The sequence below is a fragment of the Beta vulgaris genome, chromosome 2 (genome assembly GCF_026745355.1).
Source record: "Beta vulgaris subsp. vulgaris cultivar EL10 chromosome 2, EL10.2, whole genome shotgun sequence".
Taxonomy (NCBI): domain Eukaryota; kingdom Viridiplantae; phylum Streptophyta; class Magnoliopsida; order Caryophyllales; family Amaranthaceae; genus Beta; species Beta vulgaris.
This window is the reverse complement of record NC_079203.1, coordinates 52,157,289-52,229,377: the sequence shown is the minus strand read 5'-3', so window position 1 is coordinate 52,229,377 and position 72,089 is coordinate 52,157,289. Positions and strand designations below refer to the sequence as shown.

Here is a 72,089-nt window from a genome sequence, read left to right as displayed (position 1 = left end):
AACACCAAGCCTTGTCATCACTTCAACGATCGTCAACCCTTGATGTCCACTGTTTCATACCCGAAACATACACACAATTAGTAAATATCTCTATGTTTTAATGCTAATATTTAAAGTAAGTTATATTAGTGTTTTTTTTCTTTAAAAGACAATATAATTATACTTTACGTTTTAGTAGTTAATTGATAAAATCTTATTAAAGTTGAGCACAAAACAAAAAGTTGAACCCATTTTACATTATTGTTCTCTATACAAAAATATGCCTTTGTTTTATTGGGATTATCTAAAAACTCAATGCCCTCTATTTTCTGTTAATTAAGCTAGTCTTGGCCGATCGATGTCTGAACTGTTTATCTATACAAATATATTAAAAGGTGTGCTTGTCAAAGTCTATGCGCAAATATAACTCTTAAGATACATTTATCATTCATCTAATATGTTTTATTGATTTTCATGTCACAAAATGTTAATAGTGGTTGTCATCTCATTCCTCCAGGCTCCAACCATATGAATTGGAGTATTATTCTCATTATTGCAATTGACATATATCCAAAAATAACGCTAGATAACGATCATAATTAGTTGTTTTATATCACAACTTACAAAATACATGATATTACAAACGATAACACCGGAGCAACGCCCGGCCACACACTAGTTCTCATATTGCAAAGAGAATTACCTTGCAGTACTGATTTGGAACATCTCACCCATAAACTCAGTTAACCTGTGCAGTGTGCACGCCAGTTACTTAAAAGTGTACTGGGCAGAGGGGAATAAGTGAGGTGGTAGGAAACTAGGAATCAAACATCATGTACGTCACCTCTAGGTTATAATTTAATATAATGCTCGACTGCTCGTACAATTGTATAAGTACAAATGTACTTAGTCAAATCTTTGAAGCTTTTCGCAGCTCGCAAAGTTGCAATTAAAAAACATAGAGTAGTACTCTACTCATAATTATGTTTGGCCAATTTCATCACATAAAATATGTTGTATATCAATGTTAGTACTTGTTTGTATAAAATAATGTACAAGAGGCAATTAGTTTAGTCAATAGAGTTTTGGAGTTGTAGTATGTTATATTTGGATATGAACTTTATCATTACCTATTTTGGCTTCTTATTATGAAGTCCTACTCCTATTTAAAAAAACTTCAGTTGTTTTGTTAATTACAATATCTATTTTTTAATTTATAGCGCCAAATACACCACTTTAAATATTAACATTTTAATGTGTATTAGCACAAACAACAAATTTTAATTTGATATTTCAAAAAAAAATTATATACATCAAGAAAGTTAAACAAGATACTCCCTGACATAGGAAAAACTAGGCCGTTACTAGCCTCCTAAAATCAAACAAAACCTAACTAAATCACTAAACTAGGTAAAGTGATAAGTAAGGGTCAATCCACAAGGACTAAGGAACACCAAAATGTATTGATAAAACAATAAGCTAGGCCGGAATCAAGTCGGAAATTGTCAATAACCAACTAAGAACTACGAAAAGCTAAATATCAAAGATAACTAAAGTTAGGAGATGGGATTAAACACAACTAATCATGAAATAGGCATAAGAATATCAAACATAGAGATAATACTGAACACTACTTGAATTAGCTATTGACCCAACACAATCCCATCCTACTCTCATAGGCGGAGAAATCCTCAAAGACATAAATAAGGACTCTCATCCATTACTAAATATCCCGAGGTTCAAGGTAACCCAAGTCAATAATAGAAATCAATAGGTCAACTCTCATGCCAACCTAAATCAATCAACTCCATCTATACGACATTCAAGTGATCAAGAGAATGCAACATAGATTAGAAGAGCTAAACAAACAATAATTTAATCACGCAAATCTCTAAATCCAATCTCAAATGCCAATTCAATCATGGTTGGGTTTTACCCAAACCTAACAACAAACTACTCCATAAATACAAAAATGAGGACTTTAGAAAAATTAAACTTTAATAACATGATAATAATCATTAATCTAACATTAAACTAAATAAAATAAATCATAAATAATTAAACTAATCAAGAACAACTAATCTAAGAAAAACAATGAAATAAAAATAATAGAGGAGAAAGAGTAAGAAATTCTCATTGATTAATGGTTAAAGTTTCGATACAAATGTCACCCTTGAATCTACAACTTCATCTTTCTTTGAGTTTTCTCCTTTTCTTCCTAAACTAATCTATGGAGGCTAAACCTCCTTAAAACCCTCAAAGTCTAAAACTAAGAGTGGTGAAAAAATAAAACTAGGCTAAAAAAAAAAACTCTCCTCCTAAAAGATGACTTAAAGTATTTATACTCCTCATATTAAGAGAGAGAGAGAAAATACAAAAATAGGAAAAATAGTAGAAAGTAAAAAAAAGGAGAAGTTAAAGAAAAAGAGTAAAAAGAGGAAGAATAAAAAGGAAAAAGAAAAAGAAAGGATAGAAAGATGGGAACACGTGAAGTACAGTAGGGGAGAAAAGAAAGGAAGAAAGAAAAAAAGAAAAGAAAGTTGAAAAGTAAGAAAAGTGAAAATCCTCCAAACTAAAACTATCAGACCATATTTAATCTGTCTTCTTCGCTGCACTCAGTTCGCTGCATCATCAGCGACATCGACGCATCATCATCATCCATCATCAATGTCCATTAATCATCACCGTCCATTAATATTGTCGCTCAACAAATAATGGTCATCTGATTTGCATCTCCGTCAACATCGCACTTTGGATCTCAAAATAAATTCAGCCGTTTAAGATCATTAATTCCGTACACGTCTGGAACGCCCGTCCTAGGTCGCTCATGGGTCGCTCAAAAATTCTGGAACTTTTCTGTTTTGTTGAGTTTGAAAGGAGCGTCCGCTCCGTTGTACAGAGGAGCGCCGCTCCCTTTGTTTTGGAACAATTTGTGTCGTGGTTTTATGGTTTTGGTGAGGTATGGAGGGATGGTGATGGTGGTGCTATGGTGTTTTGGGTTAATTAGGAATATGTATTGTGGTTGCTTGTGGCTCGTGGTTGTGGCTCGTGGCTTGTGTCGTGGCTTGTGGTGGTGTGGTGTAGGATAGGTGAGATGTGGTGAAGGTTAAGAGTTGTGCTAAGCTATTGAACTTAACTCGACAAAATCCATTATTCTAATTTCGCAAACATTCACTACACACATAAAGATAAGGCACAAGACAAGAAACAAGAGTGACTAAAGGGAATAAATAGAAAATTAATACGAAACTAAACTAAATAATCTATAAAATTAATAAAACAAAGGAAAGAAATAAACTACGAAATGAAGAACTAAAAACTAACAAAAATCACTAAATAAACAATTAAGCTACAAAATGTGAAAATAAGAAATAAAGGCTAAAATAGGTAGAAATATATGAAAATAACTATGAAAATAATGTAAAAATCCACCTAGAAGTGACATATAATGTCACTTATCAAACTCCCCCAAGCTAAGCTTTTTGCTCGTCCTCGAGCAAAACCAGATTGAGACACAGGGAAGAGTATGAAATTATTCAAGGAAAAAAAAGGAAAAGAGATGAGAATATGCACTAACTCATTTCGTAGGAATCACGGTTGATTTAGCATATGCAACAAGCTCTTTAAACCCTAAATCGCTCTAGAGGGCGAGTGGATCTCGCGAGGTTTCCCAAGAGCTTAAACACAACTCTTATATTTTCATAATCATTTATTCAACAAACTCAAGATTTATGCCCAAGTCAACTATCAATGAAATGGTTCACAAGCAATGATAAAGAGCAACTTAAAGACATAATTTTCAAATGTACTCAAAGGTTATGGGTAGAGAAAGAGACTAATCAAGTTGCAATAGGACACCTAATTAGGCTTTTTACTCGCTCATTGGAGAGCACCTAGCTATCCAAAAGACAAAGGCTCTTCAAAGGTATAAATATTTCAAATACTAGTCACTTTCCTTAAACACACAATTGAGCCTTAGACTCCATCTACTCAAAACTTAAGAAAATGGAACTAAGTGCGGGAGGTCCACAAATTACCTCTTTTATTGAACTTTTCTATTATTTTTGTGCTTTTCATTTTTACGCTTTTTTAACTGTTTTTGGCTTTTTCTTTTTGTTCCTTATTATGAGACTTATTACACAAATATGAGATTAACTTTGCATAGAAGACTACAAGCATTGTGGCTTTTGTGCCATTTATTACATATAACAAAAATTAAAGCTTAATTAAGTTTCTTGTAGAGTTTTATTTCGGGACACAAGGAGTGCATTTAAGGACACATGAGACCGCAAAGTAGAAGCAAGAATACCCAAGCATGAGCAACTTAGTCAAGATTCAAGACTAGACCTCTAATTGAGCATTCATTAGTTTCATTTTGGTAGACCTAATGCAATCAAGATTAATCACCTCCTAAAACATCACAAACCAAGCTCACACTCTTACAAAAGGAGCTCTAAATATTTACTCAAAATAAAGCAAGGAATCCACATATATCATCAACTAGCATCTTCCTTGGGCAGAAATGCTTTGTACTTTTCTTATTACTCAATTTTTTTTTCATTTTGCCAAACATCCTTTTTTTCATTTTTTTCAATTTTTTTCTTTATTAAGAAGAACTTAAAACTTGAAGGAAAAAGAAAAGAAAGGAAAATATTTTTTTGAAATTTTGAAATTTTTGAAAATGGGAAAAGTAAAGAAATAAAGTATATACACCTCCCCCAAGCTAGCGAATAGCTACTCCCCCAAGCTAGAATAAAGCATTGTCCTCAATGCTTGAACAAGACGATAAAGGGAGGGAGGGAGGGGGAAGAAACATCCAAACCAACAACCACATGTTCCACAATCATAAAGCATAAGAGAAAGAGAAAAGGAAGGATGCTACCGGATGATAAGTGGGTGTAGATACCCGCAAATGACCCATTTCTCCACTTATAATCAACTTTTCAACACCATGATTTGCTTTCCACATGCTATTGAGAATGGTGTTATTCCAATTATGTACCTAAATAAAACAAGGATAGAAAGATAATAAAAATAAGAAAGACTAAAAGAAAGAAAATGAAAGCAATAAATCACGGGTTACTTCCCGAGAAAGGCTTATTTAAGGTCCTAAGCTTGACCTTTCTAGTAAATAGCAATTCAAAGATCGCAAGAGTTTGTCAAATGCACTAGCACACATTTCAATTATTATTAAGTATGCAATGATAAATGCAAAATATGCATAAAGTGCAATGCAACTCCATGCAAATAAGGAGAGGGATGCCAAAAAGAAGAAGGATTAAAAGGAAAAACAAAGAAGTAAGAAAGAGAATAATCAAAATAAGAATAAAAATGGCAAACTCTCCTCAACAAAATCTTTTTTGGTGGCAAGCTCACTCTTTTCCTCAATAATGAATGGATTGGGCACTTGAAGGTCAAAAGAGGCAAGAAGCTCATCTAGATTTGGAGTTTTGATACATGTGAACGGATATAAAATGGGACTAGAGGGAATAATGTCAATCCTTCTTGCAAATGGAATATGAGGGAAGGGATAGAAACAAGGTTTTCACACACTTCACTCACATCACAAGACTTAAGAGGGAAACTTCTTCCATTAATGAGTTATCCTCAAGAATATCTCCATTATTCATCAAAACTTCAAAATCATTTCAAGCTCTATGCAACTCTTTCCCAATTGATTTTCATTTCCAACATCCCTCGAATCAACATAATTGAACTCAAGAATGTCATCATTGCAACCCAATTCTTCCCTAAGCAATTTCAAATCAATTTCTAATTGCAAAAGGGGATCAACAATGGTTAGGGGAGCATTTTGAGAATCAAATTGGGGAAGGGGTTCATAGTCAAGCATATGAGATTCATCATTGGGAGCATAGGATTGATCATAAGAATTTATGCAATGGTTTGAAGGCAATTCATAGGATACATGAGCAACATTAGCAAATTCATCCAAATGAAAGGAAGATGGGGTAGAAATACAAGTCTCGGGTTCATAATTAGAGAAATTTTCAAGATTGTGATTAGCATGCATTGACATTTCCCATTCATATGTATTTCTAGCCAACCATTCAAATAGACTCCAAGCGTCATCCAAAGATTGAGCATGGAAATCACCATTAGACATAGACTCTACCATCTTTCTAGTTTCTTCATTTAGGCCTCAAACATCACATCACATATTTCCCATTTTTCAAAACTATGGTCACAACCAAGAGAATCTCCAAGCCTCCAATAGTACCTCCAAAATACTTCATGTTCATATTGGGGAAGGGAAAAGATTGCCATTTTTTTGAAATTTTTTTTTAAGAAAAGAAAATGAAATCAAATAGAATAAATAAAAGAGAAATATTCACAAATAGCCTAGACTCATCTAATCAACACAAATCAATGTTAGCCGAAGTCCCCGGCAACGGCGCCATTTTGACATAGAGGAAAAACTAGGCCGTTACTAGCCTCCTAAAATCAAACAAAACCTAACTAAATCACTAAACTAGGTAAAGTGATAAGTAAGGGTCGAAATCCACAAGGACTAAGGAACACCAAAATGTATTGATAAAACAATAAGCTAGGCCGGAATCAAGTCGGAAATTGTCAATAACCAACTAAGAACTACGAAAAAGCTAAATATCAAAGATAACTAAAGTTAGGAGATGGGATTAAACACCAACTAATCATGAAATAGGCATAAGAATATCAAACATAGAGATAATACATGAACACTACTTGAATTAGCTATTGACCCAACACACAACTCCCATCCTACTCTCATAGGCGGAGAAATCCTCAAAGACATCAAATAAGGACTCTCATCCATTACTAACATATCCCGAGGTTCAAGGTAACCCAAGTCAATAATAAAATCAATAGGTCACACTCTCATGCCAACCTAAATCAATCAACTCCATCTAATACGACATTCAAGTGATCAAAGAGAATGCAACATAGATTAGAAGAGCTAAACAAACAATAATTTAATCACGCAAATCTCTAAATCCAATCTCAAATGCCCAATTCAATCATGGTTGGGTTTTCACCCAAACCCTAACCAACAAACTACTCCATAAATACAAAAATGAGGACTTTAGAAAAATTAAACTTTAATAACATGATAATAATCATTAATCTAACATTAAACTAAATAAAATAAATCATAAATAATTAAACTAATCAAGAACAACTAATCTAAGAAAAACAATGAAAATAAAACAATAAAAGAGGAGAAAGAGTAAGAAATTCTCATTGATTAATGGTTGAAAGTTTCGATACAAATGTCACCCTTGAATCTACAATCTTCCATCTTTCTTTGAGTTTTCTCCCTTTTCTTCCTAAACTAATCTATGGAGGCTAAACCTCCTTAAAACCCTCAAAAGTCTAAAACTAAGAGTGGTGAAAAAATAAAACTAGGCTAAAAAGAAAAACTCTCCTCCTAAAAAGATGACTTAAAGTATTTATACTCCTCATATTAAGAGAGAGAGAGAAAATACAAAAATAGGAAAAATAGTAGAAAGTAAAAAAAAAGGAGAAGTTAAAGAAAAAGAGTAAAAAGAGGAAGAAATAAAAAGGAAAAAGAAAAAGAAAGGATAGAAAGATGGGAACACGTGAAGTACAGTAGGGGAGAAAAGAAAGGAAGAAAGAAAAAAAAGAAAAAGAAAGTTGAAAAGTAAGAAAAGTGAAAATCCTCCAAACTAAAACTATCAGACCCATATTTAACTCTCGTCTTCTTCGCTGCACTCAGTTCGCTGCATCATCAGCGACATCGACGCATCATCATCATCCATCATCAATGTCCATTAATCATCACCGTCCATTAATATTGTCGCTCAACAAATAATGGTCATCTGATTTGCATCTCCGTCAACATCGCACCTTTGGATCTCAAAATAAATCTCAGCCGTTTAAGATCATTAATTCCGTACAACGTCTGGAACGCCCGCTCCTAGGTCGCTCAGGGTCGCTCAAAACATTCTGGAACTTTTCTGTTTTCGTTGAGTTTGAAAGGAGCGTCCGCTCCGTTGTACAGAGGAGCGCCCGCTCCCCTTTTTTTGGAACAGATTTGTGTCGTGGTTTTATGGTGTTTGGTGAGGTTGAGGATGGGATGGTGATGGTGGTGCTATGGTGTTTTGGGTTAATTAGGGAATATGTATGGTGGCTTGTGGCTTGTGGCTCGTGGCTTGTGGCTCGTGGCTTGTGGCTCGTGGCTTGTGGTGGTGTGGTGTAGGATAGGTGGAGATGTGGTGAAGGTTAAGAGTTGTGCTAAGCTATTGAACTTAACTCGACAAAATCCATTATTCTAATTTCGCAAACATTCACCTACACACATAAAGATAAGGCACAAGACAAGAAAACAAGAGTGACTAAAGGGAATAAAATAGAAAATTAATACGAAAACTAAACTAAATAATCTATAAAATTAATAAAACAAAGGAAAGAAATAAACTACGAAATGAAGAACTAAAAACTAACAAAAATCACTAAATAAACAAATTAAGCTACAAAATGTGAAATAAAAATAAAGGCTAAAATAGGTAGAAATATATGAAAATAACTATGAAAATAATGTAAAAACTACTCCTAGAAGTGACATAAATGTCACTTATCAAACTCCCCCAAGCTAAGCTTTTGCTCGTCCTCGAGCAAAACCAGATGAGACACAAGGGAAGAGTATGAAATTATTCAAGGAAAACAAAAGGAAAAGAGATGAGAATATGCACTAATCACTTTCGTAGGAATCACGGTTGCATTTAGCATATGCAACAAGCTCTTTAAACCCCTAAATCGCTCTAGAGGGCGAGTGGGATCTCGCGAGGGTTTCCCAAGAGCTTAAACCCACAACTCTTATATTTTCATCAATCATTTATTCAACAAACTCAAGATTTATGCCCAAGTCAACTATCAATGAAATGGTTCACAAGCAATGATAAAGAGCAACTTTAAAGACAACTAATTTTCAAATGTACTCAAAGGTTATGGGTAGAGAAAGAGACTAATCAAGATTGCAATAGGACACCTAATTAGGCTTTTTACTCGCTCATTGGAGAGCACCTAGCTATCCAAAAGACAAAGGCTCTTCAAAGGTATAAATATTTCAAATACTAGTCCACTTTCCTTAAACACACAATTGAGCCTTAGACTCCACTCTACTCAAAACTTAAGAAAATGGAACTAAGTGCGGGAGGCATCCACAAATTGACCTCTTTTATTGAACTTTTCTATTATTTTTGTGCTTTTCATTTTTCACGCCTTTTTTAACTGTTTTTGGCTTTTTCTTTTTGTTCCCTTATTATGAGACTTCATTACACAAATATGAGATTAACTTTGCATAGAAGACTACAAGCACTTGTGGCTTTTGTGCCACTTATTACATATAACAAAAATTAAAGCTTAATTAAGTTTCTTGTAGAGTTTTATTTCGGGACACAAGGAGTGCATTTAAGGACACATGAGACCGCAAAGTAGAAGCAAGAATACCCAAGCATGAGCAACTTAGTCAAGATTCAAGACTAGACCTCTAATTGAGCATTCATTAGTTTCATTTTGGTAGACCCTAATGCAATCAAGATTAATCACCTCCTAAAACATCACAAACCAAGCTCACACTCTTACAAAAGGAGCTCTAAATATTTACTCAAAATAAAGCAAGGAATCCACATATATCATCAACTAGCATCTTCCTTGGGCATGAAATGCTTTGTACTTTTCTTATTAATCAAATTTTTTTTTCATTTTGCCAAACATCCTTTTTTTCATTTTTTTCAATTTTTTTCTTTATTAAGAAGAACTTAAAACTTGAAGGAAAAAGAAAAGAAAGGAAAATATTTTTTTGAAATTTTGAAATTTTTGAAAATGGAGAAAAGTAAAGAAATAAAGTATATACACCTCCCCCAAGCTAGCGAATAGCTACTCCCCCAAGCTAGAATAAAGCATTGTCCTCAATGCTTGAACAAGACGATCAAAGGGAGGGAGGGAGGGGGAAGAAACATCCAAACCAACAACCACATGTTCCACAATCATAAAGCATAAGAGAAAGAGAAAAGGAAGGATGCTACCGGATGATAAGTGGGTGTAGATACCCGCAAATGACCCATTTTCTCCACTTATAATCAACTTTTCAACACCATGATTTGCTTTCCACATGCTATTGAGAATGGTGTTATTCCAATTATGTACCTAAATAAAACAAGGATAGAAAGATAATAAAAATAAGAAAGACAAAGAAAGAAAATGAAAGCAATAAATCACGGGTTACTTCCCGAGAAAGGCTTATTTAAGGTCCTAAGCTTGACCTTTCTAGTAAATAGCAATTCAAAGATCGCAAGAGTTTGTCAAATGCACTAGCACACATTTCAATTATTATTAAGTATGCAATGATAAAATGCAAAATATGCATAAAGTGCAATGCAACTCCATGCAAATAAGGAGAGGGATGCCAAAAAGAAGAAGGATTAAAAGGAAAAACAAAGAAGTAAGAAAGAGAATAATCAAAATAAGAATAAAATGGCAAACTCTCCTCAACAAAATCTTTTTTGGTGGCAAGCTCACTCTTTTCCTCAATAATGAATGGATTGGGCACTTGAAGGTCAAAAGAGGCAAGAAGCTCATCTAGATTTGGAGTTTTGATACATGTGAACGGATATAAAATGGGACTAGAGGGAATAATGTCAATCCTTCTTGCAAATGGAATATGAGGGGAAGGGATAGAAACAAGGTTTTCACACACTTCACTCACATCACAAGACTTAAGAGGGAAAACTTCTTCCATTAATGAGTTATCCTCAAGAATATCTCCATTATTCATCAAAACTTCAAAATCATGTTCAAGCTCTATGCAACTCTTTCCCAATTGATTTTCATTTCCAACATCCCTCGAATCAACATAATTGAACTCAAGAATGTCATCATTGCAACCCAATTCTTCCCTAAGCAATTTCAAATCAATTTCTAATTGCAAAAGGGGATCAACAATGGTTAGGGGAGCATTTTGAGAATCAAATTGGGGAAGGGGTTCATAGTCAAGCATATGAGATTCATCATTGGGAGCATAGGATTGATCATAAGAATTTATGCAATGGTTTGAAGGCAATTCATAGGATACATGAGCAACATTAGCAAATTCATCCAAATGAAAGGAAGATGGGGTAGAAATACAAGTCTCGGGTTCATAATTAGAGAAATTTTCAAGATTGTGATTAGCATGCATTGACATTTCCCATTCATATGTATTTCTAGCCAACCATTCAAATAGACTCCAAGCGTCATCCAAAGATTGAGCATGGAAATCACCATTAGACATAGACTCTACCATCTTTCTAGTTTCTTCATTTAGGCCCTCAAACATCACATCACATATTTCCCATTTTTCAAAACTATGGTCACAACCAAGAGAATCTCCAAGCCTCCAATAGTACCTCCAAAATACTTCATGTTCATATTGGGGAAGGGAAAAGATTGCCATTTTTTTGAAAATTTTTTTTTAAGAAAAGAAAATGAAATCAAATAGAATAAATAAAAGAGAAATATTCACAAATAGCCTAGACTCATCTAATCAACACAAATCAATGTTAGCCGAAGTCCCCGGCAACGGCGCCATTTTGACATAGAGGAAAAACTAGGCCGTTACTAGCCTCCTAAAATCAAACAAAACCTAACTAAATCACTAAACTAGGTAAAGTGATAAGTAAGGGTCGAAATCCACAAGGACTAAGGAACACCAAAATGTATTGATAAAACAATAAGCTAGGCCGGAATCAAGTCGGAAATTGTCAATAACCAACTAAGAACTACGAAAAAGCTAAATATCAAAGATAACTAAAGTTAGGAGATGGGATTAAACACCAACTAATCATGAAATAGGCATAAGAATATCAAACATAGAGATAATACATGAACACTACTTGAATTAGCTATTGACCCAACACACAACTCCCATCCTACTCTCATAGGCGGAGAAATCCTCAAAGACATCAAATAAGGACTCTCATCCATTACTAACATATCCGAGGTTCAAGGTAACCCAAGTCAATAATAGAAATCAATAGGTCACACTCTCATGCCAACCTAAATCAATCAACTCCATCTAATACGACATTCAAGTGATCAAAGAGAATGCAACATAGATTAGAAGAGCTAAACAAACAATAATTTAATCACGAAATCTCTAAATCCAATCTCAAATGCCCAATTCAATCATGGTTGGGTTTTCACCCAAACCCTAACCAACAAACTACTCCATAAATACAAAAATGAGGACTTTAGAAAAATTAAACTTTAATAACATGATAATAATCATTAATCTAACATTAAACTAAATAAAATAAATCATAAATAATTAAACTAATCAAGAACAACTAATCTAAGAAAAACAATGAAAATAAAACAATAAAAGAGGAGAAAGAGTAAGAAATTCTCATTGATTAATGGTTGAAAGTTTCGATACAAATGTCACCCTTGAATCTACAATCTTCCATCTTTCTTTGAGTTTTCTCCCTTTTCTTCCTAAACTAATCTATGGAGGCTAAACCTCCTTAAAACCCTCAAAAGTCTAAAACTAAGAGTGGTGAAAAAATAAAACTAGGCTAAAAAGAAAAACTCTCCTCCTAAAAAGATGACTTAAAGTATTTATACTCCTCATATTAAGAGAGAGAGAGAAAATACAAAAATAGGAAAAATAGTAGAAAGTAAAAAAAAGGAGAAGTTAAAGAAAAAGAGTAAAAAGAGGAAGAAATAAAAAGGAAAAAGAAAAAGAAAGGATAGAAAGATGGGAACACGTGAAGTACAGTAGGGGAGAAAAGAAAGGAAGAAAGAAAAAAAGAAAAAGAAAGTTGAAAAGTAAGAAAAGTGAAAATCCTCCAAACTAAAACTATCAGACCCATATTTAACTCTCGTCTTCTTCGCTGCACTCAGTTCGCTGCATCATCAGCGACATCGACGCATCATCATCATCCATCATCAATGTCCATTAATCATCACCGTCCATTAATATTGTCGCTCAACAAATAATGGTCATCTGATTTGCATCTCCGTCAACATCGCACCTTTGGATCTCAAAATAAATCTCAGCCGTTTAAGATCATTAATTCCGTACAACGTCTGGAACGCCCGCTCCTAGGTCGCTCATGGGTCGCTCAAAACATTCTGGAACTTTTCTGTTTTCGTTGAGTTTGAAAGGAGCGTCCGCTCCGTTGTACAGAGGAGCGCCCGCTCCCCTTTGTTTTGGAACAGATTTGTGTCGTGGTTTTATGGTGTTTGGTGAGGTTGAGGATGGGGATGGTGATGGTGGTGCTATGGTGTTTTGGGTTAATTAGGGAATATGTATGGTGGCTTGTGGCTTGTGGCTCGTGGCTTGTGGCTCGTGGCTTGTGGCTCGTGGCTTGTGGTGGTGTGGTGTAGGATAGGTGGAGATGTGGTGAAGGTTAAGAGTTGTGCTAAGCTATTGAACTTAACTCGACAAAATCCATTATTCTAATTTCGCAAACATTCACCTACACACATAAAGATAAGGCACAAGACAAGAAAACAAGAGTGACTAAAGGGAATAAAATAGAAAATTAATACGAAAACTAAACTAAATAATCTATAAAATTAATAAAACAAAGGAAAGAAATAAACTACGAAATGAAGAACTAAAAACTAACAAAAATCACTAAATAAACAAATTAAGCTACAAAATGTGAAAATAAGAAATAAAGGCTAAAATAGGTAGAAATATATGAAAATAACTATGAAAATAATGTAAAAACTACTCCTAGAAGTGACATAAATGTCACTTATCAAACTCCCCCAAGCTAAGCTTTTGCTCGTCCTCGAGCAAAACCAGATGAGACACAAGGGAAGAGTATGAAATTATTCAAGGAAAACAAAAGGAAAAGAGATGAGAATATGCACTAACTCACTTTCGTAGGAATCACGGTTGCATTTAGCATATGCAACAAGCTCTTTAAACCCCTAAATCGCTCTAGAGGGCGAGTGGGATCTCGCGAGGGTTTCCCAAGAGCTTAAACCCACAACTCTTATATTTTCATCAATCATTTATTCAACAAACTCAAGATTTATGCCCAAGTCAACTATCAATGAAATGGTTCACAAGCAATGATAAAGAGCAACTTTAAAGACAACTAATTTTCAAATGTACTCAAAGGTTATGGGTAGAGAAAGAGACTAATCAAGATTGCAATAGGACACCTAATTAGGCTTTTTACTCGCTCATTGGAGAGCACCTAGCTATCCAAAAGACAAAGGCTCTTCAAAGGTATAAATATTTCAAATACTAGTCCACTTTCCTTAAACACACAATTGAGCCTTAGACTCCACTCTACTCAAAACTTAAGAAAATGGAACTAAGTGCGGGAGGCATCCACAAATTGACCTCTTTTATTGAACTTTTCTATTATTTTTGTGCTTTTCATTTTTCACGCCTTTTTTAACTGTTTTTGGCTTTTTCTTTTTGTTCCCTTATTATGAGACTTCATTACACAAATATGAGATTAACTTTGCATAGAAGACTACAAGCACTTGTGGCTTTTGTGCCACTTATTACATATAACAAAAATTAAAGCTTAATTAAGTTTCTTGTAGAGTTTTATTTCGGGACACAAGGAGTGCATTTAAGGACACATGAGACCGCAAAGTAGAAGCAAGAATACCCAAGCATGAGCAACTTAGTCAAGATTCAAGACTAGACCTCTAATTGAGCATTCATTAGTTTCATTTTGGTAGACCCTAATGCAATCAAGATTAATCACCTCCTAAAACATCACAAACCAAGCTCACACTCTTACAAAAGGAGCTCTAAATATTTACTCAAAATAAAGCAAGGAATCCACATATATCATCAACTAGCATCTTCCTTGGGCATGAAATGCTTTGTACTTTTCTTATTAATAAATTTTTTAAAAAATTTTTTGCCAAACATCCTTTTTTCCATTTTTTTTCAATTTTTTTCTTTATTAAGAAGAACTTAAAACTTGAAGGAAAAAGAAAAGAAAGGAAAATATTTTTTTGAAATTTTGAAATTTTTGAAAATGGAAAAGTAAAGAAATAAAGTATATACACCTCCCCAAGCTAGCGAATAGCTACTCCCCCAAGCTAGAATAAAGCATTGTCCTCAATGCTTGAACAAGACGATCAAAGGGAGGGAGGGAGGGGAAGAAACATCCAAACCAACAACCACATGTTCCACAATCATAAAGCATAAGAGAAAGAGAAAAGGAAGGATGCTACCGGATGATAGTGGGTGTAGATACCCGCAAATGACCCATTTTCTCCACTTATAATCAACTTTTCAACACCATGATTTGCTTTCCACATGCTATTGAGAATGGTGTTATTCCAATTATGTACCTAAATAAAACAAGGATAGAAAGATAATAAAAATAAGAAAGACTAAAAGAAAGAAAATGAAAGCAATAAATCACGGGTTACTTCCCGAGAAAGGCTTATTTAAGGTCCTAAGCTTGACCTTTCTAGTAAATAGCAATTCAAAGATCGCAAGAGTTTGTCAAATGCACTAGCACACATTTCAATTATTATTAAGTATGCAATGATAAAATGCAAAATATGCATAAAGTGCAATGCAACTCCATGCAAATAAGGAGAGGGATGCCAAAAAGAAGAAGGATTAAAAGGAAAAACAAAGAAGTAAGAAAGAGAATAATCAAAATAAGAATAAAATGGCAAACTCTCCTCAACAAAATCTTTTTTGGTGGCAAGCTCACTCTTTTCCTCAATAATGAATGGATTGGGCACTTGAAGGTCAAAAGAGGCAAGAAGCTCATCTAGATTTGGAGTTTTGATACATGTGAAGGATATAAAATGGGACTAGAGGGAATAATGTCAATCCTTCTTGCAAATGGAATATGAGGGAAGGGATAGAAACAAGGTTTTCACACACTTCACTCACATCACAAGACTTAAGAGGGAAAACTTCTTCCATTAATGAGTTATCCTCAAGAATATCTCCATTATTCATCAAAACTTCAAAATCATTTCAAGCTCTATGCACTCTTTCCCAATTGATTTTCATTTCCAACATCCCTCGAATCAACATAATTGAACTCAAGAATGTCATCATTGCAACCCAATTTTTCCCTAAGCAATTTCAAATCAATTTCTAATTGCAAAAGGGGATCAACAATGGTTAGGGGAGCATTTTGAGAATCAAATTGGGGAAGGGGTTCATAGTCAAGCATATGAGATTCATCATTGGGAGCATAGGATTGATCATAAGAATTTATGCAATGGTTTGAAGGCAATTCATAGGATACATGAGCAACATTAGCAAATTCATCCAAATGAAAGGAAGATGGGGTAGAAATACAAGTCTCGGGTTCATAATTAGAGAAATTTTCAAGTTGTGATTAGCATGCATTGACATTTCCCATTCATATGTATTCTAGCCAACCATTCAAATAGACTCCAAGCGTCATCCAAAGATTGAGCATGGAAATCACCATTAGACATAGACTCTACCATCTTTCTAGTTTCTTCATTTAGCCCTCAAACATCACATCACATATTTCCCATTTTTCAAAACTATGGTCACAACCAAGAGAATCTCCAAGCCTCCAATAGTACCTCCAAAATACTTCATTTCATATTGGGGAAGGGAAAAGATTGCCATTTTTTTGAAAATTTTTTTTTAAGAAAAGAAAATGAAATCAAATAGAATAAATAAAAGAGAAATATTCACAAATAGCCTAGACTCATCTAATCAACACAAATCAATGTTAGCCGAAGTCCCCGGCAACGGCGCCATTTTGACATAGAGGAAAAACTAGGTTGTTACTAGCCTCCTAAAATCAAACAAAACCTAACTAAATCACTAAACTAGGTAAAGTGATAAGTAAGGGTCGAAATCCACAAGGACTAAGGAACACCAAAATGTATTGATAAAACAATAAGCTAGGCCGGAATCAAGTCGGAAATTGTCAATAACCAACTAAGAACTACGAAAAAGCTAAATATCAAAGATAACTAAAGTTAGGAGATGGGATTAAACACCAACTAATCATGAAATAGGCATAAGAATATCAAACATAGAGATAATACATGAACACTACTTGAATTAGCTATTGACCCAACACACAACTCCCATCCTACTCTCATAGGCGGAGAAATCCTCAAAGACATCAAATAAGGACTCTCATCCATTACTAACATATCCCGAGGTTCAAGGTAACCCAAGTCAATAATAGAAATCAATAGGTCACACTCTCATGCCAACCTAAATCAATCAACTCCATCTAATACGACATTCAAGTGATCAAAGAGAATGCAACATAGATTAGAAGAGCTAAACAAAGCAATAATTTAATCACGCAAATCTCTAAATCCAATCTCAAATGCCCAATTCAATCATGGTTGGGTTTTCACCCAAACCCTAACCAACAAACTACTCCATAAATACAAAAATGAGGACTTTAGAAAAATTAAACTTTAATAACATGATAATAATCATTAATCTAACATTAAACTAAATAAAATAATATAAATAATTTAAACTAATCAAGAACAACTAATCTAAGAAAAACAATGAAAATAAAACAATAAAAGAGGAGAAAGAGTAAGAAATTCTCATTGATTAATGGTTGAAAGTTTCGATACAAATGTCACCTTGAATCTACAATCTTCCATCTTTCTTTGAGTTTTCTCCCTTTTCTTCCTAAACTAATCTATGGAGGCTAAACCTCCTTAAAACCCTCAAAAGTCTAAAACTAAGAGTGGTGAAAAAATAAAACTAGGCTAAAAAGAAAAACTCTCCTCCTAAAAAGATGACTTAAAGTATTTATACTCCTCATATTAAGAGAGAGAGAGAAAATACAAAAATAGGAAAAATAGTAGAAAGTAAAAAAAAAGGAGAAGTTAAAGAAAAAGAGTAAAAAGAGGAAGAAATAAAAAGGAAAAAGAAAAAGAAAGGATAGAAAGATGGGAACACGTGAAGTACAGTAGGGGAGAAAAGAAAGGAAGAAAGAAAAAAAAGAAAAAAAGAGTTGAAAAGTAAGAAAAGTGAAAATCCTCCAAACTAAAACTATCAGACCCATATTTAACTCTCGTCTTCTTCGCTGCACTCAGTTCGCTGCATCATCAGCGACATCGACGCATCATCATCATCCATCATCAATGTCCATTAATCATCACCGTCCATTAATATTGTCGCTCAACAAATAATGGTCATCTGATTTGCATCTCCGTCAACATCGCACCTTTGGATCTCAAAATAAATCTCAGCCGTTTAAGATCATTAATTCCGTACAACGTCTGGAACGCCCGCTCCTAGGTCGCTCATGGGTCGCTCAAAACATTCTGGAACTTTTCTGTTTTCGTTGAGTTTGAAAGGAGCGTCCGCTCCGTTGTACAGAGGAGCGCCCGCTCCCCTTTGTTTTGGAACAGATTTGTGTCGTGGTTTTATGGTGTTTGGTGAGGTTGAGGATGGGGATGGTGATGGTGGTGCTATGGTGTTTTGGGTTAATTAGGGAATATGTATGGTGGCTTGTGGCTTGTGGCTCGTGGCTTGTGGCTCGTGGCTTGTGGCTCGTGGCTTGTGGTGGTGTGGTGTAGGATAGGTGGAGATGTGGTGAAGGTTAAGAGTTGTGCTAAGCTATTGAACTTAACTCGACAAAATCCATTATTCTAATTTCGCAAACATTCACTACACACATAAAGATAAGGCACAAGACAAGAAAACAAGAGTGACTAAAGGGAATAAAATAGAAAATTAATACGAAAACTAAACTAAATAATCTATAAAATTAATAAAACAAAGGAAAGAAATAAACTACGAAATGAAGAACTAAAAACTAACAAAAATCACTAAATAAACAAATTAAGCTACAAAATGTGAAAATAAGAAATAAAGGCTAAAATAGGTAGAAATATATGAAAATAACTATGAAAATAATGTAAAAACTACTCCTAGAAGTGACATAAATGTCACTTATCACTCCCTCCGTCCCATAATATAAGTCCTGATTCTGTTTTTACGCGGGAATTAAGGTTAAATGGAATCTTGTTTTATTTGAATAAAAAAAATTATTTTTATTGAGAAACACTTACATTGCTTTTTTCTTTTTAACAAAAAATAAAAACGGTCATTTAATGTTGCATGGTTTAATGTGTAGAGGAGTTTAATGAGGTAAAAGATTTCATTTTGTCATTAATAAGGTGCATTGGAAGCTGAAATTATGATGACATTTTGGAAATTAAACTATTTTCATGAGGGTATTTTGGGTATAATTATTGATTGAAAATAGAAATAAGACTTATATTTTGGGACACCTTATAAGGAAACGGGACTTATATTATGGGACGGATGGAGTAGTGTTTAGTAATAAAAATTATTATTGTTATTATAATCACATTATTGTACATGGAAATATGGTAAATGTTTGTTAACTTTAATTACCAAAAAGTAAATATTGCACCTTTTCAAAACAAAGGAAGCATGTTTCATCTTGATTGAACCAATGACAATATTTTTTCTCATTTCTCAACTAAAAGCTAAGTTAAAGTAGCAAGTTGTAAGGATCATTGTTTTGTGTTGCGAGAAACTGAATTGGATAGAACTGAATTGAATTGAACTCAACTTATTGAAATAAGCTGAACTTTATATTTAATCTTTAAAAATAATAATAAGGGAAAATTTCATAAAACTACCTTTTATAATCAATTTTAAAAAAAAAACTACCTTTCAAAAATTTTCTTTCAAATTACTACCTTATATAATAAATTTATTTCAATATACTATCATTTTACCATAAATGGGGTTTAATCATCACTAATAATTTAATCACTGTAAATTGCTATTCTTTCCTCCCCTATCGTTCAGGGCGATTGTCATTTATTGATTAGTATTAAATATAAACTTAACATGGGAGTATATATATTGAAAGAAATATGATATATAAGGTAGTTTTTATAAAGAAATTTTTTAAAAGGTAGTTTTTTGAAAAAAAATTGGTTATAAAAGATAGTTTTTTGAAAATTTTCCTAATATATTGATAATAATCAGTAATTATTAACATAAAATAATAATATCAATACTTGTAATTATTATCTTTTTATTAATATTATTTATTATTTTTATTGAATTATTGGTGGTGGTGGTGTATACAACAATAATAAAAATAAACAATAATAATAATAATAATAATGCGAAAATAATTATAATATTACTAACAATAACAATAATAATAGTAATATTTAAATCAAAAATAATAATTAAAACATTGAGTTGAACTAAACTCGATATAAGTTCAAAAGAACGCGGCTTAAGTACATTCGAATATAAATTGGACATATTAATCTCATCAATGGCGGATCTTAGGTAGGGCGGAGGTGGGCCTGGCCCCCATACAGCAAGATATAAAAGCTGCAGATAAGTGAATGAATAGAGGTGTGGCAATATGGCATACTGGTAAGCAAACCATCCAAGTGTGCGCATAAGATCTCAGGTTCAACTCCAATGACAGTCAAGATCCGCCACTGAATCTCATAATTCGTTAAATAATTATATTAAGTAATATCATAAATTTAAAATTACCATATTCTGACCCAATTCGTAAAACTGATCAAAATCGACCTGTAGCCAACACAATTGAGAGAAGTGACCCCCAATTCATTCATGAGAAGAAAGATTTAATGTGATTCAATTGGGCGGTGATTGCATTGTCTGATGGCCAGATTAAAAACCCTTTCAATCAGGTGAACTTAGATCGTGTTCGTGTGTATATATCAATATCACAGAGTACGCGTTTTCAGCTTTTTCACATGCAATTTGTCAGAACTCTATGTTACTTGTCCTTCCATCATGTGAATAATGAAAATGAGTGCTTACCATATTAGTCAAACCAACTCTGTTTCCATATGTGGCAAGTTAAAATTTTACTCACTTTCTACTTTTGGAGAGATTATAGTTTTACCAATAGCTGTACTTGTCACCGTAGTAGCTGTACTTGTCAGCTGTCACTGTAGTAGGTACCTTGCTTGGTACAAGTACAATTGATGACTTACACTTACACCCTTCGTGTGCTCTAGGTCGGATAAGCTCCACTGGCCTCTTTTAATTGTTCATATTGGGATTTGGGAGCTATATTATCAGGATCGAAATCTTATTTTGGATTGTAGAGGTTAGTAGAATCGAATCGGTGGGATCGGATTATAAGATCCTACAATTCGATGAAATAGAGATAATTATACTAGAATATGGTAACAAATTCATGTTAAAAATTTGCACATAACATGCCACCAAAATTTAATATGAGAAATATAATACGTGAAATTACTTTATGATTTTTATATGGTAGGATCGTACAATCGTGTTAAGATCCTATCATGTGATTTTTTGTGGTTGGGTAGGATCGGGATCAGTGAGGTCCTCCAGGATCGTAAAATCATAGGATCGTAAGATCCGGATCGGGATTCTAACAACAATGTTTGGGAGAATTAGAGACGGTGCGCTCAATTGGAAGTCGCTAGTTTGCTGGACCATTAATGCGTCGTTTTTTAAACTTAAAGAATCTGAAATAAAATGAAAGAAATTGAAATGTACTCATTCCGCTTTTATTTATTTGCTACATTTTGGTTTACACAAGAATTTAAGAGATGTCATTTTCATTCTTTTTATGTGTACTTTTTGACCCCTTTAGCATTAAATAGGGTGGGGAAAGAGAAAAAAGTAGTACTTTTTGGTGGAAAAAGAGGGGAAATAAATATAATACTATTACTTTTTGGTGGGCCAAGTCCCTAATAAGAAAATGTAGCAAATAAAAAAAAGCAACCTATTTGAAAAATGTAGCAAATAAATAAAAGCAGAGGGAGTAGTGAGTAACTGAACTGAACTTAAAATAAGTCCACAAATAAGGAATTTACTTGTGAAATATGATCATCCAAGAGGAAGGACTCGTTTTCTCGTTTGTAAATTATAAATAATATTGAAAAGGTGATTTACTATCTTGTAACAGGCTTTATGTTTTTTTTTTCTTCACCTAAATAAGGGGATTGGTATGAATATTAATGTGCCCTGGTTTGGTCCTCTAGTTTTATTGAACATTGACAAGGGATTGTAACCTAGTAATTTCATGGTGCTTGAAGTAGTAAAAAGGAAATTACGGATCTTTTCCATATATAACAATTGGAATGTGTCATCTAAAGTTGTTGTGTTTGTTTAAAGATCTTGTGCTCGAATGTCATCTACTAGTCTTGCAATCACCTACTAGTCCACATACCCCACATACAACTTTCTACCGCTCCTCTAGTCCTCCCTCATTTCTCTTTATATAACCAAAGTCTTAAGTATACATCCCAGTATACAAACTTGGCTAGAAAGACACGTCATTTCTACTAACATTGACATGACTATATTTTTCATTATATATAATATAGCAATAACGAACGGAAGAGGAAAAATGTCATCATCAATAATTAGTGTCATGTCATAATAATCAAAATTGTCTAGTAATTTGAAGCCTAATTTTCAATTATTCCACCTTCCTACAAAGGAATTCTCCAATGTTAAAAAAGAGTTAACATCATATCATTCTCCTAGTCTTTTAGTAACCTCACCTATCAGTCCACATATCTTCTACCTACAAGTCCAAACATAATTTAGCCCTACCCTTTGTCTTTTATAAACGAGGCCTCATTTCCTAGACAAGGCCCAACACACAACTTAGAAATCCCAACATTTGAAGTTTCAACTAACACGAAAACAATATGCCACCTCCTGGCCAATACAACAGCCACGAGCCACCATTCCCACCACCGCGACACCCGCCACCACCTGGACCTCCTGGCCCACCACCACCAGGTCCTGTCCGTCCTCCGCCATCATATGGCCCACCAACATCAGGCCCAATTGGCCATCCACCTCTATCGATCCCACCTGGGCCACCACCACCTTTAGGCCCACCAGGTCCTCCTCCTCAAAGGCCACCACCGCCTTTGGGCCCACCAGGCCCACCTCCTCCTCCATGAAGTCCCAATGACTCCTATAGTAATATAGTTATATTAGTACTTAGCTTGAGGGTTACTTGAGAGCATAAATAAAATTTGAGCGTGAAAAAAGCATGATCTAGAGGCAAAGTGTACTCAGGTAGTACTACTATACTATATTGCACGTGTTTTTTGCCATTTATATTATGTGGGTTTAGCTATGTAATGTCCAAAAGTCATGGATTATTAATGAAAACATGTTTAATTTACGTATAAGTGTAATTCCCTTATATATTATGGCAAAATTGGTCGCAATATAATAAACTATGAGTTGCGTGTACACCACAAACATTGACTAGGAGTCGAAATATCACAAATTATTAGCTTTGGTGCAAAGCGTGTCATCAATGATGTCGGGATTGAATCTCCAGCCAAAAAACTATTTTCAACCTCTTTTTATTGCATGGTATAAGCAATGAGTTATTTCAGACATAAGGTTAATCAATAGTATATCTTACCTCATAATCTCGAATGTTCTTTATCTCTAACCATGTTTCATATGACTCATTTGCACAAACATGGATACCAAGCATCGAATGAGGTAAACCAACTAATTTTCCTACACGCATAAGGAAAAAAATATGTTGTGATGGATGATATGTAAAATAAAATTTTCTTTGTGATAAGAAGTTGACTATAAAAGAAATCTAAAGGAATTTAGGCAAAAGTAAAGCCCTTTTAAAAAAATCTCACAACAAAAACTTTTAAAAATTGCTACACAATTACTGATTCAATATTGTTTGATGATACTAATGAGTAATGAGGACAGGTTGTTATTCTATGGTGATATACTACTTTCATCATGTTTTGTTCACCTTATTTTCAGTCTTTTTTAGAAAAAAAATAAGTTCAGATAATGTCTAATAAGGACTAATAACATCTTATAAATTTAGATAAGTTCGGTTCAGCAAAGATGAGGTCTGACACTCACATGAAATAAGTTCAAATTATTCAGATATGTCTAATAAGTTTAATTAATAATAAGGACTATTATCGATGATGGTAAGCTCATGTTCACCCAATTTTCCTCTTGCCAAGTCAGACATGTGTTTAGGGAAGCAAATCGCGCTGCTGATTGGATAGTCGATGTAGGGCATCTAGTAATATTTAGTTTGGATATTTCTCCTTGTAATAACTCTTCTCTTTCTTCCATTCATGTATCCGACACATTAGATATTCCTCTCGCGAGAAGGGTAGCCTAATAATCTTTTCTTACCTTTTAAAAAAAGCAAAAATAACTCGAATAGAAATATAGAATAGACCAATTGTATATGCCATTGTAAATTAGCAAACGGCAGTATGGCACTTTATAAAGTCTATATGAGTCTAAAAGTCAATTGAAAAATATTGAACACACATAAACTTTCTATTATCACAGAATAAAATACATCTGGAAACTTTTGTTAAGACTACACTGAAACAACAATGTCAATTCCAAATTCATAAGTTTGTTTTGGTAGGCCAGGCAAAGGGAAAAAAAACAAGACATCCCATAAATAACAATAGTGCTTGTGAATGTATAACATGTCAAAATGTTCATTATAGTACTCCAAGTGATAGCTTGCACTGAAAATGATTGAACCACATGCATTTTCTTGGGATATACATACATATACATATATACTAGTAGGAAAGAAAAATTGGACACGACCCCCTTCACCTTCCACTATAATTCAACTCATAAATAAATGAATTTTGACACAATCATCGAAAGCTACTTCACCGACTATAACATTAGTACAATACTTATAGTTTTCTCCACACACTACCTAACCAAACTTCCAAGTTCCAAATTTTGTTTCTATTTCCTAACCAACTACTAACCAAAAACAACACACTATGGCTTATAGAGGTCCTTATCCACCAGGACCACCTCCTCCTGATCCTTACGGCCCGCCGCCTCCGCCGCATGTACCGATACACGGTCCGCCACGGCCTGACTACGGCCCTCCACCGCCACCACGGAACGATTACTATAGCCCCCCACATCATCATGGACCACCTGGCCCACCTTCACCTCCTTATTACGCACCACAACCTGGTCCACCTCATGGCCATCATCACCTTCCTGGACCTCCACCACCATACATGGAACGTGATCCTTATGGTCCACCTCCACCACCATACATGGACCGTGATCCTTACGGCCCATCTACACCACCCTACATGGACCGTGATCCTTACGGCCCACCACCACCACCATACATGGATCGTGATCCCTACGGCCCACCTACTCCTTTGCCTCGCCATGGCGGACCGTCGCTGCCGCCACCGCCACCTCGGCCTTATTAAGTGATCTAGCTAGCTGAAGAATAGATGATGATCCAGCTAGCATCTATTTTTAATTTCTTCATCCTATGTATTTTATATATGAATAAATTTTTGTGTATGCTAGAATTAAGAAGAGTATACTATAGATCAGCTTGCTTAATTAATGCCTGTGCTATTGTATTTGCTCTTTTTGGTTCTTTGAGGCTTGAGCAAAGAATTATGAAATTCAAGTTGATGATTTCTATATTTTGGAATCTGTCAATAAGTTGATTCATATAGATTAGATTTATTCCACTTTAGAATTTGATCATCTATAGACTAGTTAACACTGAACAGTAGTAATCAGTGGAGAACGAGGCAAAAAAAGGTGTGACTTTCCGTTGCCGGGACTTGAACCCGGGTCTCTCGGGTGAGAGCCGAGTATCCTGACCAACTAGACTACAACGGAAGTTGTGGTATATGTACGGCTTCACAACATTTCAGTCTTGGAAAAGTGGTATTTACAAGAAAAATAAAAGCATATTTTCATTCATCTCACAAATTTAGTTGTGTTGCAAACTTTATAGCAAATGGGTATAAGCTTGTGGGTTGGTCTTAATTATAAAAGACTGTTTACTTTTGATTTTAAAATAAGCAAGGCTGAAACCTGATATTAAAAAACCAATAGACCATTTTTCTTAATATAATTACTAGTTTAATCTATTTAATGACCAATCTAATCCATCCAGTAATCATATATTTTACTCTATTTATTGACTGCCGGTATTTTTAGAATTGTTTGATGTGGTTCGAGATTCAAATGAAAACAAAGGAAGGAAGAGAATGCACGACTAGGTTTATGCGAGATGTTTAGAAATAGTGTTAGTTAGAATTTAGAATAAGATCGAGTTGACTTGTTAAGAAAATACAGGCTTGAATTTGTCTAATTTTATGTAAAAATTAGACCGCATATGCTAATAATTTTGATAAGCGGGATTGAGATCGCCTTGTTCATCCTTGACAATATCAATATATCGTGTAGTGGTATTGGTATAGTAGTCTTGACTCTTGAGAAGGCTCGTTTGTCTGGCCTCACAAGTTATAAATAAAACTACAGCAGAATATTATGGCACTTGTCTCATACTAAAGTGGTATTCACTGTCTCACAAAATTTAAGGGTCGGATTTGAAAAAATTGATACCATCCAAGGGTTTCTCAATTACCTTCAGATACCCTGGTTTGAGGATCGGTTAACTAATTCCAGAAAGTAGAGAAGATTGCAGTATGAATTAAACTGGTGTACATTAAGTAAGCATAATGTCCCATACAAAAATACTTGCTTCAACAAACTTTTTTTTTCTGCAAACACTCAGCTTTAATAATGTATTGCTAGTGTACATTAGTATACATCCGAATCTCAATCCCTATAAAACACTACTAAATACAGATTTATACTTCCTATAACAACTTATTACAATTAAGCTTTGTGATATGCTGCCCTCCGATATAATTTTAAGGGCACCAGCTACTGCATTTCACAATTTTTTTTTAGTAAAGAAGGGAAGAAAAAAATGCATCTTTCATTCAGCAAATGCTTATTATACCTCAGTTCTTGTGCTGCATCCTCCCACTTTCTGCACCAGCGTAAGGATCAATTATGACGTTTATAACAGCGGGCTTCCTTGCTGAGAAAGATTCATCCAAGGCCGCCTTCAGTTCAGCGGGATCCCTGACAAGATAACCTTTCCCTCCAAAAGCTTCAATCAAGACATGGTATTTTGCCTCGGGGACAAAGGAAGTTGGGGCAGGATCATCTTTGTGAGGTCCTGTGACCTCTTCGGGATTTCTCCGGTCACCGCCATATACACCATTGTTGTTGAAGACTATAACTATAACAGGCAGCTGATAACGGACAACTGTCTGTAAAAGTTGAAAGAGTGGTGAGAAGGCCGCAGTTAAATTTACTATCAAGAAGATTGCACAATAATGTTCTAACATGAAACCATTTAGCTAAAGAAGCTTCCTCAGCTAAAAGTTATGTGCATAACAATGGAACCACACTTAATGAGAAATGGGCAATTCTGTCTGTTCATATATTGTTATGCAAGGAGTTGAGACCAACTCTTAGCTAAAAAGAATTACAAACTTTCTGCTAAAAACTAAATATGCGTCAGTTTCAACAATACTTTTATGCTATGTTTGGATAGCAAGATTTCATTTCAAATCCTGGATTTGGATGAAATCTATTGTTTGGATGGCATGGAATTTGAAATTATGGAATTTGTCCAAATTCTTATCAAAAGCCTATATTAGTAGATATTCAAGTTCAAGCTATTACCTTGTCATTTCAAATTCTCTCCTCATACATATCCCAACTCCATGAGTAAACCCACACTTTCTAATATTTATTTCTCTCTCCTTTAGTAAACCCACACTTTTTCTCCCTCCTCCATTAAACCTCTATTTCTCTCTCCTCTATCAAACCCCCTTTACAAAACAGTGATTAGGAATTGAAATACAAACTTTAAATTCCAGATTTCAATTCCATTATTTGAAATGAAATACAAGTTTCCAAACACTACCTTAACGCATTTATGATGGCTCTTGTTCTAGGAACTGGGCAGTGTACCGAGGTGTATAATGCAGCTCAGCTGCACAGCCTTACCAGTTGCCACTGGTAATCATTTCCATTCAAGCCTTGGATAGAGATGTAACGATCGTGAGACAACTTTATCAACAACACATAAAACTTATGAGCCATTTTGAATCAAGGTCCCTTCTATTCGCCTTGTTTTGACATTGTTTGGATAATTCAGATGTATTCACAGAAGAACAGTTCAGAAATACAGACTCACAAAATTGGACAAGATCAATATAAGATAAGATGAAAAGTTCAGGCGAAGAAGAAAAAAGGTCCTTTGTCCAGTATAATCCAAAAGCCAAAACATTACAAGAATCCTTGCCTCCTTCGCTCAAATTGGAGAAAGCTAAAACAATGAAGAAAAGCAGAAGTCTAACTGAGAGAGTTTAGTAAGCCAGTCCATGCCTTTCCAATTAAGGGTATGACTGAAGTCGCCTTCCGAACTTAAAAGGTAAGGCTATGCACTTGCCGTTCTCTTCACAAACCCTGCCACAGCCCACAGGTGGCAACCTCACAAAGACTACAAGCCTCAGGGTTAACAGCTATATAGGGTAGATTCTAAGAAGACGACACTTGACTATTTTTTTCTTATGTAATAATGCAAGATAATTTAACAAAGTTGGTTGATAAATATTAAATAGTGTCACAAAACCAAATGATGCAACTAAAAGAATACGGAGGTAGTATTAGATACAACTATACAAGTAGATTTCAGAGACTGCACAGTGCAGACAAAGATAACAACCTACTGCACAATGTATAAGCAAACCACAAGAAGGTTCTTGATCAAGACACTTTTTGCAGGATAACAACCTACTGCACAATGCGAGATAATTCACATCAAACCTTTGCAATTACAGTCAAATTATATACAGATTAACTATATAGAGATAAAATGAAATCCTCACAAGATGCCAATGTCTCATTGTCTACCTCAAAGCTCCAAAGTAGGCAATCAAATCCTTTAACAATGACATATACTCCTAATATATGGGGATTCATAGTATGTCTCAAGTAATAGAGCTACAATAGTAGTATCATTCAACAACAAAACTATGTTCCACTACCACAAAGAACCAAAATTCGGCAAGAATTGCATCTACCTGAATCTCAAAACAAACAGATACCACATAATCTTTTAATGTAACAATGTAAATAAAAGATAGATGAGCATACCTCAACTTCCATAGCACTAAACCCAAAACCAGAATCCCCTTCAACAGCAACCACCAAGCGATCAGGGCAAGCCACAGCAGCTGCAATGCAGTAACCTAAACCAACCCCCATTGTTCCCCAAGTACCGGCATCCAACCTCGTCCTAGGCTCCGTCTGAAGCAACACAGCTCGGCCAACATCCATCGTATTCGCCCCTTCCGAAACCAACACAGGTGCAGGACTCCCCAACCCAATAATAGCATCTCTAATGATCCTCAAAGGAGTAAAAAAATTAAAGGGAACAACATCCTTAGCCAACTGAACCTCCATCTTAGACACATTATCCTTAACCTTCTTTGAAATCGACTCAACCCAAGGATGATTCCTTCCTAAACAAAAAGGATCATCCTTGATCACCTTATTAATCAAACCCACCACTTTCTTAGCATCCCCAACTAACCCCAAATAAGGCTTCCTAAGCTCAATCTCCTCCTTACAAACATCAACCAATATAAACTTCACATCCTTATCCCACTTAGGAGGCTCCCCAAAATGAAGCAACCAATTCAACCTCGCCCCAATTACAACAGCAACATCACATTGTCCAATTGCAAGTGATCTCGCCGCTGTCGCCGCCAATTGATGAGTATCAGGGATCAATCCCTTCCCCATAGGAGTAGGCAAGAATGGTATTCCAGTCCTCTCCACCAATTTCATCAATTCCTCCTCCGCTTTCGAATACGCTGCCCCCTTTCCGAACACAATCAACGGCCTCTTCGCCTCCCTCAACGCCATTACCGCCTTCGCAACATCAGACTCCAACGCAACAAAATCACACATTTCATAGGATTCATTTCTCAAAGTTTCTTCGGCTTTCAAAATAATACCCTCTGCATCAGACTCCGACACTGTCTGATGCAGCACGTCCGTGGGGAGGTCCAAGTAGCACCCACCGGGCCGGCCCGATACGGCCCGGTTTAGGGCCCGGAGGATGGAGATGGGGATTTCGGAAATTGAGGTGGGTTTGACGGAGAATTTGGAAAAGGGTTTAACGGTTGAGATTTGATCGAGCTCCTGAAAGTCTCCTTTGCCGGAATCACGTTGATCGGAGGAGCCCGACATGAGGAGCATGGGCCATGTGTTGATGGCGGCGTTGGATAGCCCGGCGAGCCCGTGAACGCAGCCCGGCCCGGAAACGGTGAGGAGGATGCCGGGTTTTCCGGTGAGGTAACCGTAAGCAGAGGCGGCGTAACCGGCGGATTGCTCGTTGTGGAAGGCGATGAAGCGGATGCCTTCAGCAACTGCGCGAGTTGCGACGGATGTAACGGGGATTCCGACGACGCCGAAGATGTGGGTTACGCCGGAGTGTGCTAGGGTTTTGGCGATTAGAGTGTTGCCGTCGATTTCCGCCATTGGAGGTTAAAGGAAGGTTTTGGTGGTTTAGGTGTGTGATATTGTGAGTGAAGGAGTGTGGAGGAAATTAGAAGGAAATGTTGGGGGGTTTTATATGGTTCTGTACTGTTTCTCTTACATGGAATGTGGTCACTACTGTGGCGTACAATATTTGTCTTTCTCTCGTGTTCAAACTTCAAACTTGGCATGGGTTTTTTTTCTAATCTATCTTTATCTCTCTCCTCTTTGAAATCTGAAATTCTTTTTACGATAAAAGGATAAAACGAGGTTGATTCTGCATCGTATTTAAGGGATTCTTTAGTTCGAGTCGATGTTGTTTATGATGTATCATATTTAACGGATTCCTTAATTCGAGTTGAGGAGATAATGTGTCAATGTTACTTGATTTTTTTTTTTTTTATAAGTGTTAATGTTACTTGATTATTCTGAATTTTAATTGTATGATAATCTGTCAATGAATATGAAACAAATGAAGAATGTGTATTATCGTTTATCAATAACTATTTATAATAATAACAAACATAATGTTCTATGGAAGTCTCTGTGTCAAACTTAGGGGGTGATAATGAGCTTGGCAAGCTCGCAAGCAGCTCGGGCTCGGCTCGGTCAAAGCTCGGTTCGTTTAAGCTCAATTTGGGCTCGGCTCGAGACTTAAACAAGCCGAGCCGAGCTAGGCAAAGTTCGGCTCATAAAGCTCGTGAAAAGCTCGATTATTATTTTATACTAAAAAAATATTTTATATTAAAAAATTGTTTATATATTAAAAAATTGTTTATATATTAAAAAATTATTTATATATATTAACAATTATATTAAGTATTTCTTTTAAGATATTAACTAAGGTATGTAATAGAAGAAAGATTAAAAAAAAAAAAAAGGTAAAAACAATTAAAAGTCGAGTCTGAGCCTAAACGAGTTCACGAGTCGAACATAAACGAGTTCACAAGCCGAGCTCGAGCCGCAAATTCTAATCACGAGCTCGAGCCGAGCCGACCCTATGAAAAGTTAAACGAGCTCGAGCCGAGCCCAGTGCTATTCGAGCTCGGCTCGCTCAATAAACACCTCTAGTCAAACTATCAGCAAGATTTAAACTTTTTATTAATGCCTAATTAGCGATATTAACAATCAAAAATATTGGATAGAAGGTTATGAATTAATAGGAATTGGACAGAAGCTCTGTGACTTGTGAGTAGATGTGTTTGTTGATACTGGTTGTGTCCAATTTGGTGTGGTGGACTGCTAGGTTTGTCTAGCTTCTCTTAGGTTGTAATTGTGATTAATGTATTTAATATTATTTCCTCCATTTTAAAATATAATAGAGACTTTTTTTTATATATTTATGATAGAATAATAAAATATTCTTTTATATTTTGTAATTAGAATATAAAATAAATGACGGGCTACTATTGTTTACTGCGATAATGTCAGTGTTATTCACCTCTCTCATAATCTCGTACAACATCAACTAACTAAATATGTTGAGATGAATATTCATGTTGTTTGCGAAACAGTTGTGTTGAGGTCACATCCGGTTACTGAGTATTACATGTTCCTATCAGATATCAGTTTGTTAACATCTTCACTAAAAAGTCTTCCACATCACTTATGTTAGGACTATCATCAGATCGTACTATAAATATTGATCAATGGCAAATACTCTACTCAAGGGAGTTTACCCAAAACCTAACGATTAAAATAAGCATTGTATGGGAAAAATTAATTTTAGGAGAGAGAATGGAGAATAAACAAAGCAAAAAAAAACTAATTTCAATAAGCAAATAAATAATGAAAACATAATTTTTTAAGGCAAATTATGAAAAAATATGAAACTAAATATAGAATCAATAACTATATTTTGAGAACCCGAAACGGAAAACAAAAACTTAATTTTAGGAGGGATGGAGTATTTCCTTGCCAACAAAAATAAAAATTAAGGTTTTTTCACCAGGTACCCATGTGGTTTTCCAAAATTCATCGGGTACTCCTAATTTTTTTTTTTTTTGATGCACCAGGTACCCTTTTTATTTCAGTAAAATGCACGAAATGCTCTTAATGACTAATGGTGTTAAATTTCCGTTAGTCATTAGGGTCAATTAACTCTCTAACCCTAACCCTTAAGCCCTAATCTTAACACCCTAACACCACCTTCCCCTACCCCTCCTCCACCCACGCAGCCCCCCACCCCGTCGAATTCCCCCCTCCCCACCCCACCCCTACCCCTGTCGAAATTCCTCCTTCTTCTTCATTTCTTTTTCTCTTTCCTTCTTCATTGATTTTTTTGATTTCAAAAACTGATTTTGAAAATGTTTTCGAAAATGATTTCGAAAATGGTTTCGAAAATGATTTCAAAATTGGGTTTCGGTTTTCGCAAAAGGTTTCGAAAATTGATTTTCGAAAATGGTTTTTAATTTTGAAAATTTTTTCGAAATTGATTTTCGAAAATGTTTTCGAAATTGATTTTCGAAATCAGTTTTAGAGGGGACAGTGGTTTGGGAGTTGCTGCTAGGGGAGGGGGATTGTGGGGTGGGGGTGGGGTGGGTGGTGTTGGGGAAATCAAGGGGGAGGATGACTGCTGCAAGGGGTGAGGGAGGGAGGGGGAGGGGTGGTGGTGGTGGTTGTGTGGTGGTTGTGGGGTTAGGGTTTCAAATTATGGGGTTAGGGTAGGCTTAGAGGTTAGGGTTTATTAGTTAATTAGGGTTAGAAGGGTTAATTAACCCTAATGACTAACGGAAACTTGACACCGTTAGTCATTAAGGGCATTTTGTGCATTTTACTGAAATAATAAGGGTACCTGGTGCATTAAAAAAAATTAGGTGTATCCCATGAATTTTGAAAAACTACAGGGATATCTGGTGAAAAAACCGTAAAAATTATACATCAAATACTGTGCAAAAACAATCTTACAAGATAAAAAAAAAAATAGAGAGAGTACTTGTTTTCATAATAATAACTTTCCCAAAATTATTGAACTTAAATGAAATTTTATAAGTATGGTTATCTTTTGTTGCGAGGGTCCAGATCTTGAGTTAATTAAACGGCACGCGAAGAAGAATGAATTGAGGAGAAAGCGAAGTGGAATTTGTTCATCGTCCTTGAATACTGGTGTCTCATGTCTGGTAGTTTGACGATATATTGGACCCCATTAATGTGGAGTAACGAGTACTGACCAAATGTTTATAATAGATTTGCTATAGTTTTTTGTTTGATTATTTAAGGTAATCCAGTATTTAAGACACTTTGATGAACTTAACACCGCTGAGGAGGAGTAATGACGAAATTCTTACTTCTATAAACTACTTTCTCGGTTTCTTTTTACTTGCAACAGTTTGACTTTCACATTTGTCAATGCATAATTTCAAACATCAATAAGTTTAATTACCGATAAATAAAAGGAAAAATTGATTCTAATACTCCAATCTTTGGGCCGTTCGCTCAAAATAATCCCACCTTTTGATTATTTTTTAATAATCCAACTTTTTATCCCAATCCGCTCATTTTGCATCGTGAGACCGGTAAACTGTTGGAATGGTAAAAAAAGAAATCATTTTCTCCTTTAATCTCCCTTTCTTTGTTTCCCCTCCATCCCCTGCATCACCAGTCACAAAGAACCACCATCCCCATCCCCTGCGAACAACCAATTTCGATCTATTCGACCCATCTGACTAAAAACTCATTTAATTGAAAACCTCAATTTGACTAAAAACTCAACCAAATTCAAAACAAAAAAAAAATTGAGGGGTTGTTCATAGGGGGTGATAAACCATCATTAATTCACCACCACCATCTAAAATCTATCAACAACACGAATCGCAGGGGTGGGGGAAGTTAATTCGTAAGGGGTGGGGTGGGGGGGGGGGGGGGGGGGTGGGGTTGTTCACAAGGGGATTAGGGCTGTTCGCTGGGGGTGATATGAGGGGATGAAGGTGTTGGAAGAGAGGATATAGGGGGCATGGAGTGGAAGGAATGAGAGTGATGGAAAAGAATAATGTGGGAGGAGAAATTAAGGGGTTGCCGACATTTTTAGGGGGGTGCGGGATTGTTTGCAGGAGGGCGGGGCAGGGAGGGGGTGGTCCATGAGGTGAGGTTGTTCCTAGGGGGTGGAGGAGGCGGTGGTCGCAGGGGGTGGGGGGTTCTTGGCAGAAGGTGGGGATTATTGGTGAGGTATGGGAGGAAGGGGGAGAGAGTGATTAGAGAAGAAAGAGAGGAAAATGGTAAAAGAACAAAAGAAAAAATATTTAATGAAATCACAACGAATCAGAGCAAGACACCTGACAGTTAAATCATTCTCCTGGCCATCAACTTGTTTCAACAGGTCACGATGCAAAATGAGCGGATAGAGATAAAAGGTTGGATTATTAAAAATTAATCAAAAGGTGGGATTATTTTGAGCGAACGGCCCAAAGGTTGGATTATTAGAATCAATTTTTCCTAAATAAATATTATAAAAAGTATATATTCAAAAAATATACATTCAAACGAATCTAACAAGATCCCACATGAATATGTTTTTCCTTAACTATAAATCACCAAACATAAACTAAGTAGAGTTGGTGAATAGTGTAAAAGTCAAACCGTTGCAAGTAAAAAGAAATGGATGAAGTACTAACTTATATATATATATATATATATATATATATATATATATATATATATATATATATATATATATATATATATATATATGTATATATAATCACATGAGAATGCTCCTTACATGAGAAATGAGAATGAATCTCAACCACACGATTGGATTAGAGTTACAACACTTGTTCATTAGAGTTATACCCCTGAAAAAATTCAAACCCAAAAAAAAAAATTTTTTTTTTTCCGAAATATTTTTTCTAATTTTTTTTTTTAGGAGTTACATCACTTGTTCATTAGAGTTATAGCGTGTAAAATCCATTCTCATTTCTCATGTAAGTATGCATTCTCATATGAACTCACTTATATATATATATATATATATATATATATATATATATATATATATATATATATGTGTGTGTGTGTGTGTGTGACATTGACACATTTCTCGCTTTTATGTAAGAGTTTTTTGAGAGAGGTGTGTCAATGATTAAAAGATGTAAGAGAAGTATAATAGAATTGTTATTGTCATTTCAGGTATAACTAGGCTTCTATGCATTCGATGCGTGCATGGATTATTTTGGCAATAATTATTCTTAAATTTAGTGTTCATTAATTATTATGTGGATTTAGATGAAAAAGTTGTTCCGATTGGAAGGCAAAGAAAGAAGATTGTGTTTAGTGTTGAGAAATTGTAATGTTGTGGATTTAGATATAAAGTTCGATTGTCAGATCAAATTTGTGAAAGATTTTTCTTTTGTTTGATTAATTATTTAGTTCTTTATGTTAAAATTTATTTGAAGGTTTTTATGTCAAGTTGTTTTGTCATTGCTTAATTTGTGGGAAATTTTCCGTAACTTTTATTTTGATTGCATATTACTATACGACGGATTTAAAAAATTCAAAAAGATAGGACGCAATGACATTGAATAATGAATATACTACATGGAGGTTATATTACTGTAATTTTAAGAAACACCACATACACCTGTTTTGACTTATATAATAGAGATGAACTTATTTTTTAAAAAATCATCTCATATTTCTTCTAAAAACTAAAATGATAAGATTATTTTAACTGACACAAATGAGAATTACAATTCCCGGTAAAATAAAGGGACATATTATAATAATTGATACACATGATAATTATTGACCCCATAAATTAAAAAGATATGATGATTATCTTTGTTTTCTCGGTATTTTTATGACTTGTTGATGGATGTTGGTATTGTTGTTACATTCAAAATTTTAGGTATAATTAAAATTTTGTGTCTTTCATTTTGTAATTGATTTGGAAATTCCTTTAGTTATGTTAATTTATTCTTCAATCATACACCTTTCCTTTCACTACATACTTCCTCTGTTTCTTTTTACTTGCAACAGTTTGACTTTCACGCTTGCCAATGCATTATTTCAACCATCAATAAGTTTAATTACCGATAAATAAAAATTATAAAGTATATATTCGGAGAATATACATTCAGACGAATCTAATAAGATCGCACATGAATATGTTTTTCCTTAACTATAAATCACCAAATGTAAACTAAGTAGAGTTGGTGAATAGTGTAAAAGTCAAACCGTTGCAAGTAAAAAGAAACGGAGGAAGTATATGATAGTTTATTTTAACAACTTTGAACTTTCTTTGATATGCATATTAGGACAGCTTGTCAGCAATTAAAAAAAAAAAGGCAGGTAGCTGTTGTGTATATTGTAATAAAGGCAAAAACAATTGTATTGGGACTTCAAATGGCCATGCAATGTACCCACATTCCATTATTATGGAGCGTGATTGTTTCAACTAGCTTTGAAATTAAAGGTTGCAAGTTTTTTAATTATATTTTTTCCGTTTATGTGTTTAGAGAAGCTAATAGAGCAACTCAGTCTCACGCTATTACTCAAACATTCTATTAGGTTGTGCGCGGATGACTATCCTATTGTTCTTGACGAAGTAATATTTTCAAACTTTTGTTTGACAATTAATAATAGGAAAAAGCTAAATACAACCCTAAGGGTAGGCTTTTCCATGAAGAACATGTAGCGTCGAAGTTCTAAAAATTTGTTTGAATTGATAGAAACAACAACCCTAATTCACGTTGTAGAAAATTTTCTAGCAATCCCAACTGAATTTATAATCCCTTATTGCAATATTTCATTGAATGTGGGAAAACAATTCCTGTCAATAAATCGGTTGTTACAATATACTTAGGTTAAAAGATCGAGAGGGGAACAAGTGGAATGTGAAGAGACAAAAGTACGAAGTGAGCCTAATTGAATCGAAAAATGACCAACTTTTTATTATATAAGAGAACACTTGAGGACTTTGATGTTCACATGAATTCCTTTAAATATTATTTATGTATTTGTTATTCTAAGATAATTACTAAGTGTAAAAAAAATTTGGAAATAAAAAAATAAAAGCGCTAATGTAACAACCAGGAATTTTTTCCTTAAATAATGCAAAAGTGGGTTTTAATTCCCAAAATATGCCCAAAAAAATCAAAATTCCCTGCGTACCGTCCACGTAGGACGGCACGCGAGAAAATTATTATTTTTTTGTTTTAACCCACAGAAACCGCTACTCAGAGTAGCGGTTTAATTTTAAAATAAACCGCTACTCGGAGTAGCGGTTTACAAATAAAAACCGCTACTCTGAGTAGCGGTTTACAAATATAAACCGCTACTCTGAGTAGCGGTTTACCTGCGCAAAAATATGGTAGGCAGATATCAGTTTTCATAATAAACCGCTACTCGGAGTAGCGGTTTATAAAAAAAAAAAAAAAAAAAAAAATTTTTTTTTTTTTTTTTTTTTTTTTTTTTTTATAAACCGCTACTCCGAGTAGCGGTTTTACCTAAGTTGAAAAAAAAAAAAAATCTCGACACTTATAAACCGCTATCCGAGTAGCGGTTTTACTAAAAAAAAAAAATTCTCGCGTGCCGTCCTACGTGGACGGTACGCAGGGAATTTTAATATTTTTGGGCATATTTTGGGAATTAAAACCCACTTTTGCATTATCCAAGGAAAAAATTCTAACAACCAGATTTGTTTTTGAATGAAGGTAACTTCCAGATTATTAAATACAAAAGAAACATGTACAACTCTCAAAGTAATAATTAAAAATTTCCTATTAATCCTAACTCATTATCCATAGATATACTAGCATTTTTTGCAAGCGATGCGTGTTAAGACAGAAACTCGATTTTTTTCGACGTATGTAAAAAAAAATATTTAACATTAGACATTCGAGGTATAATTGTTTTTAGTTACAAAATTTAATTGGTTTAGTCTCTGTCACTTAAGTCTCTCAAGTCTTTTTTTTTTTTTTTTTACTTTTCAAAGTTAAATTCTATGAACAAAAAAAATTTTTTATTGAATTTATTTATGATTTCTAATATTATAATTTTTTTTTATTGATTTTTGAATTAAGTACACTACTTCGTATATTGTTGAGAAAATTAACATTTTGATGTCAAGTCAAATTTTTGTGAGTATGTATTGACGTTGTAGTGTATTGGCTGTAGTTTGTAAGTTAATTTATTGGTTTTTGTAAAGTTTCTTCATTTGAGTGATTTGTATAATGTAATTTATGGAATTTGTATGATTTTAGCTGACTTGTGAGTGATTGTTATAATTTTATTTCCAATATTTTTGTTTGAATCCCCTTTGGTATGCAAGTGAATTTGTAATTTAGAAAGGAAAAAGAGTAAAATAATCTCTTCAATTGGGGACACTATAACTCCTTTTTTCTTTATATAATAGAAATATACTTATATCTTACGAATAGGTTTTCACAGAAAGTTATCAAGCATTATTTTGATAGATAGATAGTTATGCACTTATTTATATAATTACATTATTTAAAGGAAAATTTTAACCCAAAATAACGAATGAGATTAAATCGAAAATTTCCACAAAATCACATATATGCGATATACGTGCAAAAAATACTACTCCCTTCGTCCCAAAATATAGTTCCTGTTTTTATTTTGGGAATCAAATTTCAAAAACTTTGACCAAATATACTCATTATGCATACATAAACATAATTTTATGTGGAATTTTGTTAGATTCGTCTCAACATATACAATCATAATATCAACTTTTTATTTTTTTTTACTAATATGTAATAGAAGATATAGATGGTCAAAAGTACGTCTTGAAGGCTAAAGTATAAAAATTACATCTTACGAAAATACGTTACGAGACAATTCTAACAAGATCTCACTTGACAATATCTTTCATCATGTATAAATCACACATCTTAGTCAATGTAAAAAACGTAAATAACGAAAAACTGAATTTGTTATATTTAACTCGGAAGGAAGGAAGTTTATAAAAAAGGAAAAAGCTAAATACAGCTCTAAGGGCTGCATATAAGAAGCTAAAAATGAAGAAAACAAGCATTAACTGATCATTTATTACATAGATTAATGCAAACTTTTGTCATAAATTTACAATTACATTCCATTTTAAGCAATGTATTTATGTCTTATATGCAACCCTAAGGACTGCATATAGCATAATCCAATTAAAAAAAAAAAACAATTCTTACCAAACTTCTAGAAAGAGGTCCTAACCGTACCCGACCCGACCCGACACTATAATACGTAGCAGTCCGCCAGTCTCCCCAAAATCTCACATAAACCCTACACTATCTCCCCCACTCTATCTTACCAGTTTTCCACTCTTGTAATCAAAAAACCCAGAGGAGAGAGAATTATAATTTTAATAAGATGATAAAGAGAAGATTTTATAGAGCTGATCGTGGTGATAGAGACGATGCATCTTCATCTTCTTCATCAGATTCTGAGGTTGAATCTCGGAGCTCCGAAGATTCAGAAAATGAACATCCAAACCCAGAACCAGAATCCGAACCCGAACCCGAACCCGTTTCTAATGTTGAAGCTGACAGTGATGATGACGATGATGATGATGATGATAATCGCTTTCCTTCAAAAATTAAACATCCTTCTTCATCTACTTCTGGTTCTCTCTCTTGCTTCTTTTTTCTGGGTTCATTTTATCTTTGTTTTATTCTTCTGGGTTAATTTTTATTTTATTCTGGGATCATTTTTTTTTTGTGGGTTTGTATTTTTTTGGTTATTTTTTGACGGGTTTTTTTTTTGTTTGTTGATTGAGTATAGGATATGAGAGTGAAGATAGCTCTGGGAATGAAATTGATGCTGAATCCGCAGGTAATTTAGTTTTTTTTTTTTCAATTAATTGTTGCATACTTGTGTGCATTTGTATTGGAGATTTGTTGGCGAATTGGATATTTTACTGATTTTGATTTTTTATGTAAGAAAATGGGTTTGTGCCCGAATTATGAGGGAAAATATGATTTACCTGGAATACTGGCCTATGTTTTCTGAAAGAAGAGAAAGAGGGGTCTTTGTATTCTTTGGGTTGTTGGTATGGGGATAATGCTATGGCCTATGAGACAAGAATAAACCATAGAAGGAGCATGACATGATTAATTTTAGATGAAGGTAGATTTTATAAAGATCTTGAGATGTTCTGTAATGCTCCATTTCTGCGTGAATGCGGAGTTTCGTGTGGAGTTGTAGCAGGTCACGTTTGTTCCTGAGTAGCTTTATTAGATTCCCATGTCAAGACATGTTTTAGCTAGGTTAAGAACATTGATGGTCTCGATGAGTTGAGGTAAAGGTAAGCTTTATTGATGTTTTGGTTGGAAAGGATATTGGGAACAATTACGCCTTGCGTGGTCATTTTAGGAAAACTTTGTGGACATATGCTATACATCATATCAGTAGAATGAATTGCGACTTGCATTGTCAATTCAGGAATTTCTTGTGGACATGGCTATGCATCATATACGCATGTGTTATTGATCTCTATTATAAGAAATGATGAAGATGTGTTCATTATGGGCGTCAAGGCGTCCATAGAAATCGGAAGAACTGAAGAAGATTCTCATGCTATCCCTTGCCTTTGTCGTGGTGAAAGTATGAGAAACATTGCTTGGTTTAGAGTTTACATAGGACATCTGGGAAGACTCATCTCCTCACTTGGACTTAGAACTAAGTGGAGTAAAAGATGGGGAGACCTTGGAGTGTGCTTGTCTGGATTGCATTCGAGGCCAGTATTTTCATGAATTATTGGCCAGTATTATTGGGCTTTGTTGAAGCGTTTGCCAAACTCAAAGTTCTATGTACCTTGCATATGATTTGGCTTATTAGGAGATGTTTTTTAACAGTAATATGCTAGTAAATTTCTTTGTTCTTCCCTTGTCCCCTGCCTCCTTCAAATATTGGCTTAAGATAGCATTACTACTTCAAGAGAAAATGCAAATTTGTTATGGGGAAACTGTGGCATATGAACATAAGAAAGCATATTGTCTACTGTGTGGACTGTAAAGCACTATGAACTGCTATTGCTTTTATATCCATTATCCAATGTGTAGATTAGTATCATTTTTTGTATAACAGTGACTTTGAACGATTTATCTTATTTATTAGAGAATACTGAGTGTTGGCAGGTTTATTTTCAGATGATGATGACAGTGATTCTGGGAAAGATGGAGGCAAGCTTGATGAGAGTCCCATTTTAAAGGAAGAGAATGGTGAACTAACCACACAAGCCAAAGATCAGTCAGCCGTGGATGATCTTCCCCTATGTGTTTTGAAATGCAAATCAGTCTATAAATGCAGGCTTTGTCCAAAAATCGTCTGTCTGAATGAAGAGAGTTTGAAGACTCACCTCAAATCCAAGGTCTGATATCTCATGTGTCATCTGGAAGCTGCATCGTACTTTTGTTAGTTAAATTCTGCTTTATGATATTCTATTCTCTATTTTATCTCATTCAGAGACATTCAAGATCGGAGAAATTATTGAGTAATGGAAGGTTAAAGTGTATTCTCAATAGTGATGGGGAGGAAGAAGTAATCTCTGACGATGATCGTGAGACTCATGCAGAAAGGCATGCAAGAATTATTGCTTTGGCACAGGTTCGTTTTTACTCTGTTGGAATATTTTATAATCCATTTCTCCTCCCCTCCCCAAGCCCAAAAAGGGGAAATAAGGTAATTTGGGTAAAGAAAAGTTGGGGTATCCCTTTCTAGTAGAGATCCTATATCCCGTTTTATGTGCAATCAACTGTAATTGTGACTCATCGCTTATGTTAACCAATAATCTTCAATACTCCCACATTTTAAATTTAGTTGCAACACTTTTGACTTTTTTACTTTACAATGCACATCTTTGACCATTAGTATCTTGTTTGTATATATTGAGATGAATGCAATACCTTGCAGTGTGAAAATTGTTTCTATTATAAATAACCTTTGATCATATAACCTTGATGTTCCGAAATTCCAAGAAGAGCATAGGATGAAACACAATTTGAGAATATGATCCTAAATCTTCCAGTCCCTTTGAACTTTGAGATATTATGGTAGTATTCTGATGGATTTCTTAAACTTTCATTTTCCATCCAGGAGCCAACTAAAATTAAAAACAAAGGGTTAGGGCGGCAACGACAAAGGCTCCGGTTAAAAAAGAAGGTAATCACGCTGTAAATGTTTTACAAGAAGATTTGTATTGATATGCACTGTGAGATGTATAAATATTTGCTCGTTTTTCTACTGCAGAAGCAGGAGAATTCTGCTAATATACCAAAGTCTGGACAACAGAAGGAAAACCGTGCTAAGAGGAGGAGAAAAAATGTGGATTAATTTACTGTCTCAGTTTTGTTATCAACTCTTTTTTCTTGAGTCGAATGCATTTTATGTGCCAGAATGACCTTTGAAAGCAAGTTTTATACTTGGGGATGGGTGCAATGTTTTATAACCTAGACTGTAGTGAAGGATGTATACTTGAACAATTCTCTACTATTATATACAGAACTTTAGCCACTCTCAGGTTAATTTGGCTGGAAATTGTCCTTGGGTGTCAGTTAACAAAGTTTTTACTCCATCTCGTAATATAGTGCTTGTATTTCTTTTTGGATGTTTTAAAATATTATTCCGATTATTTTGTGTTTCTGTTCTAAAGGAAAGAAAAAAAAAACATGTACTCTTCATTAGTGTTCAAGCAATAAATACAAATTAGGATATGTCTAAATGAAACAAAGGTACAATTATGTCGTCAATAATGAGTAGAGAATTGCACTTATTTAAAAGCAGAGGAGTATGTCTAAATGAGTAACAAAATGCTACTAGACTATATTTTTCCTTGCATAAAAACCACAAACAGTGGTCAAAATAAATCACACGAATTGTGTTTAAAATGCAAAATGTATAATTTAAAACAAAAACAAAGGGAGTGATAGTTACTCATTCCGTCCCAATTTAGTTGCTACATTTTGACCGTAGGCACTATTCACGTTATAACTTTGACTATCTTTTACTCCATATACATAAGAAAAAACATAATCATGTTGAATCTAATTTGATTCGTCCCAATTCGTATTTTCCAAATATATAATTTTTATAAGTTTTATATATATATAACTCAAGATATTGGTATTTGAAGTTGCATCTCGTAAACTGTGAAAAAGCAAATGTAGCAACTAAATTGGAATGGAGGGAGTAATACCAAATTAGTTCTTCATTATTTACAGAACTAGCAAAAGTTTACATTTACATTAAGCTTTACTTAGTGCTCATTGACAAAAGAGAAGTATCTAATTGTACTACTATTACTACACATATATTATGTACATCTGTAGACCAAAATTTCAATGAGCACCAGTTACATCCATTTTTCGAGTCTGAGAATGAAACATTTCAGCAACATCTGTTGAGGTACTGCAGTCTTCTGGTCGTCTGTCCAATAGCGAACGGATAAATCTCGGGAATCTCATAGATATTCCTCGTGAAGGATGAACAATTCCGAACGCAGCCTTGTGAACAGGTGATACAGTGAGGTCTGCACCTTTTATTTCCCAGACCATTTCAGCTGTAGACCACATATCAGGAACTTCATCTGTTCGGTAATATAGGGGCTTTTTGGTCAAGGTCTTGTCTTCAGAAAAAAATTCTTTCATCTGCATTTCAATGATGTAAAGAAGAAATGTAAATCCTTCAGTATGATTCAAAAATATCATTAAAACCCTCTTTATTAATATAGGGCAGGACCAGATTTCTTCACGTAATAAAAACTAACATATGGAAGGGTAGACAGTAAACACCCTGGTGGGTACAATTACGTCGTCAATAATTTCAAAGATGCATTTCCGAGAGTGGAGAGTCACAGTACTACTTTTACCTCATTCTTAAGTCTTAACTATAAAAAACATAGCAACCAGCCTGCATGCTGTCAGTTCCTTAACACTACTGAATATTGTTTCTAATCATGAACTTTCAAGACACGATTTTGCATCCTGTCTTGAGCATAGTATGTTGAAGAGATATGCATGTTCGTAAATTTTTACATAAACACACTTACGTTGAATGTTCTAGTCAAGACTCCTGTTCTTTAATGGCGGTGAGCCGGTGAGACATCACTAATAATCACTTAAGAAAAGAATATCTTACTATGGACTCAATATTCATACTATTTCAATGTTGCATAATATTGAGACAAGGAACTAGTCTTACAAGGTAGAAAAAGTCTGAGAGGAGGACACGTGAACTCTGGTTAAGTGCTCAAACACAAGCAGTAGCGATAATTGAAAAAGGCTTTAACTACCCACCTTGGTCCTTGGATACCCAAATTGATATATGTCCTACGTTCCATCGAGAAAAGATGGTCATAAATTTCTATACTAATTAACTCAAAAAATCAATTAGCGGACAAAATGTATTACTCACATAATACTAAGAGTATTCAGAAACATCCAGTATTATGAATTTATGATATCACAAAGTTATAGCTTCATCAAAGAAAGGAAAAACACACAAGGTCTATTCCCTCAAGCATGATCCTTCCCATTATATGATGCAAATCCAGACATCCACCAGATATGCACCTTTATTCACGTTGCCAAAATTCATTTTCGATCACATTTTGGCAACCCTATCGACTCTCTTTCCCCATAATAGAAGACAGGAAAAAGGTATATAAATAAAAATGTCTTGACAGTCAGGAGAACAAATTACCTCTTTGTAAAAAGAATCAGAAAAACCTGTCATTACACGGCACAAGCTCTCAAATTCCTCGGTATCAGGATTGTAACAAGCCATAAGGAATGGACTATACCTAAAAACAGAGAAAATAAACATTAGCCAGATTCAGATATGTATGTAACATTAAATCTATGCTTGGAAGTGCATCAGCACACTGTTAAATAGAAAGGGCCACCACTAAGGGCATCAGAAGTTCGGTGCAAGGAAAAGTACCATCCTGCCTTTCTTCCACTGCCATGCCAAGCACCAATGGGAACTAAATCTAGGGAATCCCCCACTCCGTCCATATAATCCCGCTTTACCTGAAAGGGAAAAATTCCTGTTATACTAAATAGCTATCAAAAATATTGACGAACCCATAAGGTGATCCAGACAACACCTTCAACCATGAATCAGCACGCTTTGAAGCAAAGTAGCCAGCATCAACATCTAGTGATTTAACCATGATGCCTTCACAAGAGGAAAGAAATGCATCTTTAAGGAAAGCATCTATCTTTACCAAACTGGCTTCACAATCTGGACGAGCTTCATCTGCTTCAACCTGAGGAACATGAGACTGCTATAATGGATAACCATGAGAAAAGTCAGACTCGATCAATCAATAAATCGAGGCACTTACAGTTATTTCCTTTGCATACTCAAAAAACCCCTGCTTTTCCCCTCTAAAAATATCTTTCATACCTGCGTATATTGAAATTAGAAGGCAAATTAAATCAAACACGAGTGCCATCAGCATGATATTTCGTTGGCAAAAGAAAAAATGTATCATCGTAGGAAGAAAAGGTACATACACTGCCGTCTTTGCCTAAGTGGACAAGCCAACAGCCTGGACCACGTATTGTATCTCAAGTCAGCACAAAATTTGATCAATCGGGTTTACAGATACTTCGGAACAAAAAGAGATGTATATGAGGAGAAGTGCAACAAAGTAAACGTAAACGGGGAAGACCCCATTCAAAAGAAAATCCTAAAGGAGCCAAGCCAGAAGTAGGATAACAATGTTCAAGATGTGCATGCATATTTCAGAACAAGAAACTGGTGTGAACGAGCAATGAAAGATTAAGATTGACACCAGCGAAATGTGATGGAATGCATGATTATACATCATAACAGGAAGTGGAGCTCCCTAGAAATTTCATCAGCACCAAATAAAATCCAATAATTTAATGGCCCTTGGCGAGTGTTGGCCCCAAACTGAGGCAAGAAGGTCATCAACCAAGCCAATTACCCATCTTACTCCACACAAAAGGGAATGAGGAAATATAGGACGAGACACATGTAAACAGAACAAGGAGGGAAAAGTCAGAGGTCTAATTAGGTGAAGGGTCTAGATGATTACTTCTCTCCATTGACGAACATGGCATCAAATGCAAGGACACAGACGTCAACCTGCAATCCACAGTTTTAGGAAAGAAAATCATATAGAGCAACAGGAGGAAGGAATATGGTCTTACAAAAAGCAAAATGGGAAAATGAACACACTGAAACAAACACAATGCTGAAACAGAAAGAATCCATAAAGAGCCATCTACTCATGTATTCAGGAGTTAAGTGGAAGCAAGTCAACAGAAAAAGAGAGCTTCCAGGCTTCTATACATTGATATGTCCTCTTTACCAAGTACTGCAAGTACCAGAAACTACAATAATAATACGCCTTTTGTTATTAAAAAACAAAAAAAAGCATGTAATGGTTTGACTTTTACTCTTAAAACATGGAAACTGATCTTGTTGCGCTAAAGCTCTTAAGGTCCCAATATCACAACAAAAGTAATAATTTGAAGCCTTGACAAAACCTTGCCTAAAAAAATTCACCCTTGTTACAACGAACATAGCTAGGGGAGCTCAAAGAAGATGAATAAGAGATGAAACTGATCTTTCATTGATAATCTAGAAAAACTACAGCAATACGAAGATAAATGCAAGCTCTCTATAGGCTTGTTCTCTCCAGATTCGAAAAGAAACAAACTAAAAGAACTCTCTAGCATGCCTTTCCTCTCTGTGATCTCCTCCAATTATCAGGTTCTCTTTCTCTCCCTCTGTCCTCTAACTAATTTTCTTCCTTCTTCCTCAAGCTATTCCTAACAAACTAATAATGCAATAGCTACATTACCCCTCCCCATCAGGCCAGTGCATTGCCAGTGTTGCACAAACATGATGAACTTCCACAGTAATCCTAACATTTATATCTAGAAGTTTTCAAACAGGGTACTGAGTTTCTCAATAATCATGTCTGGTACCGTGAACTTCCTATGTGCCACCATGCTTAAACTGCCATCATTATCAAAGCCTTTTAAGATTGAAAGCTGCATTGTATTGAGGATTGAGATAAACAGAAGACACAATACTCACTTGCACAAAGTGCAAGATAGACCGCCCCACCAGAAAAAAAAGGATTAGTAATATTCAAATATTAAAAAGGAACACATGTCTAAAGTCTAAACCAACCAAACTTCAAAGGCAATGGCGAAAAGATACATAGCAGTGGCATTAGATATTAAATAAAGACGAGTATAAACCTTTATTCTGTCCAATGAAATCAATGTAGCTTTGCCACCTCTCTCTCGGGCAGATAATTCTTGAAAAGATAAAAACTTGTGTCCGTTCTTGCGATCAATTCCAACCACCTGAAACCGGAATTAATCTCAAACACAAAGATAACGAGAGGAAGGCCACAGAAGAAAGAGGAGGAATACCTCAGCATCGATAATGAAAGACTCTGCACAAGGTTTACATGATTCCTGAATAACCTGCACCAAATCTGGAAACTTTGATGTCGTCTCATCCCCATTTCTTGAAAAGATGCGCACAGAACCATCATCAAGTTTGTGAATTTGGGCGCGTTGACCATCATACCTGCACAAATGTCAAATGTAGACACAATGAAATATTATAGATAAATTTGCCTGGGGGATCTCTTTTTAGATTTTTGCATTTCTTTCTCATGCAAAGCATCTTGCTCGGCATATCACAAGCCAAGACTCTTGTCCATCCTGTGATGCTCAAACTCACCAAATCACAGTCTGTATCCATTTCTACATGACTAGACAAGGGTGCGGACACATAACATGGTTTGGACCCTGTTGAGAGAAAGTGGACTCGGCAATTTCTGACATGCCATAGATCTACAATTAAACTTGAGGTCCACCAAAAGTCCACCTGGCAAGTTCTCCAAAAATGGCCCCATGATACACTGTAGATCGGAAGAAAGAAGGCTCCATGGAAGTAAGCACAAAATGGGATAAGCCGAGAAGAGGAAGCAACTCAAAACTGAAGTCTTTTATTAAACTGAATTTATTTATTGTCTTTTCATTTATTTTTTTATTTTTTTTGGGGGTGGTGGTGGTGGTGGTGGTGTTTTGGCAATCTGTATTTTGTTTTCTTCTTACCATAGTCCACGAGCAAATTTCTACTATAAAAGGTCTCATGTATGCAGTACAAAATGATGTTTTATCAACTAATTCCGGGGCTGTAAAACAAGAATGGATTAACCATCCACATTAGCTAAAACAAATAAATCATGGCGCACAAAGAAACACAAAAATATATTTTTACATAAAATAAGAGTATGATATTTGTTGTTTAGAGTATACAAGTAAGAACAGGCATCCAAATAATCTGTGTAAACAGATCCAACATGGGAAGACATGAAGCGATGAAGAACAAACCAAATTGAAGGGACTTACTTGTATTCACATGTGAAAGCTTTATTCTGAAATTGCTTTAGTGCTTGCTCAACTCCGTTAGTTATTCTGTCATTGAGTGAAATAAAAATATTATGTATAAAGATCAGGAGAAGCTTCAATGAAAGGGAGTACCCAAGAGAACTTACTTAGCAAGCATGGGCCTGATAGGAATGCCTGGTACCATAGTCAAAGTAGTGGTGGAAAACTCTATGCCTTTGCTTATCAGAGAGGGCACCAATAAATTCTTCAAAACAAAGATGCATATTGTATCAGAAAGCATAACCAGACACCAGCCAAGATATATTAAGCAGTAAGCAGCTGCCATCAAATACAACGACAAATCTGGAGTGGAAATTGGATACTACAACTTAGCATACTCCGTAACCGCAAGCACACTAATCTAACGTAATCAATTTGAGCAAAGTTTCCTCTTTTCTTGAGAAAAACACCTAGAAAAGGAGGAAGAACACAGCCTACCAAGTCTGGAAGAATATTATAAGCTTCAACAACAGCAGCAGAAAGGTCCTACACGCAATAGAAAAGACTTAGTATTAAACAGGAGTGACAACATCATCACAATTAAGAAACAATTTTTATTAACCAAGACAAACAGTGATTTCACTTTTTGTATCAGCATTCAAAAAGCAAATGATTAAACCCTTCACAAGGTTAACAGCAAGACATATATTGTGGTATTTCCAATACCTTATACAACACAAAGGATGTAACAGACAGCCATTAACAGAATAGACGTCGAACCTGAAGCAATTCTTTTGTATTTTTAACTGATTTTTCGTCATAATAGTTCAGAGCAACTGCTTGAGCCAATGCAGGAAGAACTGTCCTCATCATGGCTCCAATCCGTAGGTTTCTCACCTAAAAGCTGAACATTGTTAAAAACTTAAAATGTTTAACAAGATTCTCTTCCATCCACTGCAAATTAAATGCATTGACCTACAGGGCTACAGCTGTGTATGCATAACCGCATAAGTGGCTTGAAAATGATAAGCTTTCTTATTATATTTTTAGTTAGATCCAGACATAACAGAACTATGTATGATCGTCAATATTTAAGTAACTGCAATCAGCAAAATCCTCACTGTTTAAGTAGCCATGATAACCATCTCAGCATATACAGATTACAGATTGACCCATTCAAAACATGTTGAACATATCAAGACTCACATTTGCTAATAACTGCATTTAACTTGATCCAGTCCCATTGACTATGGCCTTTCAGATCACTGAAAAGGCAGGCAATCTAATGCTGGATAGGATGTAAGCACAAAAAAATGCAAAAGGGAAGCATGCAAAAGTAAGAAAAAGTTCAAGACCAGTAATCTCTATATGATGGCAGTTCACACCAAGCTACTTGCCAGTTAAAACATGATCATCTTCCCTAAATAATTGTATGTTAAAACAAATCCTTGCACAACTCACCAGAGTCCTGACAAGAAACTTCATTTCCTTCTCTCTGCAAGATCGCATCATACTGACAATTAAGCTTTTCCTCCTACTTGTGCTTCCAGTGCCCGTCTGTATGCTGAGCATCCACATTGTGAGAAAATGAAAATGTCGAGCAATTCAACAGGCACGAAAATTGCTTAAGAAAGCATAAATATCTTAAGGAAATCGGTAGAAGTGATTGATCTCTGAAGTGCTTATGACGAAGATAAGTAGTGGAGGTTATATGGGTGCATGGCTAGTCTCAACATGACCCGTCACAGAAAAGGAAAAAAGAAAACAATTTGATAATATAACAAGCTTCACTTAATTACAAGCATAAAAATGAACAATGAAGGTCAAACGACTCAATATCACAAACAAGAGTTGGTCCAATCATCCGTCCCCAGGGGAGGAAGGAAGAGATATACAGCAGCCACTTGCCAAATCTTCCAATCACAGTATCCTAGCTACAACCATGCCTTAGCTCAAGTACAAACAAACCAGATATCAAGTCTTACCTAATTTTTCGAAGTACAGAATATACATCTCGAATCAAAAGGGGAGAAGGCGAAAGAAGTAAAGATTGTGTTTGCCGACACTCTTGAGCAACATCACCTATAACAAATGAAGGCCATGCACATTATCACTGTAGACAGAGAACTCATGATGAGATGTATCATTGAATAGCACATACCAAGATCACCAAAGATGTTATACATTTCTCTTATCTTAGCTCTATTGGTTCCACATGCCTCTTGAAGAGCAGATGCAACCAAACTCCCACCGATGTTTAGTTCCTACATTAGCATTAGGAAAATAAATTCTGAGACTCTTGAAATAAAAAAAAATGAAATTGCCAAACTCAAAACCATCAAAGACGCCAAGGCAAAAAAGCACTTGATTTAGGAATAGATAACGCGAAGGATGAGATCTAATATGGTGTTTAGGAATTTCAATCTCCACACAACACATGTCATGAACATAATTGTTGGGAAAGGCACTAGACAAAAGGCTACCTAGAGGACAACTTGGGGGATCAGAAATAAAGACTCGGTGCACAGCACAACACTTCAAAGATTTAAAAGATCACGAACATCCCTACCCAAGGGGACTCCATCCTGACTTCAAGAAACACATCAAACTCAAGGCCAATAGGCAAATAGTTCCAGATGGTTGTGCATTGAGAAAAAGAGAAAAATTAAGATACAAAACTGTTGACTATCTGGATGATGACTTCACTTGAAACTCCTGAAGCAAAAAAAGCTTACATTTTTTTAACTTTAGAAATTATTCAAAATCTAATTCCTATGGGATGCAATTTTCATAATTAGATGCATGACGCTAGAGTGAATACAGCATATAGAAGATATAGTCTTCCAAATAAGGATCTACATAGAAAGAGAAATGACTTAATCTAGCAGTCTAGCTTAATACATTACAGCACCCATGTCTTATCACATTGTCAAAGACTCTGGCGAATAAAGGCCATTCCGAAGCAGTCTAGTACTCTAGTTTAATCTAAAAAGGACTTTCGAGTACATTCAGTTCAAATCACTAGTCTCCAGCTTTGGTTCTCTCTATCTTCTTTTTCGCTTCTCCTATTTATATATAAAAACCTTACTCTACTTCATGCTCGTTATACCATCAAGATGTTTACTTAACTCTCTAAAGAAAATCTTGCCAACAGGCAACAACCACTGTTTTTTCTATTTCTATATTTATCTACTCCTTTACTTCCTAAGTCACTCCATTGTAGTTTATTTGTTTATGGAGAAGACTCCATACATCTAAACCAACAGAGAGTCCCCATGGTGGTTTATGATGCACAAACCACCAGTACTCTTCACATATGTAAGGCACAGTAAAGAGGCGGGTAATACATTAAACAGAGGCAACTAGAGCGTGAAAGGGGCATCATAAGAGGTAATAACTAGAGAGGAAAACTCATCTAAAAACTATGCTCTCATTGTAGTGGGAGATTGGAGTAGTGGAGTCATCTAGAAGCTCGAGTTGCTGCAGACTTATTTTACAAGCTTAGCAATGCACTCACCATCTTCATCTTCCTCTACTGAATTTCTCATTTTCTTCCAGAATTCTTACCTCCTCTTTCTAGTTCATAACCTGAATCTCATCTACTACAGTCTCCTTTTCAGAGGAATAATTTTATAGTGTGTCACTAATTTGTGCCATGCATACTAGAAAAAAGTTCAAATACTTTCTTCGTTCTTTATTAATTGAAGCGTTTCCCTTATCCGGAAGTTTCATATTAAGGGTAACACTTCCTTATTTGGTAATATCTCTATCTCTCTCTATCTCTATCTATCTCCTATTCACACGGGTTTCTTAAAACAAGTGTCAATGGGGTTGTAATCATAATAGAACGGAGGAAGTAATAAACACAATCCTAAATAAAAGGAGGATATTATCAAAGATACATCAATTAATATGAAGCAAGAGATTAAACCAACCATATTTTCATGGTCAGCGGCAATCTTGTTCGTGCACAGATAAACAGCAGGTAAAACATCCTCAGGAGACAACGCCAGTAAACTGCAAGCAAATACAATGAAAAATGAACCTTTCAGAAATGACAGGTTTAAAAAGACAGTGCATATGAGAAACAACATAGAACAAAACCTTCTAAACATATTGGAAAGCATAGATGTAGCTTTAATTTTCCCCTTTTCACCTTCAACAAGATCAAAAGTCCGTGCCAAGTGTATATACGGAGCAGGCTGGCCTTGCTTCCAGCAAGCTACATGCAGCACACAAGAAATTGAGCAAGCAATGCCCAGGAAAAGAGATATAATATATGGGGTAAAATTGAGGCCTACCATGTTCTACAAGAGAATACTTCTCTGGCAGTAGTGATACATAGCTAACAGCAACATTTTCCGCCGATAAATCTTCATGATAAACCTTCTTCATAGCTTCAGAACTTTCTTTTCCTTGGCTAGATAAATTAGCATCTGGATCTTCACATGTTAGTGATTTGCTACTAGCATCTAGCCTTTTCTGCTTACCACCGGGGTTAACTTCAGATTTACTGTAATACATGTCCAGTGCCAAGTCGACATTTCCTCTCGCCTTTTCGATCAGTTCAGCAGCATATCCTTTCATTGATTCACTGCCATTAATGATCTGAATAAATTGTTCCAACTCTTCCTCGTACTGTTTAACTGAAAGTACAGAAGATAAACTCTGGTCTTCGGAGCTTTTCCCGGACAAAGGAACAGCAATACTTCCCTGACAAACACTGCTACTTTTACTGAAGAACTTAGTTATTGTAGATTGCTTTATGCCACCAGGTTCAGGATTAGATTTAACTTTTCCCTTCTTATTATTCTTATTCTCTGAGTTTCTCTTCCTTTTTCTAGGAGAAACACTGCTTGCAACTGACTGCTTCAACAGTGGAAATTTGAGGTTTTGCTTAGGTGACTCCACCAACGTCTCAAGACTGGTCTCATCAAGACTAAAATTTGGACTCTTTGAATTTGACTGAGATGACGGGAGAGATTTTCCACTTTGCTCATGAAATTCTGTTTCATGTTCGTAAAAATGAGAAACTGCATCAACAACATTTCTACCATAAATTTTGATGAGTTCTACAATCTGATCTACGGAAACCCAAATGGGCAAACAATCGCGAAGCTCTTGCAGGATTTCATCTTTTTCCGTATTAGTAAGCGAGGTTAAATCTTGTGAACCAGGTTCATGTATTGTTTTGCCCATAGAACTGGAACCAGTTTGATGATCTTCCTTCATGTCACACACGTCAAACTCCTCTTGGAGATGTTTTACATCCTTGTCCAACTCAATCACCAGATCACCTACCTCGACTTTTTCTCTTCCCTGGGGTACATGATAAAAACTCGTCAAAAACTCTTGCTTGTTGGCCATTTCATCCACCAATCCTGCAAAGTGCTTTTGCATCTTAATAGCATGTTTACTATCCACATTTTCAACATCAGAGCCTACTGTAGGAATTACACGCTTTGGTTTCAAAAACTTAACATATTCTCTAAGCTCATTATAGTTAGAATGCTCACTATACGGCACCAGATGAATTTCAAAAGCCTCTTTCGTCTTGACTGCAAACTTATTTTTCTTCACTTCATATGTCCATCCAGTAGGAACGAACCCCACAACCTTTGAATACGCCTTCTCAACCATAATTTCCTTCATCTTAACAAAATTAGGCCGAAAAAACGGCCAAGTCTCACCCAACACATTCCACCCAACAACATGAACATCACTCGCCGACTCATCCTCTGTAAACACGCCCTCATCCTCATAACCCAACGCCCGCAAAACCTCCATTTTCCTGCTATCTACATATATCTTACACCCACACCTACGCGAAATTTCCAACAAAATTTTCTCTTTTCCAATAACGTAAGTTGCAACAAGAAACAAAACACTCTTCCTCACATTCCTATTCTCACTACCAATCCTATCTATCACACTAACTACATAATCAACCGACTCCTCTTGCAACGGAAACACGAATTTCGGGTCACAATAAGTCGTATCGAGAAAAACAGCATCACAACCAACAAATTCACTCAAAACAGGTGTCAGTGACATATCACTACAATACCTAAAATCACCAGTATGAACAAAACGTTCGAATTTACCACCAATAACAGGAACTTTAAACAAAAATTGAACAGCACCAGGACAATGATTAGCATCAATTAAGGTTACCTCACAATCATCGATTACAACGGTCTCATTCATCGGCAAACGAAAAACAAACAATTCAGAAACTTCTAGAACCTTGACGACGAGACGAGCGGTGATTTCGGAGCAGAAAATGATGCCGCGATTCCACGTGGAAGTGAGGCCGGAATAGTGATCGGCGTGAAAGTGAGAGAGGAAGTAAGAGAGAGAATGTTCGCCGGAATTTCGGAAGCCATCGATGATGAAGCGAGTTTTAGGGATGAGTTTGGAGAGAGGGAAGTTTGAAGGAATTGGTGAGAGAGAGTGAGAATGAATGTTTTGAGGTTGAAGATAAAGTTCGGTAGTTTTTAGGGTTAGGGTTTTGGTGGTGGACATGGTGCATATTTTGAATGAAGGTCGTGAAAATGGTGGTCGGAATTCACGAATTGTGCGCCAAGAAGAGTTCTGTTATTCTCTCCCTTTCATATTCATGCTCTACTATCAACTATGGTGGGGTTTACACTTCGTAACGGTTAATTTCACTCTTTTGAGACTATCGAGTAGGCCTGTAAGGACGGGGACTGTCTAAGGAGTAAGGGCTACTGACTTAACCGATTAAATTTTGAGTTGCACTTGAATATATCATGGATCATATAAACTTATTGATAGTCGTAGTTGTTGTAACAAATTTCATAACTTATAGAGACTTACTAAAAGTCATGTAATTTTTTATCAATTTATAATCCATCCTTATATTTTTCTTTTCTTAAGGTGGAGAGGGGGGGGGGGGGGTTGCGTCCTCAGTCTCAGGTGTTGGCTTAATCTATTAGGCTTCATAAGTTATGCTCAGCTTTAAGAAATCCAATTGCATGAACACTATTGTCTTATACTCCAATGTATAATGAATATTGAGATTATACCTTAAATATAATCCCCTCCTGATATTTTATAGAAGAATTTAAACCATACATCACAATATAAACAATCTACATGAAAAAAAGTATTCTAAATTTTTGATTGATTTGGAATTATCCCGACTTTTCGGATATCTTCCCATAATTGTCTCAACTTAGATTAAGTTATTAAATCGAGAAAAGGTGTTTGAAACTCGATAATTTTACGGATTGTTTGCTCTTGGTGAGTGACTAAGTTGGGTAGACAAAGGTGTGAAAATAGATCAATTTCTTTTACAAATAATTAAGGAAAATTGGACAGGAATAATCCCGCTTTTGGCCGATCTGCCAAAAATAATCCCACCTTTAGATTATTCTGGAATAATCCTACCTTTGCTTACTAAATTAAGCTTTTGGGATGACATTGGAGACGATATTACAGACAAGATATTGAATTTGCTAAATGGTGTAGATGATATTGGTATGGTAAATCAGACTCACATTGTGCTTATTCCGAAGAAAAAAGATTGTGAGTCCCCTGTTGATTATCGTCCAATTAGTCTATGTAATGTGTTATATAAATTGGTTTCGAAGGTTTTGGCAAAGCGGTTGAAAAATGTACTGCCCACGGTTATCAATGAGACTCAAAGTGGTTTTGTTCTGGGACGATTGATTACTGATAACGTCCTTGTAGCCTATGAATGCTTTCATTATTTAAGGAAAAAGCGACGGGGGAAAAAAGGATATCTGGGGTTAAAACTGGATATGAGCAAAGCTTACGACAGAGTGGGGTGGAGATTTATAGAGCAAATGATGCTAAAATTGGGGTTTCCGCCGAGGTATACACGACTAGTTTTGCAATGTGTTGAATCTGCAACCTTCTCGGTGCTTGCTAATGGCCAACCTTCACGCCAATTTACTCCGACCAGAGGACTGCGACAAGGAGATCCGCTATCTCCATTTTTATTTGTGATATGTGCAGAAGGTCTATCCACATTACTCAGAGAGGCTGAATCAAAGAGGCTTATTCATGGTGTTAAAATTGGGAGACACGTCGATCCGATATCTCATTTGTTTTTTGCAGATGACAGTTTATTGTTTATCCGGACTACTGAGGAAGAAGTGGAGAATGTGCTAGAGGTGCTATCTATCTATGAAGCTGCTTCGGGGCAGAAACTGAATATGGAAAAGTCTGAAATGTCCTATAGCCGAAACCTTGAGCCAGAGAAGATTAATATCCTTCAGATGAAGTTAACCTTTAAGGCTGTTGAGGGACATGATAAATATCTGGGGTTACCTACATTCATAGGGAGTTCCAAAAAACGAGTTTTCCAATCAATTCAGGATCGTGCCTGGAAAAAGTTAAAAGGATGAAAAGGGCAATATCTCTCACAAGCAGGACGGAAAGTGTTGATAAAAGCGGTGGCTCAAGCTATTCCTTCTTATGCAATGCAGTGCTTTCTATTACCGAAGACCATTACGGATGGCATTGAACAAATGTGTCGGAACTTTTTCTGGGGCCAAAAAGCGGAGGAACGGAAATTAGCATGGGTTGCATGGGATAAAATGTTCTTACCTAAGAGAGAAGGCGGAATGGGGATAAGGAATTTTGAGGTTTTCAATAAAGCTTTGCTGGCAAAACAAGCTTGGCGGATTCTCACACTACCAAGTTCAATGATGACACGGGTCTTAAAAGCAAAATACTTTCCTTCTTCGACTCTTCTGGAGGCCAATGCACACCCTAGTAGCAGCTTTACGTGGCGCTCAATTTTATCGGCCAAAAGTTTGGTTCTAAAAGGTATGTGTCGGGTGCTTGGAGATGGGAGGGATACGAACATCTGGAACGACCCTTGGGTGCCAGGACTATCACAATGTCGTGTGAAAGAAAGAACAAGGGGGGAGACTGAAGGAGTGCCGCAAATGGTGAGTGAACTGATGATGAGTGGCAGATGGAATGTAGAGGCCCTACAGAGAATGTTTAGTCCAGATGAGTGTGTGGCCATTCAGTGCATACCTTTACCAAAGTATAGCACAAAAGATGATTGGATGTGGTGCCATACGACCCATGGAAAATACACGGTTCGCAGTGCATATTTCATTGAGCTGGAAAGTATGAGAAGCTCAAAACCTTCGACGTTGGTACAACAAAAAAGTAGAGTGTGGCAGAAACTTTGGGGAGCTAATGTCCCGCAAAAGGTGAAGATGTTTGGCTGGAGATTACTTCGCAATGGGCTTCCAGTTAACCAAAACCTTGCAAATAGAGGTATGGATGTGAATAGAGTGTGTAAGAGATGTGGAGAAAGAGCTGAAACGGTTGAACATATGCTTATGAAATGCGATGAAAGTGTGCGGGTGTGGTATGCTTCACCACTTAGGTTGGAAACGGACAAAATTCAGGCCGGCACGGTGCGTGATTGGGTGGAAATGCAGGTGGAGAGTAGGAGAAAAGATGAGTGGTGGGATATGTTCTGGGTATTGTGTTGAAATATTTGGTTAAGCCGTAATACGTGGGCATTTGAGGGAAAGCGACTCCCGTTTATGGAGATAGTGAGTAAAGCTGTGAGGGGAGCGTTGGAATTCACTTTGAAAGATGAAAAGAAAAAAGGCCGTGTGCGTGGGGAAATAGCTGAAGTAAGGTGGTGTGCTCCAACTGGGGATGTATACAAGCTAAACACTGACGCGTCCATGATAAAAGGAAAAGGCATTGGTATGGGAGGGGTGGTCCGGGACTCTGACGGGGAGGTTATGATGGCTACTTGCTGTGGTCTTGAGGGCATAACAAATGTGGAGGTTGCTGAAGCGTTAAGTGCGAGACATGGGCTACAAATAGCTGTGGAAACGGGTCTGAGGCGACTGATTATGGAAGTGGATAGCAAAAAGCTTTTTAACTATCTACAAGGGCGAGTTTATGAAACATCTCCATTTGGGAAAATAGTTGCAGGCATCCTAGAGTATGCTAATCACTGTTCTTATATTACTTTTGCTCATGTTAGAAGGCAAGGCAACAAAGTTGCCCACCTCTTAGCTCAGATGTGCAAGTCTGCCATGGAGCTTCGAGTGTGGTTAGAGGAAGCACTTTGGAGGTTGCTAATGCTGTAATTTGTGACAAATTTGCTGAGTAATGATATTTTGGTGTGTTTCCCGTCAAAAAAAAAAAATTAAGCTTTTGGTCCCAATAACATAGTGACCGGTAACAACAAGTTACCAGCCCCCTTTTCCTGTTGCCCCACCCCCTCCCTCCCCCCGTCGCAACCCTCTCCCCCTTTGGCAGCCCCCCCACCCCCTCATCTCCCCCGTCTCAGCCCCCCACCCCTCCCATTTGCACCATCTCACCACCATCATCTCACCATTCGCACCCCCACCCCCTCCCATTCGCAGCATCTCACCAACATCATCTCACCATTCGCACCATCATCTCCACAACTCACTCCATCATCTCACCATTCGCACCATCATCTCCACCATTCACACCACCTTGAAATCCGCAAAGAGAGATGCACTCTAGTGGCTGCGAGCCACTCTTTGCTCTCCATGATTGCGGGGTGCTCGCACCACTGGAGTTCTAATGTCGTCTCGAGGAGAGGACCGGAGAAAGAGAGAAGCGGCGACGGGGAGAAAGAGGTGGTGGGGGCCTGGAGGCTGGGGAGGGATCTGGTGGCTGGTGCGTGGTCCAGTGGCTGGGGCGGGGTCTAGGAGGGGAAACTAACTTGGAGTTACCGGTTTGTCAAGTTATATTACATGTTCTTGGGACCAGAAAAATCGATTTAGTAAGCAAAAATAGGATTATTTCAGGTGACTGTTTTAACCAATTTACCAAGTCAATGTATAGGATAACGTGATCGCTTTGAAACCATATCCTGCAAAATTAGGATTCTAAGTTTATATAACAGTTCAGATTTTTTAGAAACAAATTAACAATAAGTAGGACCAATAACATAAGTGCTTCCTATTCTAAGTAGTGCAACCTCTGAATTGTTATAACAAAAACATGTACTTTATATATATTGATTAGTATTCATACTATATTAAAATATATAGCTAATAATACATGAAACTCTATTATTACCAATAATGATTGATATACGTTATCTCGTGATGCAGCAACTAGTAAGTTTACAGAACTCTGAATATAATATATGCTGTTGATCTTATGAGAAGTTGCAAGGCCAATTGATGCTATATTTACGTGTATAATTCCATAGAAGCTCAACCGAAGTTGCGATTTAGACTGTTCACCGGCTTTTTTTACAACGATCATGTGCTGTGATCTTTCCGCATCAGTTCCATGTACAAATTATTCCCTCTTCATTCATACATTCTCTACTCCATATTGAGTAATTGTGGTATGAGTTTGGTACGCAGATAATGATATCTAAAGAGTTATTTAAATCAACACTGTAGTTAGAGTCTATGCCATTTTTATATGATGTTCTGAATATAATTTATGACAAATCATTTGGGAAGGAATTTGGACTGTCAGATATTAAGCATTTTTGTCCTTTTTCAAAAATTTTTTATTTTTAGTCCAATAATAATTAGGTAAGAGATTCTTCGTGTATGAATAGTTTTTGAGTAATAAACATTTATATATTCTTATACAACAACAACACTGTCAAAGTCTTAGTCCTTGAATATGGATTGACAGCATCAACCAATGGATTATCTGATGCGGTCGTCTATGACAAATTGTCTACATCCATTCTTGTTACATGCTAATTGCTAGCTCATGTCTTTGGTCTTACTCGATTTCTTTAAAGTCCCTATAATATCAACTTTTTATATCTGTGCATTCTAGTTAACGTCATATGTCCTCCAATCAATATAGTCATTCGAAATTTTATCTTATTTTAAGATTTTCCACACATCGATCTCTAACTTTGCTACAACTATCTTCTTGATATGACCATATATATGTTGAGATATCCAACATCCAACCCATATGATAGTATTGGTCTAATGACCATCTTATATAAATAATTCTCTTTGATCTTAGACGTATTAATTACACAATATCTCAAATGTTGATCGATCTCCATTTAAGCCACTTATACAATCATACTAAATCATGTGAGTCACATGTTGATCAATATCTCCATGCTTCTGATAGTTCGACCCAGGCTACTCTATATATATATCCTCTTTCGACCTCGACTTATAATACTAAATTGAATATCTAAAGCCTTGAGACTCTAATTTTTGTTCATAACTCCGACTTTAGGGTAAAATAGAGCTTTGTTATCATCCATCCGACCATCCATACAATATTCTATACAAGTAACAAAAATTAGATAACCTCATCTTCAATACACCATCATGTTAATTAACATTATTGTTGCGAAAAGGGAATGACTTAATACATTTCCTTATAGTATTCTAATTGGATTTTCGTTATTTCTTAGTATTATATTTGTTTCAAATCCCACTAATTAATTTTTGAGGTTAAGGTTCATGATAGAATATAAATATATATTAGGATATATTCAGTTCCTAGAATTATACTCTAGATAGGTTTCCTAATCATAATCGAACTATCCTAGAATATATCACTATAAATATTGATCAATGGTAATCACTTCAGTTGAAGAGTTTTCCCAAATCTAGCATGGTATCAGAGTTATCCCCTCTCCAATTATCTCCCCTCTTCAAAAGGTCTGGCCAATTAGAGCATTATTCTCCAAACTTAATAATTGCTTATTTTGGAATAGTTAAGTTCGATGGTTAAATTGATCCCCGAAAGATGTTGGTTTGGTGGGATCATTCTATATACCATATACTTTGATACTCAATACAATATAATATCACTAGCCGTTTAGTGTTCAACATCATTACAGCCCCATGGGCCATAGGTTATGAGATCCATTTTTCACACTTTTCCCCTCCTAAGTCCTACCTCATGAGATCATAGAGGATCTACATGTTGGTCCCCGCCTAATGAGGATTTTCTTAAAGTTAATTTTGATGGATCCAAGCTGGATAATGGGCAAGCGGCGTATGGGTTTGTCATCAGAAACTCTAATGGAGAAGTGATCATGGCTAGTGCTAAAGCTTTGGGCATCTACCCTTCGATCCTAATGGCGGAAGCCATGGGGCTTTTAGAGGGCCTTAATGGGGCCCTTTCGCTCCAAAATTGGAGTAGGAAGGTCATCATTGAAGGGGATAATATCTCTGTTATTAACGCTACGAGCCCAAGTGCTAATGTTCCCTGGACCATTGCTAACATCATCATGGATGCAGGTGCTCTACTGGGCAGATTTCAAGATGTCAAGTTTCAACATTGCTATAGGGAGGCTAACCGGCTGGCAGATTTCATGGCTCACAAGGGGCACTCGCACCCAGAAGTTTGGTTTTGGCACCCCCCCTACTGTATTGATTTTTCCCTTCTTATCCGTAAGGATGTTTTAGGTTGGCCCCCTGATTAAGCTGGGTCGCCTAAGGTTTTTCTTTCCCAATCAAAAAAAAAAAATAGAGGATCTACATGTATTTACATTTGAAAATAGAAGGAAAAAGAATAAAACTGAACCTAACCATGAATCTTGACTAGTTGTGATTTGGAAAGTGCAACATACTCGTTAAGAATCCAAACCCATGTGAGTTAGAGTGAGTTGTATATCTTAAAGAATAAGTGATAAGATTTTTTCGAGTCTTTGTCATACTTTGACAGCAATCTTTACTTATCTAATGAGATAAAACAAGAAATCAAACACGAATGATACTCTGTATTTAACATTTCATCTTTGACAAAAAAAACATATTAATTGATTAAGTAGACAACACATATCCTACTTTGCCAGCTTAAAGAAAGTTTAGCCCACTATGTTCAAACAAAAAGCACTACTTTGATGTACAAGTACTTTTTTTTGTTTTTACGAATAGTAAATAGAAAAATATTAAACAGCTATATTAAATAATGCCTTAAAATATAAAACCCTCTATATTAAGTAATTCCTCCATTTCCTCTAAAAAAAAAGTAATTCCTCCATTTGAGAATGAGGTGGTGTAGTACTGACATCACTTCTCATCTCGTATCCCTGAGGTCTAGGAATCAAGGGTGTGCTCGACAACCATAGCTATGGTAGTAGCATTTAGCTAGCTGTTAGCTGTGCTGGTAGCTGTTAGTGGTTGATGTGTAGTTGTTAGCTGTCTAAGTAGCGACATAAGATATTGATGTTCTGTAAAAGAAGCCGTCAAAGTAGTTGTTTACAAATAATTAATTAAAAACTCAAACAATACTATAATATATAATTTATGCACCACTAAACGCTACCCCAAAAGCTACAAATTGTAACACTAACCAAACACTACTATTTTTCTTAATTAGTGTTTTGACTTAGTCAAGACACTAAAAGCTACTTAAAAAGTTTATGCCGAACACGCCCCAAACCTCATGAAATTCATTTGAGCAACTCCCCTTATTCTCCCCTCAAATAAACCCTCTTCTTATCACATGAAAAAAGATACATCCTCCATTTCTAAATACGTGCAACATTTATATAGTAACCACTACTCATCAACCAAACTTATCCCATATTCTCTCAGACTCTCATAAATATATAAGAAAAAAAATTATAATCAACTGTAGCCTAATTTGATTTGTATCAATATATTTATATATACTTTCATAATATCAGCTATTTATATTATTTTTACTTGTACATAAGTAAATAAAGATATTAAGAAACAAAGTAGTGTATTGGATAGCATACAGACATGGGGTTGTTTGGCAATCGGCTGTTGGCTGGTTTAGTTAGCTTGTTTGAGTGGCTGGAAACATTGGCTGTATGTATTGGCTTTTTAAGTTGGCTGTTTAAGCCAGCTGTTTGCAAAAGTGTTTGGCAAAATTAAGTGTGGCTGTTGGCTGTTTATTAGAGAGTTTGTGGGCCAACAAGCTAAAAGCCAATCCAAAAAGCTGCTCCAGACAGCTTTTTCATTTTGGCTTAAAAGCCAGCTTTTCAGCCAACCAAAAAGCCAATAACCAAACACTTTTTTTTGCTGTTTGACCAAATTGAAAAGCCAAAAGCCAAATGAAAAAGCCATTTACCAAACATGGTCATGATATGTCGCATGTATTTATAAACGGAGAAACTAATAATCTATTTGGGTTCATTATTCTGCAGTAGTTTTTGAAGGAGAGGTGACCTGCTAAAAAAACATTAGCAAGTAGCAAATGTAAAAACAGTGTAGTTAAAGTAGTGTAATAAAGATAGAATTGTTACAAATCCAATAACATATATTAGTATACGGTAACTATTGTATTAATAGATAAAGTGAGGTATGTGAATAATGCAAATATCAGAGTGGAACAACAAAAAGACGGAGGGAGCATTAAGCCATTAACGTTAGTATAAAGAAATTTTCAATGCAATTGTTGTAATATCTTATGTAGGGCAACCAAATATATATTGATGATCAATCAAATAATTTTAATTTTTTTTTGTTTGAAGTGATTATCCAAGGGGATTTATATATGTCCTAAGGGGGCGTTTGGTTAGAAGAGGGGAAAGGGAAAGGAATCAAGTATGGGTTAGGAGGGGAAAGGAATCAAAAACCCCTCAATTAAAACACATGTTTGGTAGTAAAAACAAGGGAAAGGGTTTTAAAAAAAACCCCTCCCCTCTCTTCTTCTTTTGACAGCCATCCCTCTTCTCCGGTGGCAACCAACTCTCGCCGGCTACTTTCCGCGTCGCCTCCCTCTCTCTCTCTCCGGCAACGAAACAGATCCATGGTGCAGTCGGGATTTTTTTTCGTGGGTCTGGGTGGGTCATCGATGGGCTGGGGTGGGTCGTCGAATGGTAGGGGTGGGCATCGGCGGTCTGGGGTGCTTTTCTGGTGGGAAGGGGTTGGTTTCGGGAGGTTTTGGGTGGTTTTTCATGGGTTGCGGGTGGTTTTTGGGGGAGAGGCTAGGTGGTTGTTGTGGCAGTGGTTGTGGTGGCGAGTTTGGGCAAACTTTGGTTTTATGGGTGTTGTGGCAGTGGTGAAGGTAGGTGCGGTGGTGAAGGTAGGTGCGGTGGTGAAGGTAGGGGTAGGGTTGGGTTGACAGAGGTAGGGTGGTGTGATAGAAGTGGGGTGGTGGAGGTAGTTGTTTATAAGGTTGGGTGGTCAAAGGTGATGGTCAAGGGTTTTTCATTCCCCCATTTCTAAGTGGAGGGGGTAGTGGGGAATCAAAATAGAGGGATTTGGGGTAATGGAGGGGAAAAGAGGGGAAACAAAACCCCCAATCCAAACAATATTTAAGGGAATGGAATCAACTAATTCCCTTTCCCTTTCCTTTAACCCCTTAACCAAACGCCCCCTAAATGTGGTAGTAGTAGAAGAAGATGAGAGAGGCGGGGAGAGGGTGTTTGGATCCTCTAGAGTTATAAAATAACTTTACAAGGTAGAGTTTGAGCAATATCAACCACTGAATAAAAAATCAATGGCTTATATATTCTCTTTCCAAAATCCCTCCTATTTTATCTCATCAAAATATACCCCTAAATCTTTCCATTCCACTAATATAAGCCCTTGATCTTAAAATGTATGACTCATTTACAACTCTATATTGGAGAGTTTTACTAAAACTCTAGAGGATTCGGAGGGTGGGGGAAATATTATCCAAGTAGGACGATAATTAATAACTTTAAAACGGTAAATAGCAAGTTAAGGCCTGTTCGTTATCGTTTCTTGTTTTCAGTTTTCGTTTTTTTAAAACTAAAAATCAAAAATAAGAAACTATAAAAAAAGTGATTTTCACTTTTTAGTTGTAAGTTTTCAAAATCATCATATTCCTAATAAATTTGACTAATTTTTTATTCATCAAAGGATATATATCATATAACTTTGAAAATAAAAATATATATAAAAAAAGAAAACCACAGTATTACCGAACATGCCCTACTTATCGAAAGCCTCTTATTTTCCTAAGTTGTGAAAGGATTTTTTTTTTTTGGGTAAGAAGAAGTGGCTCGGACTCCACTCGGGTCTTAATGGGCCAAATACTTGAAAGTAAGGGGGAAGAGTAAGGGAAATCCTTACCCTCAAAATACCTCCAGTGGGGATTGAACTCCCAACTTTGAGTTGGAAAGGTGATCTCCTTACCACTAGATTAAGTACGACTTGGTAAGTTGTGAAAGGATTGTGCATCCACATGATATAACTATCATAGCTCGTGGTGGGACCATGCAAATTCCTCACAAAATGGGCACCACTGAAATTCAACCCAATTGCATTATTACCATACACAAAATGATTAATTGCAAAATAAAAATTAGTAATATGATTGAACTCAATAATAAACAACTGAACATAAATACAACAATTGACGGATCCCAACTATAAAACGCGGCAACACCTATAATAATAAAATAATATTCCAAACTAACATAACCTAAAATTGTTACCTTTTTCCTAGTGAAGAGAAAATAAATACAATATGCATGTTCCATTTCATATTACTTGTTACACTTTTCAATAAGTCAAGATTTTTAAGTCATTTTTGGAAAAGAAAGAGATAGAAAGTAAAAATAAAAGGGACCCATATGAGAGGAGAAAGATAAAGAAAATTTATTGTATATAATAAAGTGTAACAAGTAATATGTTTCAAAAAAAAAAAAAAAAGTGTAACAAGTAATATAAATTTTTTCAAAATAAAAAGTGTATCGAATATTATAAGATAGAGGAGGTATAAAAACCTCATTTAGTAATTTTCAACTTACCAAAACTTCCAACTTTCACAACTGGCAATATGAAACTTCCACTTCCCTCACTTTTTTAATCCCAGTTGACTTCAATTATTTTCCTCTCTATATATAAACACAACACACACATCAAAATTCCAAAACCACAAAATCTTTCCTTTCTTTTTATAAACTCTCAAACTTCACCATTTTTTCCGGCTAAATTACCAAATTTTCCGGCAACACCATTTTTTTTTCTGGAATTTGATATAAACCCAGTTCAATTCACAGTAAAAAAAAAAAAGATGGGAAACTATGCATCTTGCGCATTATCAACACAATTTGGTAAAAACAAATCAGCAAAAGTAATTTTACCATCAGGAGAAATCAAGCAATTTCAACAATCAATTAAAGCTGCAGAACTTATGCTTGAAATTCCAAACTATTTCTTAGTAAATTCTAAGTCTTTACAAATTGGGAAGAGATTTTCAGCTCTTAATGCAGATGAAGATTTAGAGATGGGAAATGTTTATGTTATGTTTGGAATGAAGAGGGTAAATTCCTTTGTTAATGCAGCTGATATGGGTGCTGTTTACCTTGTTGCCAAACGTGGCGCAAGGAAGGTGAGGGTAGTTCCGTCATACTCTATTGAAAGTGATTCACCGGCGCGTGAAGAAGACGCGCCGGAAATTAAGGCTGAAATTGAAGAGTTGTTGTCGGAGTTTACTCACCGGAGATCGGTTTGCCGGTCTAAGAAACCAGTGCTTGAGACTATTGTTGAAGAGCCTGTTTTTTCAAGGAAACTTTGAATTTTTTTTATTAAAAAAAAAAGAAAAAAAAAGAAGAAAAAGAAAAAAAAGTAAAAAAAAAATAAAAAAAATTGGTTTTTTTATTTTTGGGTATGAATTTTGGAGGCTCTCTTACTGGATTTTAGATGGAGGGAGAGAGATTGAATTCATATGTATTGGGGAGAAAATACAAAAAAAAAAGTGTATTTTTATGTGGGATTATTAGATAATTAGGGTTTTTTTTATCATTTTTATTTATCATGATTGGGTTTTTTTTGTGACTTGTTTGGTGATAATCACCAAATCAAGTTATTGTTACCCTTGACATGAGAAAATAAAAAAATGTAAATTATGAGAAAAATGGAATATATGTTTATTATTGAAATTTGATTGTATATCTTTCTGTCTTATTCCAATTCCCTCACCCCCTTCTCTTTACAACTAAGGTTGGAATTTTATGTCAATTATTAGGGTGCCAAACTACCAACTAGCATAGTATTAAGCAATATAACATGGAAGAAACAATAGTGGATGTCATATGGTAATGTTTGAAAAAGGTTATTAGGAATATAATTTCGATTAATTAGTTAAAAATTGAATAGTCTAGCCTCCTCTCTCCTCCTTTTTCTCTCTTCTCTCTCCTCTCCCACAAAACCCTAATTTTCAATCTAGGGGCTACCACCACCCTTTTGGGCGGTGGTAAGCCCCTTTTCTGGTTTTATTACTAGCTTTTTACGTTTATGTTTCCAATAAATCTTAGTCTCTCTCTAATGGAGAGTTTTTCTACCCATATATTGGGTTATGTCTACCCATATATTGGGTTTTATCTCTCTCCATGTGAGAGTTTAGAGAATTTATTTTTGGGTTTTTCTGTATTTCAAGATGTTGATTTGTTGATCAAAATTTGTGCGGAGTTGCAACAGATTCAAGACTTCGTTTACAATCACTTGAATTGAATCCGATTCTACTTCAAAACTACAAAAGATCGATAGACCCCTTGCAGAAGGCTGCATCAGACAGCGATGTGAAAGACAAGGGTTTTCAGAAGTGTTAGATCTACTCAACGATCGTGGTTTTATCATATTAGAATTGTATTTATTTCATTTGATATGTATTTGTTTAGTATTGACTTTTATTGTAGATGTCGTATGACTTTGAATCAATGAATTAATGTTACTTTCAAAAAAATGGTAATGTTTGAAAAGATTAGGAGCATATATTAAAGAATCAACGTGATTAGAAACACCTTTGCCTATACACTGACGGTTCGTTTGATTAGCGGTACTATATGATAGTAATAATAATGATTTTTAGTGTAAATTTGTGAAGGCATTCTCGTGTTAACTTTCATGGTAATGCTACTTTATCTCCAAACACCTATTTTTTCCTAAATTTTCATTACTATCCATTACCACTTGGGAAGGTGATAGTGGGCCGGGTAGTGATGGAAATTTTGTGAAGAAAAACACATGTTTTGACATCAAATTTCATTACCATGAATGTTAACATTGGTGAATGTAAACGTCTTCATAAACCTACACTAAAAAGCATTATCATTTAGTACCACTAACTAAACATGCCCCGAACACCATGTATTTAGAGAATTCTCACCCAATACCCATATTTCTTCTGTATTATTGTAGTTGGTTATTTTCACGCTTGTAAATATATAACTTTGACCATTAATATTTCTAAATATATTTTATGTAAAAATTATAAAAAGTTAATAATTTGTAAATATTTATTATGATAAATCCAACAACATCTTATATGCTAAAATTTGTATTGTATATCACATTACTCTTTTTGATGTTCTTTTTAAGTCATAATATTAAAAGTTGACGTGAAGGAATATGTATATCAGTATATGTGACCAAACACATGGAATTAGGATCTCCAATTCATAGTCTTTGCAACAAAATGGAAGCAGGATCTCCAATTCATTGTATTAGCCTATTAGGATGAATCTTGTTTTCTTGATTTGTAGTCATCTATCAACTTCATAATTTGTTATACCCTCCTTATAATCATGGTGCAATAACCTGTCAAATTGTGGACGCACTCCTATTACCTAGTGTTAACCACTAATTACCACCTCTGCCATGCACCAATCTAAAGCTTTCATAACCATTCATTTACCTAACATCACTTTTATTATAATTCATATATAGATCTAAAGAGGAAAAGAGAGCCTCTTATTAAGTAATATACCTTAAGGGTACGTTTGATTCAACTTATTTTGTCTTATCATATCTTATTTTATCTTATCTTATTTTTTCTTAAATCGATGCAACTGGTAGGCTAAACTTCAATGCCATACTTCTTAAACTCCAACATCACCAAACCTAATTAGTTATATGTGTGGCCATAACATTAACGACCTTGATAAGTATACATGGGGACCAAATTTGTACCATACTAAAATAAGCGACAAAATGACTAGATATTAAAAGACGGTGATAACAAAGAGAGATAATACACTTAGGAGATAAAGTTGAGTTAGTTGGGAGTAGGGTTGTTATTTGTTAACATGTATCTAGTGTGTTGTCCATCTATTGAAAGAGTAAAAAATCAAATTTATATAAATTATCGTATTTAATTCATAATTTATATGTGTATTTTTAATGAATAATTTAATGATTAGGTAGATTTTTTTTTCGAGTAAGTTAATATTAAGGCTTATTATTAAGTTGTGATTGAAGTTAGATGGATAAGAAATTGATAAAAGATTATCATGAAGACATGAACCAAACAAATCAATCCTCCCCTTTATTCTAACCAATTCCATGATGTTCCTTGAAATATGTCTAACACATAACAACCTCAAACATAAAGAAATAGACAAATAGTATTACCTATCCTATATCTTAAGCCAAAGTCCACACGCAAAACTAAAATTGGGTCACATACAACTTAAAAGACGAAGATGTAAAAACATGCCAGCAGTCATAGGGTTTGGCCTTTGGGGCCTGTACTTTGAGATTTGTCGACGAAAAGATGACCAAGACAACGAACAATAAATGCCCATAATACGCAAATTTAGAATGGTTGGAATTTTGGTTGGTTAATGATTCGATGAATGTGAATGTTGTTGTTTACATAGAAATAAAAAAAAACAACTGGAATTGGCCTGAGTGGTTAAGGGTCTCTCGCTCTTTAACCAAGATCTCGTGATCGAGCTTTGAGTATGAAAAAAATTCACAGCTAAAAGGGATTTGGTCCTGTGAGCGAGGTATCCATGCAAACTTCCGCAGGAGATTAGACCACTCGTCGAATATGGTAGGAAACTCCTAATAGTAGGAAAAAAAAAATATAGAAATAAAAATGTACCCCAAAGTTTACCTTTTCTTTCTTTATTCATGCATGTTTCAAAGTGATTTGACATTATCAAAATGCATTAAGTACGTAGCTTCAAAGTAATGTATATGGGTGCTCCACCTAAAATATTGTTTCCGACGTTGACCCTAAATAAATTTGATTATAATAGATGGACTATGATATTAAGCCACCGCCTAACGTAATATGCTTTAATCTTGCTTTAATCACAAAGAATGAAAGAGATCAAGAATACCCAGCGTATGTTTTGGTCCACGTAACATCGATAGTGATTATGTTGAAAGCTGAGTAGATATCGATTTTTAGAGGGGAAGAAAGTGCCTTCTTTCATTTTCCATGCGCGTAAGAAGGTGTGTAGAGTGACCAATTAGGGGCAAAATCAGGAAAATATTTTAGAGGGTGTCAAAAATATAATTTGTATTTTTAAAAAAGATCAAATATAAAAAATAAGCTATTTTATTTTTAAAAAATTATATTTCGACCTTAATTTTTAGAAAAATTCAAAAGTTATCTGGGGCTGCGGCTCCTACCGGTCCCCGTGATGTTTCGCCTCTGCCTATAATAAGGTTCCGTTTAAAAAACTTAATACTTGAATTATATTCTTTATTTTAGTCACATTATTCTACCCTTAAGATTTAAGTAACTTTTTTATTTGGGGTAAGTCGGTCTTAATATGATTTGCAGTCTTGCAAAAAAAAAAAATATTGATATAATTTTTTGAATGGAATATATCGTAATTATATGAGAATATTTATAGTACACCTGGGTGTACCATGCTCATGGTACACCCAAGACTATTTTCTCCAAATGAGCAAAATGAGCGAATGAGCAAATTAACAAAATGAACAAATGAGCAAACATTTCTACTCATTTAAGAAAATGAACAAACACTTTTATTATAAAATGAGCTAAATGAGCAAATGAGTAAATGAGCAAAATGTCTATATGAGCAAATTTGGTGTCAAATGAACACCTGAAGTTCTAATTTATTACAAAAATACCCCTGGGTGTACCATGCTCATGGTAGACCCAGGTGTACCATGAAAGAACTCTAATTATATTATTAATTATGAATAATATCTACTATTTTCTCCGTTTTTCTTTTACTTGCAACACTTTTTTTTTCCCATCAACTCCAATGCAATTTATGGGTATGAGAAAGAGGGTCATGTGATTGGAGAGAGATAAAGAGAAAGGAAAAACAAAAATAGAAAGTATTGGAAGTAATTAACTATTTTCCTTTTAAGAGAGTGTTGCGGGTAAATAAAAAATGATGGAGGAAATACTATAATTTTAAGGCCACATTTGTAACTATCATCACATAGTCGCCAATGATTCCAATATTGTCTTTAAGACGACCTTTGTTGTGAGTTCAGTACGATACTATATTATATACCGATTCATAATTGTCCTTTCTCATTAAATTTTTTTTATAGTAAAATTAACTGATCAATACGAAGCCATCCACATATAAAAATACTAAATTTGGAATTAAAACGGCAATCATTATTGAGTGGATTTTGTACTATGGC

The 72,089-nt window shown here is 35.4% G+C and overlaps 4 protein-coding genes and 1 non-coding gene across 10 annotated transcripts; 2 read left to right on the top strand and 3 right to left on the bottom strand.

Annotated features, from left to right (window-relative positions):
- Nucleotides 1-25,608: 25,608 nt before the first annotated feature.
- TRNAE-CUC (transfer RNA glutamic acid (anticodon CUC)) lies at nucleotides 25,609-25,681 on the bottom strand. Its single transcript has one exon. It is a non-coding gene; the product is annotated as a tRNA-Glu (tRNA).
- Nucleotides 25,682-26,497: 816 nt separating this feature from the next.
- Nucleotides 26,498-30,621, bottom strand: LOC104906480 (2-hydroxyacyl-CoA lyase). 2 transcript variants are annotated; one of them, XR_007271625.2, is made up of 3 exons: nucleotides 29,030-30,621; nucleotides 27,795-27,909; nucleotides 26,992-27,132 (listed from the first exon to the last, which is right to left on the bottom strand). XR_007271625.2 is itself a non-coding variant. In XM_010695243.4 (2 exons), exons 1-2 carry the CDS (start codon nucleotides 30,419-30,421, stop codon nucleotides 26,818-26,820), a joined length of 1,707 nt encoding a protein of 568 aa, XP_010693545.1. In that variant the 5' UTR covers nucleotides 30,422-30,608; the 3' UTR covers nucleotides 26,498-26,817. The 2 variants fall into 2 exon arrangements, 1 of the variants encoding a protein (XP_010693545.1); XM_010695243.4 differs by lacking the exon at nucleotides 27,795-27,909 and having other exon boundaries at nucleotides 26,498-27,132; nucleotides 29,030-30,608.
- Nucleotides 30,622-39,632: 9,011 nt separating this feature from the next.
- LOC104906487 (uncharacterized) lies at nucleotides 39,633-42,907 on the top strand. 2 transcript variants are annotated; one of them, XM_010695255.3, is made up of 6 exons: nucleotides 39,633-39,995; nucleotides 40,154-40,204; nucleotides 41,509-41,741; nucleotides 41,837-41,977; nucleotides 42,467-42,532; nucleotides 42,620-42,907. In XM_010695255.3, the coding sequence occupies exons 1-6, from the start codon at nucleotides 39,743-39,745 to the stop codon at nucleotides 42,701-42,703; spliced, it is 828 nt and encodes a 275-aa protein (XP_010693557.1). In that variant the 5' UTR covers nucleotides 39,633-39,742; the 3' UTR covers nucleotides 42,704-42,907. The 2 variants fall into 2 exon arrangements, with proteins under 2 accessions (XP_010693557.1, XP_010693560.1); XM_010695258.4 differs by having other exon boundaries at nucleotides 39,635-39,995; nucleotides 41,521-41,741.
- Nucleotides 42,908-43,559: 652 nt separating this feature from the next.
- On the bottom strand, nucleotides 43,560-55,509 carry LOC104906496 (DNA ligase 6). Of its 4 annotated transcripts, XM_010695263.4 has the most exons (19): nucleotides 53,061-55,499; nucleotides 52,864-52,981; nucleotides 52,695-52,776; nucleotides 50,921-51,023; nucleotides 50,745-50,841; nucleotides 50,221-50,323; nucleotides 49,540-49,656; nucleotides 49,258-49,305; nucleotides 48,927-49,024; nucleotides 48,781-48,846; nucleotides 47,791-47,950; nucleotides 47,614-47,721; nucleotides 46,437-46,486; nucleotides 45,889-45,923; nucleotides 45,717-45,778; nucleotides 45,477-45,638; nucleotides 45,311-45,399; nucleotides 45,071-45,170; nucleotides 43,560-44,016 (listed from the first exon to the last, which is right to left on the bottom strand). In XM_010695263.4, exons 1-19 carry the CDS (start codon nucleotides 55,282-55,284, stop codon nucleotides 43,708-43,710), a joined length of 4,131 nt encoding a protein of 1,376 aa, XP_010693565.2. In that variant the 5' UTR covers nucleotides 55,285-55,499; the 3' UTR covers nucleotides 43,560-43,707. The 4 variants fall into 4 exon arrangements, 2 of the variants coding, with proteins under 2 accessions (XP_010693565.2, XP_048495422.1); XM_048639465.2 differs by lacking the exons at nucleotides 43,560-44,016; nucleotides 45,071-45,170; nucleotides 45,311-45,399; nucleotides 45,889-45,923 and having other exon boundaries at nucleotides 45,498-45,638; nucleotides 53,061-55,509; XR_007271624.2 differs by lacking the exons at nucleotides 43,560-44,016; nucleotides 45,071-45,170; nucleotides 45,311-45,399; nucleotides 46,437-46,486 and having other exon boundaries at nucleotides 45,558-45,638; nucleotides 53,061-55,509.
- Nucleotides 55,510-66,738: 11,229 nt separating this feature from the next.
- Nucleotides 66,739-67,242, top strand: LOC104906507 (hypothetical protein). The gene has a single exon (XM_010695275.3). It carries the CDS (start codon nucleotides 66,739-66,741, stop codon nucleotides 67,240-67,242), a length of 504 nt encoding a protein of 167 aa, XP_010693577.1.
- The last annotated feature ends 4,847 nt before the right edge of the window (nucleotides 67,243-72,089 follow it).

Excerpts from the sequence above, each read along its gene's own strand:
- LOC104906487 (XM_010695255.3), top strand. The coding sequence starts at position 39,743 with ATGATAAAGAGAAGATTTTATAGAGCTGATCGTGGTGATAGAGACGAT. Across the intron at positions 39,996-40,153 it reads TCCTTCTTCATCTACTTCTG|GATATGAGAGTGAAGATAGC; the intron begins GTTCTCTCTCTT and ends GATTGAGTATAG. Across the intron at positions 41,978-42,466 it reads GAATTATTGCTTTGGCACAG|GAGCCAACTAAAATTAAAAA; the intron begins GTTCGTTTTTAC and ends TTTTCCATCCAG.
- LOC104906507 (XM_010695275.3), top strand. The coding sequence starts at position 66,739 with ATGGGAAACTATGCATCTTGCGCATTATCAACACAATTTGGTAAAAAC.
- LOC104906480 (XM_010695243.4), bottom strand. The coding sequence starts at position 30,421 with ATGGCGGAAATCGACGGCAACACTCTAATCGCCAAAACCCTAGCACAC. Across the intron at positions 27,133-29,029 it reads TTAGTGCTATGGAAGTTGAG|ACAGTTGTCCGTTATCAGCT; the intron begins GTATGCTCATCT and ends CAACTTTTACAG.
- LOC104906496 (XM_010695263.4), bottom strand. The coding sequence starts at position 55,284 with ATGTCCACCACCAAAACCCTAACCCTAAAAACTACCGAACTTTATCTT. Across the intron at positions 47,722-47,790 it reads CTTTCATTATCGATGCTGAG|GTGGTTGGAATTGATCGCAA; the intron begins GTATTCCTCCTC and ends TTCCGGTTTCAG. Across the intron at positions 44,017-45,070 it reads CTGATTCTTTTTACAAAGAG|ATGAAAGAATTTTTTTCTGA; the intron begins GTAATTTGTTCT and ends ATTGAAATGCAG.